General features: G+C 38.2%; 3 protein-coding genes and 1 long non-coding RNA gene across 18 annotated transcripts; 3 read left to right on the top strand and 1 right to left on the bottom strand.

The window, feature by feature from the left end:
• Window positions 1-10,485: 10,485 nt before the first annotated feature.
• On the bottom strand, window positions 10,486-13,410 carry LOC113719635 (DNA polymerase I A, chloroplastic/mitochondrial-like). 6 transcript variants are annotated; one of them, XR_011825617.1, is made up of 6 exons: window positions 12,961-13,410; window positions 12,679-12,865; window positions 12,496-12,561; window positions 11,267-12,075; window positions 10,895-11,086; window positions 10,486-10,788 (listed from the first exon to the last, which is right to left on the bottom strand). XR_011825617.1 is itself a non-coding variant. In XM_027244886.2 (6 exons), the coding sequence occupies exons 4-5, from the start codon at window positions 11,679-11,681 to the stop codon at window positions 11,063-11,065; spliced, it is 450 nt and encodes a 149-aa protein (XP_027100687.2). In that variant the 5' UTR covers window positions 11,682-12,075; window positions 12,496-12,561; window positions 12,659-12,865; window positions 12,961-13,410; the 3' UTR covers window positions 10,486-10,788; window positions 10,895-11,062. The 6 variants fall into 6 exon arrangements, 5 of the variants coding, with proteins under 5 accessions (XP_027100687.2, XP_071929103.1, XP_027100686.1 ...); XM_027244886.2 differs by having other exon boundaries at window positions 11,256-12,075; window positions 12,659-12,865; XM_072073002.1 differs by having other exon boundaries at window positions 11,256-11,737; window positions 12,659-12,865.
• A 42,560-nt stretch (window positions 13,411-55,970) lies between these two features.
• Window positions 55,971-57,596, top strand: LOC140021383 (uncharacterized). Its single transcript, XM_072072143.1, has one exon. It carries the CDS (start codon window positions 55,971-55,973, stop codon window positions 57,594-57,596), a length of 1,626 nt encoding a protein of 541 aa, XP_071928244.1.
• Window positions 57,597-61,132: 3,536 nt separating this feature from the next.
• Window positions 61,133-64,670, top strand: LOC113718513 (protein ACCELERATED CELL DEATH 6-like). Its single transcript, XM_027243413.1, has 4 exons — window positions 61,133-61,673; window positions 62,419-62,423; window positions 62,612-63,040; window positions 64,026-64,670. The coding sequence occupies exons 1-4, from the start codon at window positions 61,133-61,135 to the stop codon at window positions 64,668-64,670; spliced, it is 1,620 nt and encodes a 539-aa protein (XP_027099214.1).
• A 191-nt stretch (window positions 64,671-64,861) lies between these two features.
• On the top strand, window positions 64,862-69,135 carry LOC140021544 (uncharacterized). 10 transcript variants are annotated; one of them, XR_011825384.1, is made up of 10 exons: window positions 64,869-65,205; window positions 65,389-65,437; window positions 65,683-65,819; window positions 67,079-67,145; window positions 67,294-67,347; window positions 67,555-67,629; window positions 67,920-67,955; window positions 68,259-68,367; window positions 68,935-68,964; window positions 69,098-69,135. It is a non-coding gene; the product is annotated as an uncharacterized lncRNA (long non-coding RNA). The 10 variants fall into 10 exon arrangements; XR_011825383.1 differs by having other exon boundaries at window positions 64,869-65,233; window positions 65,389-65,419; XR_011825381.1 differs by having other exon boundaries at window positions 64,869-65,233.
• The last annotated feature ends 2,954 nt before the right edge of the window (window positions 69,136-72,089 follow it).

The raw sequence follows: 72,089 nt of genomic DNA, 5'->3' as shown, positions 1-72,089 counted from the left end.
CTAGAATCCTTAAGAAAGGAGCTCCTAGACCTAGAAGGGTCGTAGCGGTGTCGATCGACTGACATTTCCTCCCACACATCATGGTATTGGGAGAGAAATGGCTCTATGTAATCACAGGCACTCTCCGCATACTCCCTAGTTTCAGCATACTCTCTCGTGATAAATCCAAATGCCAGATTGAACTGGGTAATGGAAAAGGTGAACTCCCTACCCATTAGACGGAAATGAATGACATTTGGTGTTTCAACGGTGTATCTCGTAGGCAACTCGAACTCAAAGGTGGAGTAAAACTCCCGAATCAGCTCAACAAAAGCAGGGCAGGAGATATCAAGATACGGGCACCACCCAATGGCGGTAAACATCTGATTGACCTCCTCACGTATACGCAGGGCAGTCATAGTGATTTTGTGACAAGACTTGCAGGGTATAATACGCCTCTCACAGACCTTAGCGTATCTCTGCCGATCGGCGGGTCTGGTAAATGTTAAGTGCCCCCCAAAGTGAGCAGGGGTATCTACCTGAGCACCCCTACCCCTACCCAAACGGGTTCGAACACTAGAAGAGGAGGGTAGGTTGGTAGGTGAGTTGACAGGAATAGAGGCTTGTGGAGGGGGTTGAGACTGAGAGGCCCTAGACCTAGAGGAGGATTTTGGTCTCACCATGTCTCTCAACAGTTAGCTCAAAGCTACAGAAGCTCCAACAGGTATAGAAACCAGCAAATGGAACTAGCAAAGGAAACTCAGCAGAACAAAGCAAGAATGCCCAGTAGTAACCCAATCAAGAACAAAAAGAGGAGTTTGAGCAAGAAGCAATGCCCAATGCCCGATACAGTAAGGCTCCTCCAAATCGGCAATTCAACAAGTAATTAAACCAAATACTACCAATCTCAACAAGTAGAGCATGCGGCCAGTGTCTCTAAAGCAACAAGAAATTTCAGAAATAACTCACTAAAAACCCAAAAGGAACCCCAGCGACTTATCAAAATAATGCCCAGCAGTTCACAACTAGTCAACCAATGTCCACAAGCAATGTGAGGTTCAAAATGTCCTCCAAAGTGAACAAATAATCGCAACAATTCAGCCCACCCAAAGTCCCAACAAATGGCTCCAGTTGGCCAATCAATTGCACAATTTAAACACAACCCAAGAGAAAGAGCAGTTCCAAGCAAAAATAGACCAACCAGTACCACTGGCGGAAAATCACTAATTGAGAAGGTAAACTCTACTCGTCAACAATATCAACTATGGAATGACCCAGGCAGTACCAATAAGTATTAAGAAATTGGGTGGCAACGGCGAATTACCTCCACCGTAGATGGTAGCTAGACGAAATGAGACAGTGGTGGGTGCCAGGTGTGCCGGAATCGCGTGAGGAGTTTCGGCGGTGGCCGTGAGTGAGCAACGGTTGCTCGTTGGTGGCGGGTGAAGTGGGTGAAGCGGATGTGAGGCAGAGGTAGATCAGCAGCGGCGAGCGAAAACAGAGGCGCTGCTGGCGGGGCGAGGCAGGACGCCGACGGTGCGCGCGACAGTGGGGGCTTCAGCAGCTGCTGCGGCGCGCAAGATGGCGGTGGAGCGCGCAAGATGGGCTGCGGCTGGCGACGATGGCGGCGCTCTAGTGGAGCGCTGGGGTCGCGGTGCGCGAAGGAGAGCCGCGCTCTGGCGTGCGGCGATGGGGTCGCGCGCGGCTGAGCAGATCTGGTGGAGCGTGCGGCGGGCGGCGGGTGAAGTGATTCGGACGACAGAGAGGGAGCAGGGAAGAAGGAAGAAAGAAAAGAGAAAGAAGAAAGAAAGAAGAAGAAAGAAAGAAAAGAAAGAAAAGAAAAGAAGGAATTTTTTTTTTTTTAAATAAAAGAAATTGCTACGGTTAAGAAAGTTTTTTTTTTTTTTTGCAAATAATAATAATAATAATAAAAATAACAATAACAATAATAAAAAAAAAAATCTCTTTCAAATCCTTACCTTTCCCGCGAATGTGACGCGGGCGCGTCATGAGGGCAAGAGAGCTCCCAGAAGTTTCAGAATTTCCTGATCGTGAGCTTCCTGCACGTCATCACGCGGGCACGTCATGAGGGTAAGAGAGCTCCCAGAAGTTTCAGAATTTCCTGATCGTGAGCTTCCTGCACGTCACCACGCGGGCACGTCATGACTGAAGGGCACCTATAAATCAGCAAAAACGAAAACTGAAACCCAAAATCAGTCGAATTCCAGGAGAACACTTCTAAACTACTACACGAAATTGAACAACCAACTAAAATGAACAATTGGGTTGCCTCCTAATGAGCGCCTTTCTTTAATGTCTTTGGCTAGACATGGTAAACTGTCACTGATTAGGACACGGTGGTGCGTCTAGCCTTATTGTCTCCACCTCTCTTCCTGAAAATCCTTCGTAATAATATTTGAGACGGTGTCCATTCACCACAAATTTGTTGTCTGTCTTAGCACTTCGGATTTCAACTGCACCCATATGGGAAAACGTGAGTAACAATAAAAGGTCCAATCCAACGGGAACGTAGCTTACCTGGGAATAGCTTGAGCCTTGATTGGTATAGGAGGACCTTCTGACCAACTTCAAATGTTCTTCTTGAAATTTGTTGGTCATGAAATGCCCGGCTTTTCTCCTTATAAATCAAGGCATTTTCGTATGCTTCGTTCCGGATCTCCTCCAATTCTTGCAAATCCAACTTCCGTTGAACACCGGCCTCTTCTAGATTCATATTACATTGCTTTATTGCCCAAAAAGCCTTGTGCTCGAACTCCACTGGAAGGTGACACGGCTTCCCAAATACCAACCTGTACGGTGACATCCCTATAGGAGTCTTGTACGCCGTCCGATAGGCCCAGAGTGCGTCCTCCAACCTTTGGCTCCAGTCTTTCCTATCAGGGCGCACCATTTTCTCTAAAATGGACTTAATCTCCCGATTCGACACCTCCGCTTGACCATTGGTCTGAGGGTGGTATGACGTTGAGACCCTGTGGAGTACACCATACTTGCGAAACAACGCAGCTATGGTTTTGTTGCAAAAGTGCGTTCCCCTATCACTGACAATAGCTCTAGGCATTCCAAATCGCACAAAAATATTAGACCTGATAAAATCTGCAACTACTTTCGAGTCATTAGTTCGAGTGGCCTTAGCCTCCACCCATTTAGACACATAATCAACTGCCAGCAAAATATATAAAAAACCAAATGAAATAGGAAAAGGCCCCATAAAATCTATACCCCAGACATCAAAAATTTCAACAAAAATCAACGGGACTTGGGGCATTTGATCTCTACGGGCTATATTACCTACCCTCTGACAGCGATCACATGACTTACAAAACACATAGGCATCTTTAAACAATGAAGGCCAATAGAATCCACTTTCTAAAACCTTATGAGCAGTTCTCTTAGTTCCAAAATGACCTCCACAGGCAAAAGTATGACAAAAAGCTAAAATTGATTGAAACTCCACGTCACTTACACATCTCCTCATTATTTGGTCGGCACATCTCTTCCATAGGTACGGGTCGTCCCAGATGAAATACTTGGCGTCACTCTTCAATTTATCCTTCTTCGATTTTGGCCAACCTGCAGGAAAATCACCCGTTACTAGATAATTGACCAAATCAGCATACCAAGGCAATTGAGAATTTAAGGAAAATAAATGCTCTTCAGGGAATGCATCCCTCAACGGCTCATTATCCTCCCCAATTGGTATGCGACTTAAATGGTCCGCTACTAGATTTTCTGAGCCTTTTTTGTCCCTTATCTCCAAGTCAAATTCCTGTAGTAGCAATATCCACCTGATGAGCCTCGGCTTTGCATCTTTCTTGGTCATTAGGTACCTTAATGCTGCGTGGTCAGAAAATACAATTACTTTAGCACCTAGCAAATATGACCTGAATTTTTCTAAAGCAAAAATAACTGCAAGAAGCTCCTTCTCAGTGGTGGAGTAATTCAACTAGGCTCCATTCAATGCTCGGGATGCATAATAGATGACGTGAGCTGCCTTCCCTACTCTTTGCCCCAGTACAGCCCCAACAGCATGATCACTGGCATCGCACATGATCTCAAATGGCAGATTCCAATCGGGGGGTTGGATGATTGGGGGTGAAGTCAGCAATTCCTTCAGCTTGTTAAAGGCTCTCTCACACTTATCATCAAACTCGAAGGCTACATCTTTTTGTAGGAGTTGGAACAACGGGGCTCCAATTTTTGAAAAATCCTTGATGAACCTTCGATAAAAACCTGCATGTCCAAGAAAAGAGCGCACCTCCCGCACACTTGCGGGGTAAGGTAATGCAGAAATAATGTCTATTTTAGCCTTGTCAACTTCTACGCCCTTAGACGATACAATATGACCCAGGACTATCCCGTGCTCAACCATAAAATGACATTTTTCCCAATTAAGCACAAGATTAGTCTCTATACACCTTATCAGGATTAATTTCAGGTTATCTAGACACGTATCAAAACTATCACCATACACACTGAAATCATCCATGAAAACTTCTATTATTTTCTCAACATACTCAGAAAAGATGCTTACCATACATCTTTGGAAAGTCGCAGGTGCATTGCACAACCCAAATGGCATTCGTCTGTAGGCAAAGGTCCCGAACGGGCACGTGAAGGTTGTCTTCTCTTGATCCTCGGGGGCAATTGCTATCTGAAAGTATCCTGAAAATCCATCCAAAAAGTAATAATAAGCTCTACCAGCTAAACGTTCAACCATCTGATCAATGAAAGGGAGAGGGAAATGGTCTTTTTTGGTGACGGCGTTCAGCCTACGGTAGTCTATACATTGCCTCCATCCAGTGGGTTTGCGCACTGGCACGAGCTCACCCGTTTGGTTGGCCTCTACCGTCACTCCTGCTTTCTTTGGGACTACCTGGACCGGACTCACCCAAGGGCTATCAGATATTGCAAAGATGATCCCCACCTCTAGCAATTTTAGAATCTCTTTCTTTACAACTTCCATCATGAGGGGATTGAGCCTTCTTTGAGCCTGCCTAACAGGTCTGGCATCGTCTTCTAGCCTAATCCGGTGCATACAGATGGCCGGGCTGATCCCCTTAATGTCTGCGATTGTCCAGCCTATCGCCTCTTTATGCTCCCGAAGGACCCGGATCAGTTTCTCTTCCTGGATTTTTGACAGTGCCGATGAGATAATCACCGGAAGTGTCTCATTATCACCTAGATATGCATATTTCAGGTGTTCTGGTAGAGGTTTCAACTCCAGTACAGGTGCCTGCACCACAGATGGCAATACCCTCTGGTGAGGCTCGAGAGTAAAAATAGGTAAGACTTCATACCTTTTCGTGGTGGTTTGCAATGAGTGTAGTGCACCTATTGTGCATTTTAGATCCTCACTCCACTCCACCTGAGGAGTTGTCTCCAACTCGAGGTGCTTGGTTAAAGCCACCTCCAACTCATCCCTGCCATTAGTTTCAAACACTTCCTGCACTACAGGGTCAATAGCACTCACAGAGAAAACTGAGCTAAAGTTGGAGTTCGAGGGGTACTTCATAGTATCAAAAATATTAAAATGCACAGTTTCCCCATCAAACTCCATGGATAAGGTACCCTTATTAACATCAATTTTCGTCTGTGCTGTGCTCATAAAAGGTCTACCCAATAACAAAGGTGAGGGATCAGGGGAGTGATCATCATCCATATCAAGTACATAAAAATCAGCTGGAAACACCAAATCATTAACCTTTACCAACACATCTTCAATCAACCCATCAGGATATGCATTAGTTCGGTCAGCTAATTGAATAATTATTCCAGTTTCTTTTAATGGACCTAGTTTCAAAGAAACATAGATAGATTTAGGCATGACATTTATTGATGCTCCCAGATCCAACATGGCCTTTCTGATCACAGTATTACCTATCTTACAGGGAATAGTAAACATACCTGGGTCCCCGCACTTTGGTGGGAGTTTTCTCTGCAGGACCGCGGACACATTTTCCCCAACTATGACCCGTTCATCTCCCCTCAATCGCCTTCGGTTGACACACAAGTCCCTTAGGAACTTGGCATATTTTGGTACTTGTTTGATGGCGTCTAAGAGGGGGATATTTATCTCAACCTTGCGAAAAACCTCCAAAATCTCCTTCTCCTTATCCTGTTTCTTTGATTTTTCCAACCTGCTAGGAAAAGGAGGCGGGTTAGTTTTAACTGTAATTATTGGGTCAGGAAGTACCTTTGGATCTGCACCATTGCTGTCCTCCCTTTCGAGCTCATTTTCGATTTTCTCCTCATCCTTGTACTTGGGGATCACAGGCTCAGGCCCTTGAACTTCCTTGCCACTCCTCAAGGTCATGGCGCTCACATTCTTCGGGTTCAACTCAGGTTGAGATGGTAATTTACCTTGATTTTGTGCGTCCAAGCGGTTGATTGTTGTGGCCATTTGACTTATCTGATTCCTTATGTCCTGCATTTCGGAGTCCGTCCTTTGCTGATGTTGCATAATGGTTGCCTCCGTCCTTTGCTGATTTTGCATAATAGTTGCCTCCGTCCTTTGCTGATTTTGCGCCATGGTTGTCATCATTTGTTTCATCATCTCCTCCATAGATGAACCAGATTGAGGGGGCGGAGGTGGTCGGGGTTGGTATTGCTGCTGGTACCCTGGTGGCTTATTCGGCACAAAGTTAGACTGCCTGTTCGGCGTGAAGTTGGATTGCCTATTCCCTCCATAACTGAGGTTGGGATGATCTCTCCACGCAGGGTTGTAGGTGCTTGAGTAAGGGTCGTACTGCTTCCTTGGCGCGGGCGCATGGTCAGCCATGTTCACCTGTTCCGCAGTTTCTTCCTGAATCATTGGGCACATGTCTGCAGAGTGACCTATGCCAGTGCAAATCCCGCATACCCTGGCTTGTGATGCATTTCTCACAGCCTGTTGCCTAACAAACGCAGTCAACTCATTTAGCTGCTGCTGCACAGAGGGTGTCTCTATCTCATTCACCCTACATATTGGGACATCCTCTCTTGTACTGAATTGCTGTGAATTCTCTGCCATCCCCTCTATTAGCTCCCATGCTTCCTGAGGGGTTTTGTTCACCAGTGCCCCTCCACTTGCAGCATCAATGATGCTCCTGTCTCTAAAAATGAGCCCCTCATAGAAATATTGTATGATCAACTGCTCACTTATTTGGTGATGGGGGCACCTGCGCAACAAGCTCTTATACCGTTCCCAATACTCGTAAAGTGACTCCCCGGGATGCTGCTTGATCCCACAAATTTCTTTCCTTAGACTCGCAGCCCTGGACGCAGGGAAATATTTATCCAGAAATTTTTTCTTCAATTGGCCCCACGTGGTGATGCTACCTGGTGACAGGTAGTACAGCCAGTCCTTCGCAGAATCTTTCAAGGAGAAAGGGAATGCCCTCATTTTTATCTGCTCTTCTGTAATTCCCGGGGGTTTCATACTATTGCACACGACATCAAACTCCTGCAGATGCTTATACGGCTCTTCACCTGGTAAACCATGAAAAGAGGGTAAAAGCTGAATCAGACCAGATTTTAGCTCAAATGGAATGTTGTCATTTAAAGCGGGGAAAGTAATGCATAAAGGCTGCTGAGTTAAATCAGGAGCAGCCAACTCCCTTAATGTTTGTGCATTAGCCATGGTGCCCTCCTCCTGGTCAGAGTCACTCCAAGTGTTACCAAACGAATCTGCTGGTTCAACTTCTGACTCGGATCTTTGAGATGTAGCACCGGAGTGCTCTTCTCTGAGCTGTCTGGTTTCCTTCCTCGTTCTACGTGCGGTCTTCTCTACCTCAGGGTCAAAAATCAAATCACCTGTGCGAGAAGATCGAGGCATACACTAGAAGAAAACCAGAAAATTAGGACAGAAATTGAATTTAAAAAGAAACTAATAAGAACGCCAGTCCCCGGCAACGGCGCCAAAAATTGACAGGGGCCGAACCTGTGCAATAATAAAGTTAAACCTATTTGCCAGTTAAAATGACCAAAATCCAATTCCAAGTACTGGAGCAGGGACTCTAGGTGTGCAATGGGTTACTTGATTCACCCTGTTCCCGAAGAGTTTGCTTGATCCGATATACCCGAATGGAATAGCTATTCCTTTTCACAAATGATTAGGAATTTGTAGACAGGGCAAGTAGGGTCGTATCCACAGAGACTGGGTATATTTGTTTCTTAAGAAATCCAAAGTAACACAGGGGGTGATTTTGTAGGAACGACGATGATTAAATAAATTCAAATGAGAAAATAAAAATAAACAACTAACTAGAAACTAAACCACAATTTACTGAACTCAGGATAACAATAATTAAAGGGCTAAATCAATTAAAACAAGGAAACATTCAAAAATAAAATAAAGTAGGCAAGTAAAAGTCAAATGGCACTTCACTAAAACCAAGATAATGTTAATTAAAGATCTAGCCAAGAAGTAACTTCAGCAATGGTTCACCTAATTGATCACTGATGCAAAGGCAATCCCAATTATTTACCAATAAATAGGTTATAACTACCAAACAAGCGATGGCAGTCAACCCCTCCTTACTGTGTCGGTGATCAAGGTACGCCCGTTAATCACTGCTCTAATTGAGAAATAATCCTAGGTACGCCCGTAGAATTTAATTCCCCAACTGCCTTACGTATTAGAGGAGCCCTATTCTAACCAAATAACGCACTACCAGGGTTATTTTAGATTAGCCCGCGTACCCCCCTGACACGAATCTAATCGTGCCAGTTGTCACTATTTTGAGGTAATTAGACAATTACAGATTTAATACCCCAATTGACAATAGACTACCCAATCAATTAATTATCCGGATCCAAGACAACCAATTAATTAAATAATCATAAGCATAGAAATCAGGGAAGATGCGAATACCAATAGATAAAAGGAAAAGATTAAATTAAATCGATCTCACAAATTTTTTAGGCGAACCAGAGCCTTCGTTGCTCCTTGGCTAGAAAGGAGGAATTTAGCTCATATTTGATGCGTAAACCTCAGACAAAATTGCAAAGAAAATCGCGGTCATCGTCCGTCTAAATTTTGACAATCCAATTCGTCCGAATACTGAATAAATAGAAAAGCTACAGAAGGCCATTCATGGCTTCCATTCCGTTCCACGCACGAAGGAAAAGAAGAGAACTACTAAGAGTAACTAAAGAAGAAGAAAAAGTCAAAGCCAAGGATGGCTAAGCTACAAGACATTCGTAAGTTTCTTCCCCAAAGAAAATCAATCCAAAAGAGAAGTCAACAAAAACGGCTAAGCTACAGATCAAGACCCCAGCAAAAGCCAGCTCCCTTTGTGATCCCTTTTTCTCCCTTCTTATTGCGGCGGCTCACCAGGAGGGAGAAGCCCTCCGTCCGTCGTTTCTTGCGGAAATTACCAAAATGGGCATCATCTCCTCTTTGCCAAAAATATCCCTGGAATAAGCTCTGTGGCTTGGACATCTTTTCTGTCAAACTTGGCACTTGTTATCGTATTTTCGTTCTACTCCCTGAAATAAATGCAAAATACTAAAAATGAGTAGAATCCTGCAATTAATCCACATCAAGTCAGGTAATAGGAGGAATTAATAATAAAATAAATGAATAAATTGCAGCCTATCATTTCCTCGTCATGTGATAACTAATTAATGATGCAAGAAATCACATTTAGATGCAATTTATAATGTCGTTTTTTTGGTTACCCAACAAATCACACTTAGTTACCATTTTTTTTGTTTGACGAAAAAAATTACCTTAGGCAATGCAATTAGTAAAAGTACTTTCCTCCTCTTTTGCGCCAAAGAAACGATAAGGCGTGTGGGCGTGGCTCGAGGTAACCACTCTCACTACAACAAAAATACCCTTTAGCGGCATTTAAAGGTGTCAGTATAGATAATCTAACCTGACATGTTACCTTTCCTCACACCTGGGACGAGTGTTGTCCCTTCCAATATGGGGATAGCCTCGTAGCATTAAAATATGTCAGGAAAACTATGTTGTTATAGCATCTCATCTACCAACAAAAATATTTTTCTTGATAATTGAAAGTGTCAAGATAGTTATTCTACCACATTAGAATATTGCTTTAGAAGCTACGCTATGCTAACACTTTTAATTGCTAGGAATACATAGGTAAAGAGAAATTAATCACACCATATAATAACACCGAGATCCAATGTAGAACAACAAATAATCCTTCAGTTCATTCATGCCACAATTATGTCAAATATACAAGTCTTTGAACTTTCCATTGAAACTCTAAGTTCTTTCAGAAGAAAAGAAACTATACTAATCTAATAACTTCGCTATAGATGCCATTCCGTACCTATAAAAAAATCAAACAACTAAAAGGAAGACCACCATTGCCTGAATTCAATGACATAACAATTCAAAAAAAAAGGAAAACAAAGTTGATATTTAACTCCATGGGTCATCCCATCCCTTGGGGCTCTCTCTTTTGACAAAGTTTAACATTGCCTGGACAGCTTCCTGAACTCTGTTGGATAGGGCATGGTTTCCCCATTCAATTTCAACCTTTCTACACCACCCATTGCTCTGCACAGATTCAGGAGCTTCAAGTGAACAGATATTTTTTTCTTCCCAAAGATGGTTTTGCATTGACACCTTACCAATCAACTCTTCACCAAGGCATAACCTAGCATCGGACATGACAGAATAATCACGGTAAGGACTTCCAGAGAATACCCACCTTCTAATCTTCTTGATGAATTCCACAATCGGGCCATGTGCATTGTATCAGCATGGAAGCCAGCAAGTTTAAGTCCATAATTCGCTATAACATGGTTATCAAAGCTATAGTTGTGCCACACCTACAGAAAAACAAGCCAGTGCAGTTCCCCACATGGCATATAATCATTCGAAGAACTGATGAGCAACAAAGAGCCCCACACAGAATTACATACAAAAAATCTTTACCTTTTTAATTGACGGGTCTTCAAAAAAAGGAGCAAATTCAGCCAAAAGATTCCTCCCGTCCTCATCAAGAAGATCTACCCAGATACAAGACTTGCCATTTCCAAAATTCGCTTCCGATCCACAATAAATACTGCAGCATACAATTTCTCCATGATCAACTGGTGTTTCCTACTTAACATCAATCTTTGATACCTAGACATTAGCAGAAACCAGTAAAATGAGCTCCCAAAAAAAAATTGAATGCTACTGGAGAGAACATGAATATTAAGCGAATAAGATAATTAAAGTACAGAATTCAACTGGTTGTATGCAAAATTGCAAATGTAAAATAGTCTAAAAGCAAGTCAAATGAAAAACATACTTCCGTGTCACATGCATGGACCATATGCCTGTATTGATTTGTGAGCATACCAACTACTTCCTTTGCAGCAGAGACAGTATCAACCACAAGAACCTTGTCATAAATGCAACCAAGCCTCTCACGAAGATTTGACTGGATAATAGCTTCTGGTTCCACAGATCCTTTTCCTGTGGGGGTTCCATTTATTTTGTCAACACCAACAGACTTTTCAGCAGCAGCCTCCCTTTTTGTTACATTATGAGCACTGCCTTTATCAATTGAGGGATACTTTTCTTTCTGTTCTTCGAATAATTTTGGCAGGGAAATTTTAGGTTGGGAAGACTTTGGAGGTAACTGCATTGTCCTCGGAGAGATTTTCCAGTGTATATCTGCTTGTTGGCTATTTGATGTATAAGACTGTCTGCTACTTGAAAAGTTGTCCTTCATCTCACGATCTGGTGCAATTGTATTCACACTTACGATATTCGGTAGGCTAAGGTTTCCTGAAGAACAAGCTGAATCATGAACATTTCTGAACGAGAGAGGTGAATTACTAGTAGATGGACAAGATAAGTCATTATCAGTGCTTTGTTGTCTAAATTTGTGATCACTTCCATCTGTCAAACTAGGCAAACTAGAAGTCCGTTCAGCACGATAAGCTTCCTTTCTTCTCTTATAGTATTGAGTCACGTCACCCCAGGATTTGTAAGTAGGCCTCTGATAGTCATGCACAAACACATGACTCCTACTTCATATCTTCACAACGGAATGATCAGAAGCAGGGCCATTTGAGACATTTGAGAAGGATACGTAGCCAGAATGGGTTTTGCAATATTCTGGCCTGAGAGTCACGGTGTCATGAAAGCCCAAAGCCAACAAAATACTCAAATAAAATAAATGAAAATACATTATTTTGTCACACAAATTGAACTCATGACAAGTACAAACATTTGCATTATCAAGTATTTATCCTATGTTTAATGAATTTGTACAAATCTCAATAGCATTACAGCTCTCTCTGACATATGGTGCTATGGAACAGATATTCTTACAGCAGAACAGAAAAGTAGTTTTCAAGTGAACAAAAGTGCAGAACAGAAAAGTGAACAGATATCCTTACATGTTCATTTCTGACTATGTAAACCCAAATCACCAAATGACAAAAAATATTACCCAAAAAGAACTCAAAATCAGACAAAAGTAAACAAAAGAAAATTAGAGAAAAATTAGAGAAAAATAGAAAAATAATAGAGAATAATACCTTAAGATACTTAAGCTTCAAATTTCCATAGACGACTCCAAACGTGAAGGCTGAAGCACGAGCCACCTGCCACCAGTTATACGAAAACGAAAAAAAAATCCAAATTAGATCAGACATCAATGAAATTGTGAGAAATTAAAGCTGGCGGAGGTGGATGGTTAACCAAGGCGAGAGTGCTGGTACCGGAGTAGGGTCCAGGAGGAGGCGACATTTGCTGCTGATCGCTGAAATCGAAGAAAGAATAACTGCAGATGCTGCGAATACTGCCCCAAATCTAAGGTCTCTCTCAGACTCAGAGCCCTAATTTTCGTCAGACACCAGTTTGGAAATTAGAAATGTTGGGGAGATGGGCGAGGGCTTCCCTTAGCTCCTGCATTATTCAGTAAGGAAAAAGGCCCAAAAAGGTAACTCTTTTTGCAGGAAACCACCAACCAAATTTACATATAGAAAATTGCAGAGTATAACCTGTTCATCGACGACATCGATATCTGCGAGCATGCGGCTGGATTTCTTACCGGAATTGCCTAATTCGTTTGCTAAGAAATAATTTTTGGAGAATCCGAACTCGTACTTTTCGATGTCATGTTGTTCCATTTTCTGGTTTTGACGAACCTAAACCTGATGATGAGAGGGAAGGAGTAGGGGCAATGGGATGGCGGAGGTAGGGAGCAGAGGAGAGGAGAGTGGCCGAGAGAGGCGGAGGGCAAAAATTTAGGCAACCGAGAGAAATCAATTTAGGGCAAAAATTTATCATGCAATTACATCCCTTCAATGGGAAAGCAAGGGTAGTTTGATTGCGGAGAGATTCAACAAAAAAAACTCTACGGGAAAGCAAAATTTTGGCCAAGAGTTTTGAGAGATAGTTTGCCGAAAGAGAGAGTTTCTGCGAGAGATAGAGAAGAAGCAAAATTTCACTGGGAGGCAAAATGAAATTTTGAGATTTCACTAAGTGTTTTGGCAAAGGGATCTTCCACCAAAATCAAACGACGTCGTTTTGTGTTTCAATTTTTTTTGGGTGTATCTCACATTTCCGCAAGTGTCATAATAGGGAGTCTAAAGGTACATTATTATTTTTATGTCAAATAAAATTAAAAAAAATTAGAGTATATATTATTGAGTTGATAACTAGTGTCATGATAGAAGTGTTATAATGGCACAAACCAGCAAGTGTCCTTATAGACATGTCAGAAAAGACCATTTTTGTTGTAGTGTCTCCGCTGCAAATCACCTATCCATGACTCGTTTTTCTCGATCATCTCTCCTCACTTCTCTTTTGTCCATCCAAAATCATCTTTCTTCTCCATACCAAAACCTCTGAAGACTCATTTTATGAAGAAGTCTTCCTTAAATTCAACTCTCCTTTTATCTCCTCCTCTTCTATCTAATTTTTTCCCCACTATTGGAAGCTGAAAATCTGATACCAGGTTCTTTTATATAGTTAATTTGCTATTTTTATGCCTAATTTCTTACTTCTTTTGGACCACAATTTTTTGTGTGATCTTGTAGATCGCTCACTATTTTTTCATCTGGCTACTCACAGGTTTTATTTTCTCACCTTCATTTTCCCTTTTCTATGTATAATTTCTCCCTTTTTTGCTTGCCATAACTTTTCTGTATAATTCTTTTTTTCTTTTGGGAACCACAAAAAATCTCCCTCGGCCTCTGAGAAGAGGAAATAAAAGGGTGTTCCAAAAAAAAAAAACAGGCAAGTCTACTTAACTCGCTAAACAAAATCATGATCTGTTAATATTTTGTTTTGTTTTCTTATCACCTAGATTGACATGATTTGCATATCTTGAAGACTAATGGAGCACGAGAAGAAGGAAAGAATAGTTCAGTTTTTGGCAAAATGTTCACTTCAGGTTTGCCTTTGACTTTTTTTTCTGACAATTTTTTGTTGATCTTTCCTTGGCTAAAAGCAACAAATCACCTTTCCCCCTTCCTTTGTGTCCTTTATATGTTATGCTTTTGGATTTTATTACAAAGGAATATATTCAAATTGAAAAAGTATTGCGTCGGTATGAACTGGTTATGAAATTTTGGAAATGCATTTTAGACGTTTAGTGCTTAATGTCTGGTTATTAATTGGGAAACACAATTTCTTCACTTCATGCTAACCCTTATGCTTTATTGTCATTTTCTTGTTCCTTATTGTGGTCTCACATATCCTATGATAGATGTGATGGTCTAACATATTAATTATCTATACTTTCTCAAAAGTTTCAAATGTTTGTTGTAGCTTGAGATGTTAAGATCTGCGAATTCTTTTGTCAAGGTGAGCATTGTATGGGCTCTCTGTTTTTTTCCTATAGAGAAAAGTTAATATAATTTCATTTTTCCTAATAAATTGGATTTATCTGATATTTATTTATTGTAAATTTTTGTTAGATAAAGGAACAAAGCAAAAAGGAGACTAATTTTTTTCATTTAGCCTTAAAGGTATGTTTTGATGTTTTAGTGTTCTCTTCATTTTTTTCTTAGCATTTTACTATAATTTTCTGGTCACTTTACCCTATTTACTATTCTTGAAAAAAGTAGAGGATGAAATTTTGTGAAGGTACTGCATTTCCTTTAGATTTAGAGTCAGTTCCTTTAGTTTTTACCTATTTTAGTAAATTCATCAATAAGAGGTTGCAAGTCTTCTTTGGCTGCTCCATTCCAGTAAGATCTTTAGTCAAGGTTTAATAGCAATTGTTTTCACCCTATTTCATTGAAAGTTATGATTACTGATGAAATCATTATAAATTTTTTTCTCTGCTTTGATGGTGTCATTTTTGAATTACTCTTTATACGTAGTAATTTCTAAGAAAATGATGTACATTGACTGATTGTAGCTTTTGTTACTCATTGTCCTGTACCTTCTAATGCTTTCGTGTTTGAGTAGTTGAAATGATGTAACTGAAATGGCTAAAAGAACCTCTAAGATAAGATCTTTGTATATAGAAAAAGAATGTTCATGTGCTCCAGCCCAGTTGTCAGTTTAAATATTGCTGCCCTAAATTTCTAGCCAAATTGTGTATACTGGGGAATGATCAATAGGTGGTGATTACTCCTTAGCTTCTCTACCTTTTCTCAATTAGGCAACTAGAATTTTCTAACACCTTTATGTAAAAAAGAAAATTAAAATCTAAGAATTACATAGAGAATAAATTGCATTTCAGGATTTAAAAAATAAACTCTAACAAAAACCAAACTAATATATTGAAATTTCTCTGTAGCTTTTGCTTGATTTTTTGGAGCTTTTTGTTCTGTCATTGAGCTTTTTAAGAAAGAAGAGAAAATTTTCTTTTAGTTTAAATTGATGTCCTATGTTCATTCATGTTGTCTTGGCAAAAATGTGGCATGAATGAAATATAACTACATGATTTATAAGCCAAAATGCATGTTGTTTTTTTATTTTCTGTTCTTTATTTATTTACCTAGCATTCATGTTTGAGAAAAATTGGCTGGCAGGAGGTATTTATCAAAATAAGATGGTGGCTCAAAATGCATCTGCTATTTGTCGGCTTTCTATTCTTTATTTATATATCCAACATTAATGTTTGAGAAAAAGTTGAATGGCAAGAGATATTATTCAAATATAATGGTGGCGCTCAAACTTAGGAGTACGGAATGTGTTCTTGAAGACTTTGTTTTATATTTCATGCTTTAGTATTTCCTTAAAATTTTGCAATGAAGTGTGGCAAAAATTATGGGTGCGTTACCTGTGATTTAACAAGATTGTCATTCTACTATTTACACAAAATGTTATTAAATTCTAATATAATTCCTTCTTGATATTTAGATAGCTGGAACTTGGAAGCTCATGGTTTTTTGTCATGAATGCTTGATACTTTGTTTTCTCCTTTCCAATATCTTTAGCAAAAGTCATTATTTACGTCAACAACCACTTGCTATAGTATAGATATCAAACTTTGTGAAGATTTTTTTTGAAATTTTCACTACTAATACATAGTTCCACTAGAATTGGCTGATTGAACGCGGCACTAGAGACTAGATAAGAAAAGACGAGAGGCATTTCTAGATATAGCTGTCAATACTTCTAGATGAATGTATCTTATATCTTAAATTGTAACTTTTCACAAGTAATGAGATGCATTGTACAGTTGGGGAGCTTACCTCAATTATGTGTTATTATGCTCTTCAACTTTATTAGTATTATTTCTTTTCTTAATTGAAATGTTGACAAAATACTTCATTATCTACAACATACAGAAAATGATAAAAAAATAATTTTTAGTTGGAAAAATACATCCACTGAGGGCTCTGGTTATATTAGCCTTTTAACTTTCCACTGGGCATATTAAACTTGTAACATCACACCGCACATGGTGCGGTGTTCCTCTCCTAGTATATACAAGTACTAGTTCAGGTGAAATTTACTACCACTACGAATCCTTTTTTTTTTTAAAAAAAAAAAACCACAACAAATCTACATGGGTCAAATCCTGAATCCAGAATTTGAATGGACCTATATACCAAAAACGGCCAGCTTCCCGTATTTCAAAATGTAGTTATGCAGGTGCTGTTCCTTGGCCTACTCAAGAGAAAGTACATTAATGAGGCTACGACATATTAAATGAAAAATAAATAAATAAATAAAGGGCAAAGGCCATTAATGAGACTACGGATTTTTCTAATTGGACATTGGACATTAATGAGATGAGACTACGGATGCTTCTAGTTGGCCACGCTACTATGCACTCTCTGAACTTTTTCAACTTTTCAAAAACAAGAAGCACCGTGTTTTTTGTGTAATGCACTAGGCGGGATTTGAACTCCCGTGCGTGAGAAAGTTTTAAAGGGGCTCTTTTCAGTTATTGGATAAAAGTTTTATGGTTCACTCCAAACTCATTTACAAGCTTATTTAAACTCTCCTGTAAAGTAGTAGGAGTGGGAATAGGTTAGATAGATATCATTGCAAACAAAAAAAAAAAAATCGGCCAGGTAATTTCCAATTAGGCAAAGGAACCAAAGTGCATAATATCCAACAGGATGTAATATATCCTAAATCAATTCAAATTTCGTTGGATCGGTGGTTTCTTCTCTTCTTGTTCTGGTAGTATAATAATTTTTGAGTATAATTTCCAACAATAAAGCAACAAGTCTAGATTCTTTTTCAACGTGGGAGCTTCGGAGGAGTTGAGGTACCTTGTCGAATTAGCCATGGTCGGACTTGATAAATTGGTGGCGTATTAACCTACTAGAGTGTTTCGTAGTATATGGACACTGACATACTGCATCAATTTAAAAAAAGCTGGTTTAATTTGACGGAAGCAGATAAAGAAAAGAAATCGAGTTTCTCTGTGAATCTGGCTTCTTTCTTTTGGCTGAAATGATTAAAAAAAAAAAGTTTTGACTAGCAATATGGTCCTCCCTAGCTGAATTTCCAATTCGACAAGCTTGACGAATTCAACAAACCACAAATGGAAAGAATAAGAGGCTATTTTGGCGACTTAATGATGCTATTAAGATCGTTCTCAAGCATGCTAACATTGACACTGAAAAAAAAAAATTTTGGCTTCGGTAATGAATCTAATGATGCAATTAATTATGTATGACGACAATTACAGTTAATAGGACATGAACGCACAGGACATTCACATAATTACTTACCTTGGGGTTACGTACACGATGATATTACAATTAACAGGATCTTATAACTATTTATATCCTATGTTTTCTATCTTATAGTAGTAATTATTTTATAGGTGCGGTCAATAGCCCAGGAAAATGACCATTTTTGTTATGTGTAAAGTGGTTAGAATTAACTCTTTTTTTAAAAAACATTTTACAATTACGTAGAATTAGAACACAAGTTCTCAAAACTTGCCTCAATTGACAGATAGACACATTAATTAGGTGATTCTTAAATCCTTTCATTTCTATCTTATAGTAGTAATTATTTTATAGGTGCGGTCAATAGCCCAGGAAAATGACCATTTTTATGACGTGTATTTTATGACGTATCAGTCTAATTCCATCCTAATGGTAGAATAGAAACCACTCTACCTTTATGAAGACGCTTGAACAAAACAAAGAAAAAGATTAGGTGTGACTATGAAGACACTTCCACCAATCAATTGTACACCTTCCCCCCCCAATCATCCATGCAAATAAATGACTTGATTGCTATTAATTGTAAAAGATAATACATTAATATGTTGACATACAATTCATATGTATTGTCTTAGTTGTCTATGCTTAAACAAAATTAGTAATTAATGAATATAAATTCACATACTTTATATGTACTTTTAGCATATGCTTGCAAGTTAAAGTTATATATTCAAATATTTAATAATTTAAATATGAATGATGAACCAATATCTAATTATTAATCATGTTTAATACTTAGTATTATACTTATATTTATTATCTAATTCCAACCTGCCAATTTCTCTATATTTTTCCTTTCAGCATTTATTGATGCATATTTATTTGCTGGGTCACTTTTTCTAATCATCCACCCATGGCTGGTGTAATTAATTGTACATTTCAATTGTCCTCATTGATTGATTCAACCACAATAACACGTTCAGCTTCACATTTGCACGTTCATTTCTCTCTCTCAATCATCTTTACGTCCTTTCACTCTAGTCTCCCGGTTGAATTTACATCTGTCTAAACTACATAAAGCGTTGAAGCTTCATCTACAGTTGATTGTGCCGGTTTCGCTGTAATTTTGCGGCTAATTTCTTCCTTTTTGGTCTTTTGGAAGGCTACATGCAGCGGCTTTGGTTCCTGGTGCGCTTTTCCTCATTTCTGCTGTTGTTCCCTTCTTCCGATTGTGCCCTGTCCTGGTTTCTTTGTAATTTTGCAGTCAATTTTGTCCTTTTGTTTCTTGTATCTTTGACTGCTGCTGTTGCTATCTTCAGTCACTTTGTCTGCGTTTTTATGTTTATAATTTTCCATACCCTTTTATATTTATTAGCTCTCTACGAAATGTGTATATTGACCAAAATATTGATTCTCTAAAATTTTCTAAAAAATATACAAATAAGTGAAAATTCTATGTGTATCTAATATATACAAATCAATGAAAGTTCTATGTGTATCTAATCAATATAAATCAATTGTACTACTTTGTATTAACATGCAAATCATTGAAAATCCTATGTATATGTAATATATACAAATGAACAAAATTCTATGCGTATCTAATAAATATAAATCGATTGTACCGCTTCATATTAACGTCTAATAAGTGTTATTCATATCAAATAATCATAATTTAAATTTTCCTTATAGATCAATCAATGTGATATATACAAATCAATGAAAATCCTATGTGCATGTAATATATATATAAATGAACAAAAATTCTATGCATATCTAATAAATCTAAATCAACTATACCGCTTTGTATTAACATATAATAAGTGTTATCTTTTCTTTCTTAAACCACATAAAGCTGCAAAGCTCCATCTACAGTTAATTGTCCTGGTTTCAATGCAATTGTGTGGCTGATTTTGGACTTTTGTGTCTTTTGAGCCAGCTGTGGAGTTGATTGTCTGCTGTTGCTGCTATCCTCATTTTGGATTTTGTCACCTTATATTCTGATTATGCCCTTTTGTCCTGGTTTCTTTGTAATTAATATCTCAAATTTGCACTTTGTGGTCTTTAGCTTGTCATATCTCTTTATTATTGTTTCTTTGCTTTTGTTTGTTAGGCCCATAGCTGCTACCTTCAATTCCCTGATGAACGCGCAAATTTTTTTGGCTATTCAAATCTAGATATATTAGTTGTGTCCATTTTTATAGATATTAATTTTTTGCAAAATTTATATATCAATAAAAATATTGATTTTCTCGGCAAGATAAATATATGGACGAAAATTTTGTGTCTATAAAAATATTCATTTTCTCAACAAAATAAATATATGGACGAAAATTTCCTGTGTGTCTAATAAATATAAATCAATTATGTCACTTTGTATTTGCTTACATTGATATAAAAATGCTACTTCAACAATATTTGTTAATTATTTAATTATTAGCTTAAATCTTTTACATTTTAAGATTGAGTGATGTAACATAGATGTAGTGAATACAAAGTGATAGTTAATTAGATACTTGTCTATAAACGAATAAAAATGGATGCTTCTCTATAAAATTGATGATTAATTACATGCCTATTTTGAAAAATGTAGGCTAATTTTCCTCTATTTCAAAAATGTTAATTTGACAGTATTTCTTTAGGACATCACTTTTATTCTCTATAAAAATGACGATTAATTAGATGCTTGCTTTAAAAAATATAGGATAGTTTCCCTCTATTTTAAAGATGTTGCTTCGATGATATTCTCTCTTAATTATTGTTTCTTTACTTTTGTTTGTTGCAACTGTGCAGCCGCTACCTTACATTCCTTAATGTAGACGCGAATTTTTTGCGCTATACAAATCTGTATATATTCTTGCATCCTATTTGTGTGCCTTTATATATATATATATATATATATATATATATATATATATATATATATATATATATATATATATATTTATTCATTTTCTCCAAAATATATATGTCGACAAAAATAATGATTTTCTAGAAAATATATATATCGACAGAAATTTTGTGTGTATCTAATAAATATAAATCAATTGTGCCACTTTATATTAGCTTCCATTAATACGATCAATGGTTTTTAAAAATATAGGATAACTTCCCTCTATTTAAAAAATGTAACTTCCATAATATTTGTTAACTACTGAATTATTAATTTAAAGGTTTTGCATTTTAAGATTGAGCAACATAACATAAATGCGGTCATTACAAAGTGGTAATTAATTGTGTGCCCTTTTATATATATATATATATATATATATATATATATATATATATATATATATATATATATATATATTCATTTTTTGCAAAATATATATATCTACAGAAATATTGATTATAAGTATAAATCAATTGTGCGCTTCATATTAGCTTGCATTAATACAACTAATTGTTTTTTAAAAAATAGGATATTTTTGGTAAATTTAAAAAATGTTACTTCGATAATATTTCAAAAATTAAAAAATTAGAAAATATACCACTTAAAAGCAAAATAAAAAAGACAAAATTTTCTCTAAAACTATAATAAAGATAACCAAACTACTAGAAATTTACATACAAATACTTAAAACCACAACCCTATATATATATATATAGACAAAAATATACATGATGCAACTCAAAAAAAAATCATATTGCACATGAATCACAAGACAAACAGGAATGCCACAAACATAACAAACAAACAAAACTAGAAAAGATAGACACGCTAAAACAATATTAAACAATCATACAAGCTCAAATAAAATATTGAATATACATATATATATACACACACATATAAATAAATAAATAATAAAAATATAACAAACAAACAAAACCACAAAAAATATAAACACTAAAAAAATTAAAGCACTATATCATGTAAAATAAATTACTAAACACACACACACATGCATATATATATATACACATACATATTACAAAATATATTGTATACCTATATCTATATATTAATACAAAATTCACTACAACTTCGAGTAACCTAAAATAAGTCACATAAACATCAAACAATAAATATTTAAAAATTCTACTGCAAATTACAGTGATTAAACTCTATAATTTTCATGTGCAATCATTTCTATTTCTTATAAAAAAAAATTTATACGCATCACCTTACTTTCAATAATATCCATTTATCAATAAACTATTAATATAAAATCTCCTAGCTCTCAAAATTAATATTATTCTTTACTTATTCAGATTATATTAATTAAAAAAAATACAACTTCCATCTATTTCAATCACATTCATTCATAACTACTAAATCAATATCATCTTTACTTATCTAAAAAAAACCTACTTAATTATTAAACACATATTTTACCAAGCTATAATATCAAATTATTCCAAATTATTAATTTATCTCATCACACAACACCAAAACTATATCAAAATTTGCCAAAAAATAATATCTATTATCCATTTAATTTTTAACAAACTTCCCATTCTTTTACATCCTTTCCATAGATTTTTCCACTGCAACAATGCACACTCTCATCCTAGCTATCCAAATTATGAAAATATCATCATCCTAAAATACATAAACTACCAATGCCCAAAGTGCAATAAATTATAACACTCTTAATGTAATTCTCCACCTAATTTTTCATCCTATCAACTTTTAAAAAATAATAAATATTCCATTAATTTAAATAATATTTACTTATCACTAAATTAAAATAAAAAAACAAAATTTTTTGAAACCAATATTACCCATCAAATTTTCAGATCATATTAATTTTAAAAAACACAATACAAATCACATCAATTTTACTATATCTATTTATAAATAAATCAATCCAATATATCACTCTTCTATCTACTATTCCAACTCTATTATCATACAAAACACTCTAAGTCTATGTTAGTAAATAAATCTTATATTATCCTCAGATAGTCAATAATGGACACCTCGCGGAACCGCGGGGCACCAAGCCTAGTTTACTCTTAAGTGTCTTCGTGTCATCCGTTTGCTTCATCCATACTGCTTACCGATCGATTGGTAGAAACAACTGTACCATTTTGTAGAAGGGAAATTTGTCAAATTGATCCCTAACATTTTCAAAAAAAAAAAAAAACTTTTTAGTTCCTAACATTTAATATCAGCCAGAATAGTCCATAACATAAAAATTATGAGTCAGTTTGTTTCTAATACTCGTATTTACTCATTTTTTCGGCTAAAAATAGTACACCTCTCTCACGTGGGCATAGTTTCAAGGGCAAAATCAAAAAATACACTTTTGTTTCCAATTGAGTTTTCCATCATTCCTTCATATTTTCCCAATTAAACCTTAATTGCCTCACATCAAAACCAAATTGAGGAGGGAAAATGCAGCTACAACTGGATGGCTGTGCAATTGAGGAAGAATAGCAAGAAAATGCAAAGAAGAAGCCAACCTATTGAAGAGTACGATGGATCCAAACAAAGAGCGATGTCTTTGTGGAAAGGAACCCCTCATTATGACTTCTTCGAAACCTGTAAATCTAGGGAGAAGATTCTATGCCTGTCCAAATTATGGAGTAAGCTTTCTAAACATTCTCATGTTCATCTGAGGGAGCGAAGTATGATTTCCGATTTTGCACTTTAAATTATGCCCACGTGAGAGAGGCGTGCTATTTTTGGCCAAAGAAATAAGAAAATACGAGCATGAGGACCAAATTGGCTTATAATTTATATGTTAAGGACTATTCTGGCTGATTTTAAATGTTAGGGACTAAAAAAGTTTTTTGTAAAAATGTTAGGGATGAATTTGGAATATTTCCCTTTCTAGAATTTTCAAAAGATCCTACATCCTGTTTCAAAAATAGGAGACAACTTGGGTCTAGCCCCCAACTATTTGAAAATTTGTGGAGCTACCAATTCTGACATTCAACTGTCAGGAAGGACAATGGGCCATTAATGTCCCCTGCACTCTATGTTTTCTGCCTTCAACTATTTGTTTCACTGAAGCAAAAGGGATTTGGTTCCTCTATGGTTGGAGGAATTGGATCCTTCAGTGGACGGTTTGGAATCAAGCTAACAAAGTTCTACTCAATTTTGACTGTCCATTTCAAGTTTAATAGATTTTGATTTGAAATGGATGGCTAAGATCGAGTAGAGTCTCATTGGATCTCGAATTGATAGGTTGCAATTTTATCATTTATTTTATTATTAATTTCCCCTATTACCTGACCCGATTTGGATTAATTGTTAGATTCTACTCACTTTCGTAATTTGCATTTATTTCAGGGAGTAGAACGAAAATATCATAACAAGTGCCAATTTGACAGTCATTAGGAAGGAGTTCAAGTAGCAGGCATCCAGGGGCATTTTTGGAATATCAAGACGCGACCCTTTTTGGTAATTTGCTTTAGACAGCACTGGAAAAAGGGAACAAAAGACTGAAGTCTTCCTCACTGTTGGAGGGCCGCTGCACAGTGCCAGCCTTGGATAGGAATTAGATAGGGACTACTTTGAATTACTTTTGTTGATTTTTCCTCGTTGGTTTTTGGCGGTGATTGGCCTCTCGTACGTGAGAGGCAATTGGAATGAATTGAATCATTCCCTGGAGCCTAGCTTTGGACTTTTCCTTGTTAGCTTTATGGTAGCTTTTCTCTTTGTGTGTTGAAGACAAGCGAAACCCAATTGATAACTTCCTGTATCTCGCTTACCTTCTTGATTGGAATGAGTTGAACTCTCAAGAATCAGCAACAATGGCCGCGACTCTCTCTGCAATTTTGTATGGATTTTTTGCATCAAATATGAACTAATTTCCTTATTCTAGTCAAGGAACAACGGAGGTTTTGGTTCGCCTAAAAATTGTGAGATCGATTTAATTTTATCTTTTCTTTTTATTTATTGGTATTTGCATATTCCCTGGTTACAGTGTTTGTGATTGTTCAATTAATTGATTGTTTTGAATTTGGATAATTAGTTAATTTGGTGATCTATTGTTAATTAGGACATTTAAATCTGTAATTGTTTAATTGTCTTGAAATAGTGACAACTGGCACGATTAGATTTGTGTCATGGGGATACACGGGCTAATCTGAAATAACCCTGGTAGTGCGTTATTTGGTTAGAATAGAACTCCTCTAATACATAAGACAATTGGAGAATTAAATCTTACGAGCATACCTAGAATTATTTCTCAATTACAGCAGTGATTAACGGGCGTACCTTAATCACTGACACAGTAAGGAGGGGTTGACTGTCATCGCTTGTTTGGCAGTTATAACCTATTTATTAATAAATAATTGGAATTGCATGTGCATCGATGATCAATTAGGTGAACCATTGTTGAAATTATTTCTTGGCTAGATCTTTAATTATTGTTACTCTAATTTTAGTGAATTGTCATTTAATTTCTAGTTAGCTATTTATTTTTATTTGAATTTCTTTGATTGTCATCCTTCATACAAAAACACCCCCCGTGTTATTTTTGGATTTCAAAAGAGACAAATATCCCCAATCCTTGAGAATATGACCCTACTTGCCCTGTTTACAAATTAATAATTATTAACGAAAAAATCATCTCATTCGGGTATATCAGATCAAACAAACTCTTCAGGAACAAGGTAAATCAAGTAACCCATTGCACACCTAGAGTCCCTGCTCCAGTATTTGAAATCGGGTTTTGGTTACTTTAATTGGCAATTAGGTTTATTTTTATTATTGTACAGGTTTCGACAACCTGCCAATTTTTGGCGCCGTTGCCGGAGACTGGTGCCAGATTAATTTGTTTCTTTTTGAATTCATCTTGTTTTCATTTTTTTAATTTATTTTTCTCTTTTTTTCATATAGTTTATGGCTGCTAACATTCTGTATTTTAATGATAGACTGGACTTTATTCCTAAAAGGGGTTATGAGACTCGTGTTTTTCCTAATGATCAATTAGCTGTTGCAAATTGTGGAACTTATTTTGCCTCAGGTAATTCTACCGACATATGCCCCACATTTCAAGATAACCTAAGTGCTCCAATTAATACTTTTGGAGATTTTTCATCTCGATTTCAAACGTGGTATGACACTTATTCAAATAAGTATGATCAAGGATGGTGGGATAATTCCAATTTTAATTATGCGACCGGGCCAATGAATTTTCAACAGCAAGAGTCTCAACAACCATCATCCATGTCAGGTATGTCTCTTGAAGAAATGATTGAATTACTAGCTACTAATACATATCGATTTCATCAGGAGACACAAACGAGCATTCGTAACCTGGCGGATCAAATGCATCTATTGACATCTGAGATGGCGGATCAAGTGCATCTATTGACATCCAGGATGACGCAATTAGCTTCTCACATGTGTGAAGAATTGCCCTCACAGACCAACATCAACCTTGAAGAAGTTGAGAGTGAAATTATCCGGACAAATGACATGAAACTACAAGAGTTTCAAGAAAATGAATTTAAAGATGCAGTTGAAAAGGAAGTTAAAGTGCAAGAAATGAGACCCCAGTATCAACTCGTGCAAGTGAATGAATCCAGTGAACAATCTCCAAATGCGGTGACATCTCCTCCATTCCTTAATCAATATTCTCTTGACTCTTATTCTTCAATTCCTGTTAGTGGGATTGACTTTATTATACCAAAAAATTTTGAATTTCATGACAGGAATAAATTAAGAGTGGCGATGACAAGATATTTTGAACCAATAAATGCACGTGAGGAAGGAGTGAATGGAGAATTCAAATTATCGCTGACTTATTTGGCGCCATTTACTAGTCCATGGAAGATCATAACTCGTGTGCTCAAGAATTACTCTATTTACGAGGGCTATCAGGACTATATAGAGGATGAAGTATTGAAACGAGCCACAAGATTTTATCCTCCCTGAACAAACATGACAATGTCTAGCCAAAGATGTTAGAAAAAGGCACTTATTGGGAGGCAACCCAATTTCTTTTAGTTATTTGTTTGATTTTGTTTGATAGTTTAAATATGTTTTCCTTGAGTTTGACCGACTTTTGGCTTCAATTTTCATTTTTTATGATTCGTAGGTATCTCTCAGACTTGACGCTCCCGCGCCGAGTCACATGAAGAGTTCATCGTCAGAAGGGTTCTTGTTTTCATGACATGCTAGCGCCGAGTCACATGGAGAGCTTTTCGTCAGAAGGGTTCTTACCTTCTTGACGCGCTCGCGTCATGTTCGCGGAAAAGGTAGGCATTCAAACCTCGAAAAATTTTGAGGTCATTTTAATCTCAAATTTTGAATTTCGAGTTTCAAAAAAAAAAAATTGTTTGGCCATAACTTCAAAAAATGAAAAAAAAATGGAAAAAAACCAAAAACTATTATATAAAATAAGTGAATAAATTGCAACCTATCAATTCCCCCCACACTTAAACCATGCTTGTCCTCAAGCATAAGAATAGTAAACAGATACCAAAATGTGATAATGACCATTGCTCTATCTACCAAATTGCCAAGATATCAAGAAAAATAATAATCAAGCACCAATGATCAAGTCCAAGAAATATCACTTCGGTTAGCTTCTAAACCACAAACTCCTCTAATTTCAGGTTAACTAATATAAGAAAAAGGAATGACGCACAACATTTATCAGCAAGTGGTCCAACTATTAACTAAAATCTCAACATTAAATCCATAATTCGGCAAGCTGACTAACACAACCTTCACTTTTTTCACATTTTTTATTTTTTTAATTTTTTTTTCTACTCATCTCTCCTTTTTTTTTTTTTTTTTTTTTTTGAATAGCAACAAAAGACTTAGTCGCTAGCCATTAGAGCCTTTTGACGCGAACTCCAACATTGGCCAGATGAAGGAGCCCGGTTACTCAGCTTCTATCGCCACGTGACCACGTACTCATAGGAATTACTACCTTTTGACGCGAGAATCAACACTTGTAGGTGCAGATCCCCGGTTACTCAGTAGTAACTAATAGTGGAGTACAGTCAAGTTTATTCATAGCTAAAAATCACAAAAACTCAATATAACACAAGAACCAAAAGAAAACTTGCATCAGCTAGCCTCATCTTCAAACACGGAGAACTAAAGTTAATAACCGGACCAATTCACATGAAAATGCCAATAATCATTTCCTATGCCTAGGAAAGTTAACCAAAAATTATAAGAGCCACATAATCACTGATATTCACCAAAGGAATGCTCTTGGACTCAACCACATTAACTCGACACATTTTTATTATTAAAACTTGGCAAAAGTAGAAATAGGGGCAACAATCCAACATCAAATTTGGCAGTCATAGGAGAGCTAGACAGATAAATGACAAAATGTAAACGAAGACTAGACAAATAACAGACTAAAAATAAAAGAAAAATATCTGAAAACTAAGAACTAGAAAAAGAAACTAGTAGAGAAACTAGCACAGCTGTCCCATTCCCCCCACACCTAGATCCTACATTGTCCTCAATGGAGGGAATAAAACAATAAAAGTGAAAAGGACAAAGAAACTTCCCTCTCGAGTGGCTAAGGGTATTTGGCAGCTGCGGAGGGAAACCAATGTGGTGAAGTACATGCCCCAGTTCTGAGACATCATAACTCAATTCAACCAGCAAATGCACAACTCTGTCCACCCAAAATCTCAACAAAGTCTCAAAGTGGATAGTTAATTTTCAACTCAGAAGCGGCAATTCCAGCAATAGCAGTATAGAAAGTAGACAATAACCACACAATCATAAGTTTTTCCTTTTTAATCAAGCAGCCAACCAATTGGAAATAACAAATGCTAATCAAAATACCCCAACCAGTACCACTGGTGAAAATCGCACAATTGAAGAAATAATCCCCAACAGGCAACAATACTACTATTAAGCAACCCCAGCAAGTCCAAGCAATATCAAGAAATTTGGGAGACAACTGCCAAATACCTTCACCGTAGAGGGAGGGCCGAGAGAGGCGCGCCTCGTTTTCTGAAGCGGCAGTGACGGAGCGCCTGGGTTGGTGACTGCTGGTTGGAGATTGTTGAAATTAGTGTTGCAGTCCCGCGCGCTTGAATGTTTGGCCGCCGGCTTCAGCGGCGGCGGCGAGCGGTGATGGATCCGCTGGTAGGAGCGACTGAGCCACAGGCGAAGTCGCGGGATGTGCGAAGGGGCTGAGCTCACACCTGTGGCTGCCGAGCTGGAGCTGTAGGGAGATGCGGCGCGCGCGAAGAGCTTGCTGCGGCGGCTGCGATGGAGCTTCAGCAGCGGCAGCGGCCAGTGGAGATCTGGGTTGCGGCTGATGACCGTGGGTCGAAGAGAGAGGGAGAGAGCTCGCGGCGTGAGCGGAGCTGGTGGGGAGGACGTCCGTGGGTGGTGGCGCGGCTCTCGGTCGGCGTGCGCAGAGAGCAGGGAAGTAGCGGGGAAAGAAAAGAGAAAGAAAGAAAAAGAGAGAGAGAAAGAAAAGAAAGAAAGAAGAAAAAAGGGAAAAAGAAGAAAGAAAAAGAAAGGAATGCTCTTCTTTTTTTTTTTTTTTGAAATTTGGAAACCAAAGCTGCGGTGATAAGAAAAAACTTTCTTTGGTTTTTTTTTTTTTTGTTTTTTTTGTTTTTTTAATCATTACCTTTCCCGCGAACGTGACGCGGGCACGTCATGAGGGCAGGAGAGCTCCCAGAAGTTTCAGAATTTCCTGATCGTGAGCGTCCTGCACATCACCACGTGGGCACGTCATGAGGGCGAGAGAGCTCCCAGAAATTTGAAGTTTCTGATCGTGAGCTTCCTGCTCGTCACCACGCGGGCGCGTCATGACTGAATGGCACCTATAAAGCAGCAAAAACGAAAATTAACACCCAAAATCAGTCAAATTCAAGGAAAACATATTTAAACTATCACACGAAATCAAAACAATCAATTTAAAGAAACAATTGGGTTGCCTCCCAATGAGCGCCTTTCTTTAATATCTTTGGCTAGACATTATCATGTTCTGTTCATGGAGGATAAAATCGTGTAGCTCGTCTTAATGCTTCATCTTCTATATGATCCTGGTAACCCTCATAGATGGAGTAATCTTTGAGCACACGAGCTACGGTCTTCCATGGATTAGTTGATGGTGCCAAATAATCAAGCAGTGATCTCAATTTTTCCTCCACCCCTCCATCAAGAGCACTCAACGGTTCAAGATATTTGACCATAGCTACTCTTAACTTATTTCTGCCGTGAGACTCAAAAACTTCCGGTATAACAGAATCAATCTCATTAACAGAAATCATGGAATAAGAGTTAAGAAAATGCGGGTTAGGGAATGGAGGTGGTGTCACCACATTTGACGATTCTTCACTGGATTCTTTCACTTCAATGGGTTGCGGTTGGGGTTCCATTTCTTCATTTTTGGCTTCTTTTTCAACTGCATTTGTAGATTTCTCATTTTGACATTCTTGCATCTCCTCATCCTTGTCCTTAGGGATTACAGGCTCAGGCCCTTGAACCTTTTTGCCACTCCTCAAGGTCATGGCGCTGACATTCTTCGGGTTCAACTCAGGTTGAGATGGCAATTCACCTTGGTTCTGGGAATCCAAACGATTGATTTTTGTGGCCATTTGACTTATCTGATTTCTTATATCTTGCATTTCGGAGTCCGTCCTTTGTTGATTTTGCATAAGGATTGCCTCCGTCCTTTGCTGATTTTGCGCCATGTTTGTCATCACTTGTTTTATCATCTCCTCCAAAGATGGACCAGAGCTTGGGGGCGGAGGTGGTCGGGGTTGGTATTGCTGCTGGTACCCTGACAGGGACGTTGGTTGTTGAGACTCTTGCTGTTGAAAATCCATTGACCCGGTCGCATAATCAAAACTGGAATTATCCCACCATCCTTGATCATACCCGTTTGAATAAGGGTCATACTGCATTTGATATTGGGGTGGAAAATCTCCGAAAGTGTCAATTGGAGCACTTAGATTGTCTTGAAATGCGGGGCATGTGTCAGTTGAATAACCTGAGTCAAAATAAGTTCCACAATTTGCAACAGCCTATTGATCATTAGGAAAAACATGAGTCTCATAACCCCATTCAGGAACAAAGTCCAATCTATCATCAAAATATGGAATGTTAGCAGCCATAAACTATATAAAAAAAAAAGTGAAAAATAAATTAAAAATGAAAACAAGGTGAACTCAAAAAGAAACAAATTAATCTGACACCAGTCCCCGGCAACGGCGCCAAAAATTGACAGGTGCCGAACCTGTGCAATAATAAATACCTACTCGAGAAAAATACAGATTTTGTATATAGCGGTGAGCAGGGTCGAATCCACAGGGACTGGGGATAATTCGTTTCTTCTAGAGTCCAAGGTATGGGGGGGTTTTGGATTAAATGCTAACTAAATAAATTAACTGCAGAAAATAATTGATTACGAAAAATAATAATAGACGAACTCTAGCCAAGAGACAACTTCGGAGATGGTTCACTTAATTCGATCACAGATGCAAGGATTATTCCAGTTACTATCTGATAAATTAGTTATAGTTGTCACACACGCGATAAACAACCAACTCTTCCTCAATTTGTCGATAGCCAAGGTACGACCGTTGACTATTTCTCTAATCAGGAAATAACCCTAGGTACGACCATAGAAGTTCAAATCCCTAATTGCATGAATAATTAGAAGAGCCTAATTCTAACCAATCAACACGCTACGAGGGTCTCTTTAAGTTAGCCTGTCTATCCCCCTGACACAAACCCAATCATGCCAGTTGCCACCAGTTTAGAATAATTAAACAATTACGGATTTAACTATCCTAATTGGCTTCAGGTTATTGAATTAATCTAGAATCCGGGCCCTGGATAATCGAATAATAAACAACCATATGAACATAAAGCAGAAGATAGACAAATACCAGTGAATAATGGAAATAAATAAAAACTAATTCGATCTCACAAATTTAGGCCAACCAAGACCTCCGTTGTTCCTTGACTAGAAAAGAAAAATTAGTTCATTCCTGGTGAACAAATCCCACACAAAGTTGGAGAGGAAGCCGTAGCCATTGTCCTTGACCAAGGGAGCTCAGTTCGCTCAGTTGATGGAAGAATACAGAAAGTGACCAAGACCTTCAATTGCTCCTGACATGCGCAGGAGACATCCACCCAAGACTCAAGGGAAAAGTCAAAAGGAAAACTATGCTAAAGGTCCTACGTACGAGAAAGGTAAAACAACTACTAAGAACTAAAAGGGAAGAAAAGTCAACAAAGGCAACTCCCTGGTGCTAGTGCTCATTCTCTGTCATATATCAATTGCTCCTATTCTAATGGCTACTGTGTGCGGCAGCCCCCTTGCGGAGAGGACGGAGCCTCCGAAGGAAGAAGAGGCTCCCTTTTTCCTGTGTAATTTTCCTATATAAAGGAATACTCCTTGCGGCGGCTCCTGTGCAGGAAAGTGAAGACTTCGGCCCAATTTGCCCAACAAGGGCTCACGTTTGTTGTTCCAAAAATGCCCCTAGAATAAGCTCTATCATCTGGACTCTTTTCCTGCCAAATTAGCACCTGTTATTATATTTTCGTTCTACTCCCTGAAACAAATGTAAATTACGAAAAGTGAGTAGAATCTAATAATTAATTCATATCAGGTCAAGTAATAGGGGAAATTAATAATAAAATAAGTGAATAAATTGCAACCTATCAAAAACCAAAAACTATTATGTTTTTCTTTTTCTTTCTTTCTCTTTTCTTTCTTTTTTTTTCTCCCATGTTTCTTCTTTCCTCTCTTGGCCACATCTCAAACTCACGCCGCTGCCTCCTCATCTTCCACCAACGCTGCCTGCTGACACCGTAACCACTCGTGGCCGTCGCCTTCCGCCACCGCCTCTCTTGCTCTTCTCGACGCCTCCGCCTCTCCCTTGCCATCCATCTCTCCATCTCTCTCTTAGTCAAATCCGTTGCCCCCTCCACCGCCACAAAGCGCTGCAGACGCCTCCGTTGTCGTGCGCCACCACTTCTGTCTCCTTCTCTTCATTGCCATCATTCTCTCCTGGAAATATTGTTTGGCCACTGTCTACGGTGGAGAACTTGGCCGTGTACTTCCATCACATCGGTTTCCCTGCACCGTTCCCGCCTACCCCTTGGCCACTCGAGAGGAAAGTTTCGTTGTTCTCTTCATTTTACTTGCTTTCTACTCTCCATTGGGGACAATGTTAGATTTAGATGGGGGGGTTGGATAGCTGTGATGCTAGTATTTCTAGTTTTTAGTTTTTCGACGTTTTTTCTTTATTTTTAGTTTGTTATTTGTTTATCTTTCGTTCATTCTCTTTCTTTCTTTTCAGTGCTTAACTCTCATGTGAATACCAAAGTTTGATGTTGGATTGTTGACTCTAATTCTGCTATTGCCAAGTTTTAGTAATAAAAGTGTATCAAGTTAATGTGATTAAATTCAAAAACATCTCTTTGGTGAATATCGGTAATTGTTTGACTCTTACAATTTTTGGTTAACTTTTCTAGGCATAGGAAATGATTGTTGACATTTTCATGCGAATTGGTCCAATTATTAACTTTAGTTCTCCATGTTTGAAAAAAATGAGGCTAGCTGCTACCATTTTCTTTGTGATATTTTGAGTTATTATGTTATCTGGTTGTAAATAATAATTGATTGTACTCCGCTAGTTGTTACTACTGAGTAACCGGGGATCTTTACCAAAAGTGTCGATTCTCACGTCAAAAAGTAGTAATTGCTATGAGCACGTGGTCGTGTGGCGATAGGAGCTGAGTAACTGGGCTCTTTCATCTGACAAATGTTGGAGCTCGCATCAAAAGACTCCAATGGCTAGAGACTAAGTCTTTTGTGCTATTGAAGAAAAAAAATAGAAAAAAAATAGAAAACGTGAAAAAAGTGAAGGTTGTGCTAGTGTATGATATAAGTCAGCTCGCCGATTTATTGATTTAATGTTGAGATTTTGGTTAATAGTTGGACCATTTGCTGATAAATGTTGTGCGCCATTCCTTTTTCTTAAATTAGTTAACATGAAATTGAAAGAGTTTGTGGTTTAGAAACTAACTGAGGTGACGTTTCTTGGATCTTGATCACTGATGCTTGATCCATGTCTTTCTTGGTATCTTGGCAAATGTAGATGGAGCAATAGCCATTGTCAAATATTGGTGTTTGTTTACTGTTCATATGCTTGAGAACAAACATGATTTAGGTGTGGGGGAAATTGATAGATTGCAATTTTATCATTTATTTTATTATTAATTTTTCCTATTACCTGACGCGATGTGGATTAATTGTTAGATTCTACTCACTTTTCATAATTTGCATTTATTTCGGGGAGTAGAACGAAAATATCATAACAAGTGCCAATTTGTCAGTCATTAGGAAGGAGTTCAAGTAGCAGGCGTCCAGAGGCATTTTTGGAATATCAAGATGCGACCTTTTTTGGTAATTTGCGGAAGACAGCACTGGAAAAAGGGAACAAAAGACCGAAGTCTTCTTTACCGTTGGAGGGCCGCCGCACAGTGCCAGCCTTGGATAGGAATTAGATAGGGACTACTTTGAATTACTTTTGTTGATTTTTCCTCGTTTGTTTTTGGTGGTGATTGGCCTCTCGTATGTGAGAGGCAATTGGGATGAATTGAATCATTCCCTAGAGCCTAGCTTTGGACTTTTCCTTGGTAGCTTTATGGTAGCTTTTCTCTTTGTATGTTGAAGACAAGCGAAACCCAATTGATAACTTCCTGTATCTCGCTTACCTTCTTGATTGGAACGAGTTGAACTCTCAAGAATCAGCAACAATGGCTACGACTCTCTCTGCAATTTTGTATGGATTTTTCGCATCAAATATGAACTAATTTCCTCACTCTAGTCAAGGAACAACGGAGGCTTTGGTTCGCCTAAAAATTGTGAGATCGATTTAATTTTATATTTTCTTTTTATTTATTGGTATTCGCATATTCTCTGGTTACAATGTTTATGATTGTTCAATTAATTGATTGTCTTGGATCCGGATAATTAGTTAATTTGATGATCTATTGTCAATTAAGGCATTTAAATCCGTAATTATTTAATTGCCTTGAAATAGTGACAACTGGCACGATTAGGTTTGTGTCAGGGGGATACGCGGACTAATCTGAAATAACCCTGGTAGTGCGTTATTTGGTTAGAATAGAGCTCCTCTAATACGTAAGGCAATTGGGGAATTAAATCTTACGGGCGTACCTAAAATTATTTCTCAATTAGAGCAGTGATTAACGGGCGTACCTGTGACGCCTCCACTTCTCCCTAAGGCGAACCAAAGGGTATCCGCGGGACATCTGTCCAACTCTCGCCAGGACTCGAGACAAATCCAATTCAAACCTAGTCTAATACTAACAATGAAAATCGAAATAAATGTGTGAAGTCATTTCCATACGTAAATATCCAGTCTTACATCACAATTCAAAATTTACAATCACTTTGCCCAAATATATAACATCCAAAAGTATCTAGTCGATTACAATTAAAACACTAATACAAAAGTGCATCAAGTCGGCATTTGCTTAACTCCTTCCAATCAGGTTCCTATTAAGGAAAACAAACTAATGGGATGAGCCAATATTCAGTGAGGCCAAGAAACACACATGCAAACACGTAATCCAAGTAGCCACAATTTATATAATAAATAAAGCTATCAACTTCGAATAATTCACATTTCAAATAGGAAAATTGAACAGAAACAATTCAAGGATACTGTAGCTCTCAGGAGCTAAATTCCACGTAGTCGAATCAAAATCTTGATCACATCTCATGTTGACACTCCGTCAACCACATAAGTATCAAATCCGTAGATACACCACTTTTTTTCGAATCCCGTCACCGTTACACCCCCTTACTGGGCCCGTTCATCAAAATTTTGATAATACTCGAGTATATCATGACAATACTGCGCTAGTAATGCCGAGCAAGATCTCTCCAATAGATCAAACTCTACGAATATTTCATGGTTTGCTAAACTTATTGACCACGCCCATGCTGGCTCGATTCGCAAAGTTGGCCAACGAGTTTGGGCGTCCCTCGAATACGAATACGAATATAAGTTGATGAGCAACGCTCAAATCGACGATTCCGACTAGGAATCACAAATACAAATCATATCCACATTACTACATACAAGTCGAATATGAATTCACATAGCAAAATTCGAATATAATTTCATTTGAAAGAGAACGAGTGCGGTAAAGTACACACTGGTCTCTAAATTTCTAAATTCAAATAACGGATAAGAAGCAGTAAACACTTAGCAACAAATTCATGCACTTGACACTCACCGAGTGATTCAAGTAGCAAGTTCAAATGATAGTTTAGGCGTCTCCCGTGAGATCCTCTGGAAGGTCCTCTTGAGCGCCTGAGCATTTAATAATAAACTATCACTTATAAACCCCAATTAGTAAGGAAGATTGCACTCTTGTACAATCTAAGAAAATTTCACGAGAATGAGCCTTAATTATTCATAAATTAAGGCTCAAAAGTGGAGTTTTAAAACACAAGCAAAATCTGATTTACATCCTTAAAATCGAGTGTAAAACAATCAAGGGATATTAAAAGGGAAAAGAGAGTTTGAAAAACTCCATTTCCTTTAAGTTAGAAATTTTCAGATTTGTTATACTTACTTTGAAAAATCGTATCTCATTCTTTACACATCCGAAATTGGAAAATTTGATACCGTTGGAAACTACTTACAAAGTACTAAAAGTTCCTAGAATACACTTTTCCATGATTCCAAATGGAAGGTATCCAAAATTTGGCTCAAAGTTGCTGTTCTGGGGCATTGAAGACAGGTTTAGGTTGGTTTTTGGCCAACTTTGAAAATTTGGAAAAATTCACTTGATCCAAACTAACCTCTAAAATTTGGAAATCTATTACAGTTGCAATCCAAGTTTAAAACAAAACAAACGGAACAAGATTCGGAGTTTTGAGCACAAAGATATGGTAGTTCAAACTTACTAAAATTTCCTTGTTAATCAAGGGTTTTCCAACTGAAATCATGAACTTTGGAAGTTTAGTTGAGCAACGAAATGGACTTGGAATGGCACCAAATTTAGCATTAATATACTACCATATAAGGGCCACTCTCTTGCCAAATTTCATAGAAAAATATGTACGGGAAATCAGTTAACGAGACCGTTGAAATCACAAGAAGTTCTAAGCCTAAGCTGCCTTTGAACTTTCGTTTTGCCGTTTTCAAACATTCAGCCAAGAAACATCTCAAATATGGTCCATTCCAGTAGATAATGTCTAAAATATGCCCAAGGTACATTTGATAGGTGATTTACACCAAGAACTTTCGGATAACAAGTCCCAAAGCATCGTTAGTTTCAAATCTGTCCAAATGCATGGTTTTCCTTCACAAAACCAGTTTCAAATTTTGATCATAAATCACTCAATTCAACTCGGAATTGAGATTGGTTGGTGGGGTTGGAAAATAGATTCATAAGGCTACATTTACTCAGAAGAAACCATTTTCAAAATCCATTCATAACCAGCTCATACGTGAGCATCAAACCGCAGTTCATAATCTGCCTCCCAGTGACAAACGAAACAGGACATCAATTTTCAAACGAATGGTTTGGCTCACTCGAATGGAACCAGAACATGCATTTTATACCAAATGAAAGCTGGGAATGTCTAGTTTCCAGTGCCATAAACGGCACTTGATTCTGACATCGGAGCGATGAATTATTGCCGAAACAAGATGGCTGTCTGGTAGTGACGGGAATCATTTCCCAGTTTTGACAGATTTTCTAAATCTCAGCATGCACCCACCCAAATCACGTAAAATTTTGAGAAAACTTTAAACACAACCTATATTTCACATTTGCATCAGAAACAAGTCAATTGGACTTCAAGAAAGTACACTAAAATGCACGAAAATAGCAGGACAGAATCGGCACCTTCACATGCAACTCCTCATTTGACTTCCTTTTCATTTTTGCCACTTAACTCTACTAAATTAGCACTTAATCAACACAATTAGCATTCAATCCTATCAAATCAGATCATCAAAGTCATTGTAGGATTTCATAGAACCCACTCACCAATTTTTCAACAATTTAAAACTGCCCATGAGAATCCAAGAGCTCATGAGTGTATTCTATCTTCCATAAAACAAGAATTAAGTGGTTGATCATTACTTACTTTCTTAGAGAGCCAAGACAGAAATTTTCGGTCACTTTGAGCTGGAGAAAAACCGTGAGAGGCAGCTCCTTTCCTAGCTTATCTTGATCACCAAGTGATTTGAGGGTTGCATGTAAAATTTGGAAGTGATTGAGCAAGGAATTGAGGAGAGAGAGTGGAGGAATTTTCTGGTCTTGCTCTTCCTTTGTTGCTCGGCTATTTGTGAGTATGAGAGGAAGGAAATGTTGATGGTATGAGCTTCTAAGGTAAGCTTAAAACGTGTGGCTCAATTGTACTCAAAGCTGTCCACTAAAATAATGCACGTACGCGTGCGTTTCGTGCTCGATTCCTCGCGAGTTTATTGCACTAGTGCACTAAACCTCTAATGCACTTACATTCATATTATTATTATTCACTCTTAATAGTCCCAAAATAATGGCCTAAGGTTCCTCAATTACTCGCGTGCGTAAAAACACGTATTTCCAATTTAAGCGCGAGATAGTGAAATTTCTAAGAAGTTCTTATAACGATAATATTACTAACTAATAATTGAGCACTTAAATATAAAAATACCTATTTTGAGACTAATGTACAAGTTTCTAATTTTCCAAACTTATTGTATTCTCGAATCAATTATTTACTCTATTCGCGTATTCACTATTTTTACTTAACGAGCCTTCAAAAATTAAACTTTGAAACGAGTCACTTTAAAAATATAACTAAGCTATAGATCCATATAATTAGGTCTAAAAAGGTTAGAAAATAATATTCGAAGCAATTGGCCAAATAAATACTTAAATGAACTCGAAATAAGAATTTAATATATAAAAAAAATTTACGAGTCCTCATAGTACCTTAATCACCGACACAGTAAGGAGGAGTTGACTGTCATCGCTTGTTTGGCAGTTATAACCTATTTATTAATAAATAATTGGAATTGCATGTGCATCGATGATTAATTAGGTGAACCATTGCTGAAGTTAATTCTTGGCTAGACTTTTAATTATTGTTACTCTAATTTTAGTGAATTGTCATTTAATTTCTAGTTAGCTATTTATTTTTATTTGAATTTCTTTGATTGTCATCCTTTATACAAAAACACCCCCCGTGTTATTTTTGGATTTCGAAAGAGACAAATATCCCTAATCCCTGAGAATACGACCCTACTTGCCCTGTTTACAAATTAATAATTATTAGTGAAAAAGTCATCCCATTCGGGTATATCGGATCAAGCAAACTCTTCGAGAATAGGGTGAATCAAGTAACCCATTGCACATCTAGAGTCCTTGCTCCAGTACTTGGAATCGGGTTTTGGTTACTTTAATTGGCAATTAGGTTTATTTTTATTATTGCACAGGTTTCGACAACCTGTCACGAATCGTCCATATAGACGGTGCATGTCTCTTGTGGAGATCCGCAATCAAGCAAAAGTATTTCAAAAATGCATATGCACTATGTTTGTTGTTAGATGGCTAATCATGCACTTAATTTGTGAATATTTTTCCCTTTAATTGACTAAAATATGGTGTTACTTGCTAGATTCTACTGATATTTGATTTTTTATGTTGCTTTTAGAAATTGTTTGGTGGTTTTAGTATCTATGGCGAGTGATATAATTTGATTGTGGTAGAAACTTTTGAATTTATGTCATGGGAATATATAATCTAGATTAAATGAATCGAGCTTGTGTGTTTGTTGGTTAGAATTGATAGCTTTTCTAATTATTAATGCTGTCAGTACGTTAAATCCTAAGAACTTGTTTAGGGTTGTTTAATTGACAAGGAAAATAATCACAGAGTTTATTGTGGTTATTGAAACAGTAAAAAGAGGTAGGTTGTCAGAATTCGTTGACAACCATAATCAATTTATTTATAAATAATTGATTTTATCCTTGCATCAATGATCAGTTAAATAAACCAAAGTGGAGATTAAACTTTTGACTAGAGAGTTGTCTATTGTTGATTTAGTTTTATTTGATTTCTTTGAATTGTTATTTTTCTTTAAGTAAATTACTTAGGTTATTTTCCTACAATCCCCATTTTTGTTTATTGTTTCCCTAAGAAGATAAATTACCCAATTGTTGTGGATACGACTTTACTCATCACTACACTTGAATTCATATTTTTAGAGTAGGAATTTTATTTTTGTTGATTTGACACCCAACACATTTTGGTGTCGTTGTCGGGGACTGGTGCCTTATTAATTTTTTTTTGGATTTTTATTTTTACTTTTTCATATTAATTTTTTTTTTATTTTGATTTTTACTTTTTCCTAATTCTGTTGCTAGTTTATGGCTAATTATACTCGACAATTTGGTGATAAACAGGATTTTATTCACAGGAGGGTTAATAAGGTAGGTGTTTCTTCTATTGATCGATGTTTACATTCTCTAATGACTCTTGTGGAAAAATTGGTTGTAGGGCAAGTGCAACAAATTAAAACCTGTACAATATGTTATGTGTTGGGTCATCCAACTAACATGTGTCCTACACTGCAAAATGACTTGGATTTCAAAGTTTATGTTGTTGGAGAATTCCCAATCCCTCCACAAAGAAGGTATGATCCTTATACAAACATGTACACTTTAGTATGGATGGACAACTCCAACTGCAGTTATGCATCAGGGCCACCAATTCCACTATTTGTTTTGAATTTCAATTAATTAATGTTCTAGACACACACTTGCTAGTCATTTAACATGATATTTCTGCATCGCATGTCTTGTTTTTCTCTTCAATTCATCCTAAAAAATTATTAAATTTAGTTCAGTGCAAATTGTCCCTACTATTTCCTCAAAATTCATTTAATTACAATATGCGCCAAAATGTTTCTTACCTTTTCTAGCTAAGCTCTGATATTCTCGTGATTCCCTTAAAATTCATGCTCAGTAAAATTGAAGATTTGCAATCTGAGATGTAAAGAGTACAGAGAGAAAAGAATTGTATCACCAAACTGGGAATTTAAAGACTAGCCAAGGAGTTTAAGAGCAAAAAGAGAAAGAATACTCCCTTCGAATTGCCTTCTTAAAAAAAAACAGAAGAGGTTATTTTTTTCCTCGGTTTTTTTTTTTTTGGTTGCAGAACTCACAATAGGTCCCCCTATCAATAGTCATCTCAAACATAATAAATCAACAAATTTGAGAGTTCCTTGTTACGATTCTGTGTCAAACTAAAGCAATTGTGTAGATTTTAATCAAGAGAGAGTTGGAGCAAGCGGGTGCTACTCCAGGATATCAGAATGTTGCCACCGTAAAGAAGACAAAAAACTGAAGAAACATAAAAAATGGAATTAAAGACTGGCAGGGGCTTATTTGATTGTGGCTACACTGATTGCATCAATGGAAAGGCATGGCAGTTCTAGGGAAGAAAGTAGCGTTTATTAGGTTTGTTATTTCGGATTCACTAGCAGTCATGCTCTCCATTGATGCAGTGCTTCAAACAAATTAAGCTGTTGCAGAGCAATAACTACATGTACAAGTTGGCTATGCTCCACGCGAGTAGTTCAACAATTTTCACGGCGATGATAGTAATGATGATAGCGTTTCTGACGGGCTTGTATCTTGAAAATTTCATAATAAATTTTGTGTCCATTAATTTAATTAGTTTGCTAATGGAGGGTATGATTTCATATGTGTTTGGTTATTTAAAGGATTGAACTGTGATTTGAACAAATCTCAAGGGGTTTGACTTTAATTTGATCAAACCTCTAGGAAGGTAAATGTAATTCAACCTTAAAGGTATTGTTAGCTGAATTTTTGAATTCAGAAATATAAACTTATAGCATATGCATTATTGGATGGAGCTAGATATTTTCTACAGCCAGCAAAAGATTAATATATTGTCACTATATATAAAGCCCGAGGGACGTATTTGGAATTAACATTGATGTAACATTTTTCGTCATTTTATAAACTTCCTTTTTTATCCTTATAAAAACTATTTTTAATTTAACTACCTATAACTATTCAAAGCTATTTTTACTTTTAATTATTCAAGTATATGTTTTCAACATAACTTTCCCTAAACATTATAACTACCAATATAAAATTATTTTATGAAAAATATTTAAAAGATTAAAGTTTGCTTCAGTAATAAAAATTTTATTTAAAATATATGACCATAAATATTATGTATTTTTTTAATTGCACACACATTGAGTATGCATTGAACACTAGTTGTAATAGTACATGTGCTTTATAAACAAGGGTAAAATATACTTCACCCCTTGTGGTTTAGTGATTTTTTATATAACCCTCCGGTAGTTTCAAAAACTAGACAAACTACCTCATAATTTGGACTAAAGTGTCAAAATAATGAAAAATGATCCTCTATAACGTAACATAAGGAAATGTCGAGAGTATCTTTGTTTAAAAGCGCAAATAGTTGAAATGACCAAAATACATAAACATAATATGCATGACAATTTAGCTCTTATGATTTTATATTTTACTATGTAACCCTTTTATAGTTTAGTACTTTACTACATAATCCCCTTATGGTTATCAAAATATATATGCATAACTCCTTGTAGTTAATTAATAATTTCTAACTTTACAAATGAGTATTTTTGACATTTTAGTTGACTCCATTATAAATGCAAATTCTATCATTTTGTTACTTTAATCCAAACTATAAGGAGATTATATATAACTTTTTAAATCATAAGGGAGTTATGTAACAAAGTGCTAAACTATAGGGGATAAAGTATATTTTATCCAATAAACAAAGGCATATATATATGTGTGTGTGTGTGTGTGCACGATAGCGCTTGGTGCATCAATAGCAATAGCTACGTAGCCACTTTCTTTGGAGAATTAGATTCAAAGACTAATAGGAAGAATTTATTCTTAATTTTTTTAGGTAAGTTAACTAATAAAATTCTTATAATATGCAAAAGATGGTAACAAGTAGTAGACCGAGATAGTGCATAAGTTGTATTTGTCCTCTATAGAAAAGAATTAGCCCTTTTCAAAACCGTATCATGTCCAAAAACGATGCTAAACTTGAGCCCGGAGTAAACGGACAAGTACATGACAATCAGTTAAAGAAAAATTGACTGGCAGCTCCACCGCACACGGAGCTACCGCAACCTCCCTCGCAGCCACCGCCCCAGCCACCACCCCCACAGCCACTGCAGATGACTGAAGATCTGCAGCCGCCCCCCCTGACCTCCTCCCCTCAACCACCCGCTGCAACCTCACCCCCACTCCTCCTTAGCAACACACTAAAAACCTCCTTCCAAACCTCCCTTGTTACCTCCTACAAAGATAGCCTTGACAAATCCCTCTCTGACCACATCTCCTCTTTTCATGAATCCTTCATTTCCTCTTGTCATGATGACTGCTCGGATTCAGAAGATGAATCATCAGAAGACTTGGCAATCCCCATTGACAGGTGCCGAACCTGTGCAATAATAACAATAAATATAGAACCTAGCTACCACTAAAAGCAGTCAATAATTAATCCTAGGTACTGGAGCAGGGACTCTAGGTATGCAATGGGTTACTTGATTCACCCTGTTCCCGAAGAGTTTGCTTAACCCGATATACCAGAATTAATTAGTTGACAAAAATTACTAAATAGTAGACAGTGGCAAGTAGGGTCGTCTCCTCAGGGACTGGAAATATCTGTCTCTTTTAAAGTCCAATTGATAAGGGGGGATTTCACCGGAATGAAAAATAATTAAACAATTTAACTAAAAATGAATAAACAACTAGCACAAATATAGCAGGAATTTAATCAGGAATAAATAAATTCTAGCCAAGGATGCAACTACTCAGGCACAGTCCATTTATCCGATCATCGACGCAAGAGAGGTTCACTCAATTTATTAATAGGCTAGTTATAGCCATCGATGAACTCTAATGACCAATTTTTCCTTAATTTATAGGTGACCAAGGTACGACCATTAATCACCCCTAACTAGAAAAGTACTCCCAGGTACGATCGTAGGAATTAATTTTCCAATTGCATTAATAACCAGAAAAATCTAACCCTAATCAATAACACGCTACGAGGGTTATTTAAATTAGATTGCACGTTCCCCTAATGTGTAAACACACCAGTTGCCACTAATATTAATCAATCAAACAATTACGGATTTAATTGACTAAATTGGCACGAGATTACTAAATCACATTGAACATCGGGCCCTTGACATCCAATTAATAAAATAATCTCATGAAAATTCAAGCAGACAACGTGCGAATATTAATAAATAAAAGAACACATGAAAACTAATTAGATCTCACAGATTCTCGGGACTGCGCCGTCGAGTTGACCCTTGACTAGATGGAAGGCTTAGCCACGCCGCATAATTAAATCACCACACGAATTAGTAAATTGCAAAGGCATTGCGTTTTCTATTAGGAAGTAAGGAATAAAAGGTGTTTTTCCCGTTGGGGAATATTGTCGAACACCTGGCGTGTGTCAGAGGCCAGTCAGGAGAGAAAAGAGAAGAACTAAAGACTAGGCTAAAAACTAAACTAAAAGGTCGTCTCTTCCTTCCCTACGTTATCCCTATTTAAGAAACAAAAGAAAGATAGACTAAAGCTATCTAGGTGGTCCCCACACATGTGGACAAAGCCTCCAAAGTACTTCTTCTTCCAAGTCTCTTTACGTTGCTTTCTTTGAAGAGCCCAAATGACTAAATGCCTTCCACTAACTTGTGGTCCCCCACCAATTCAAGGGCCCAAGAACTGAAGCTCTTGGAAGTCTCCAATTTTTCATAAAATCCCTCCTTTTTGATAGTTTTCTGCTTCATTTCTGGAATTAAGTCCAGATACCAAATATGAGTAAATATCAGCAGTTAACACAATATTTATCAGGGATAAAAGGAGAAATTAATAATAAAATTACTAACAAATTATACCCTATCAATTCCCCCCACACCTGAATCATGCTTGCCCTCAAGCATAATTATCTCAAAAGTACAATCAAGATACGAAGTAATTCACAGCAGTTCATACCAAAACGGCACTCCAAATTCCCCAATAACTTCATCGAAATCAAAATATATCAAATCAACAATGCTCACAGTTCAAAGTGCACTCATTCACTCCAAAGTGTATATGAAACGTATATAAGGTGGCTCTCAAGTCAATACAATAGAATGACACTACCATAAGTTTGCTCATATATCATATCTCCACCACTTACTCATGAATTTAAATGCAGCAATCAAGGGATTTTGCAAGGTTGTAATGGGGCTCGGGTGAGAGGGTAGGATAAAAAGGAGTCAAAAGGGTGTAAAAGTATAAAGAAAGTGCTCAGAAATTCATTACACAGATTCTTGCACATTGGGAACTTCAAGGCATCTCAACCATTACACAAGTAAAGTAAATTAGCACTTGCCGCAACCTTCGACTTTTCTTTTCTCCTCCTTTCATTCATCTACTTCCCTTTTTTCTTCTTTTTTTTTGTTTTTATTTTTTTTTCTTTCCTTTTCAATAACTCCCAACCAGCACCATAAAAATCAATTTTACTTGTCGATTCCCTGCACTTTGTCTTCTTTTCACATTTCCCTTTCTGCTCTTTTTTTTCATAGATAGGTGTAATGCCCTCCCTCAAATAATACTCCAAAATTCTGTATAATGAAATCAAAACACTTCTTCACACGAGGTTCAAAAAGAAAGTCTAAAGAGAGATTTTTCGGCTAAAAACTAGGGTCTCAAGCGAAGAATAGGATGTAAAGCTCAACTTGGCTCCCTAATGGTAAATAATCCAAGGGTTGGTTTTAAAAAAGTCAAAAAAAAATGGCTCATTCCTAAGTGCCCTATCATTTCAATGCATTAAACTCATTTAAATGCAGTTTTGACATGCATAACCGAGCAAGTTCTAGAATGACAAATCATGTGCACTAATCACTCAACAAAACGAAAAATTAGGCCCAAAAATCGCACAAGTGATCAAATTGATGTCAAGTGCAGCATATTAATCAATCAATTCAGTATCAAGGAAAGTAGAACACCCCATGGCATGAACTTACTATGTACGCTCATATCTCAATTTGCATTCATCATCGTTTAACTAAAAACACAACCAGAGCATAGTCCAAAGCATAGTCAACCCTCCCCCACACCTAAACCTTACATTGCCCTCAATGTAAGCAAAGAAAGATCAAAACAAAGGTACCGGGGCAACAATACTTCCCTTAAAAATGGAGGAGGGCAGGACTGAATCACGGTAGTGGAGGAACAGGCGGGCGGAAGCCCACGTGATGGAGATACTGCGCTAAATTCTGGGCCATCCCGCCCATTTGACGCTCCATCCGATCCATACGAGTGTCCATGTGCTGCATCTGGAACCGGAGGGCTGCAAGCTGGCTATCGACGGAGGAAGATGGTGGAGGTGCTGAAAAGGATGGTCCGGGGGCATCCGTGGAAGGACCACCAGCCTCCGGGGCAGTGGATTTGGAAGCGCTGCGCTTTGGAGGAACGGAGATTGGCCCCGGGGGAGCAAACTGAAAAACGCCCGCCACTTGTCTCACAAGACCCATTTTTTCCAAACAAACCAAATCGAGGGGTTTCATAGTACAAGCACGATGCAAGTTATGATTATTTAAGTCCAAAATCCCAAGATTTACAGCCAACTGAGTGATAAATGAGCCTAAGATTAATGGCTTATTTTTCTTATTTAGCACAGTTCGGAGGTGGAGGGCGAACCAACTACCCAAATTGACCCTAGTCCGAGTGACCATGCACCAAACGAAAAAGAACTCGGGCTTGGTCAGAGTACCCGAGCTATCCTTCCTACCTGAGAAACTATAGGCCATGAATCTATGTAAATACCGGTAGGCGGTGCTCTTAAGATAAGAAGCCTTAGACTGACTGGGGTCATAGCAGCGTCGGTCAACTGACAAATCTCCCCAATAATCAAGGTAATGAGAGAAAAATGGCTCCGTGTACTCGCACGCACTGTGCATATATTCCTCACTCTGGGAGTAGGGAATATCAATGAACCCAAGAGCCAAATTAAATTCAGTTATAGATTGGGTGAACTCCCTACCCATTAATCGAAACCTCACTACCCCAGGAGTGGTAACGGAGAATTCATCAGGAATATTAAATTCAAAAGTAGCATAGAATTCCCATGTGAGTTCAGTAAAAGTAGGTAGATTGATAGAAACATAGCGGGTCCAACCTACGTTAGTCAAGTGCTGTGTGACCTCATCCCTCAGGTTTAGCATATCAAGTGTAGGGCCATGGATGTATTTACAAGGAATTATCTTCCTTGTGCAAGCCGAGGCATACCGCTCCTTGTCGGCAGCCCGGGTGAAGGTCAAATTGCCACCAAAATGGGCCGAAGAGGAGATATGAACCTCCCTATTCCGCCCAAGACGGGTCCGGGGTCCTCCCGGCCCAGTCGAGGGGGCAGGTCCCCCTAAGGGGACCGTAGGCTGAGGGACGAAGGTGGATGGCTTGTTCTTGCTTTTAGTTTTGGGTTTGGTCATTTGGTCTATTGGATAGGACAGAGGCAAGGCGAATGTGCACAAAAGAGGTCAACAGGCAGCTGATTCAGTAAAGGGTCCCAATCACAGCTTCCAATCACAGACAAGTGCACAACCAAACAATAAAAGTACCCCAAAAGCTAATTAGCACTGTGAGCAGCAGAATTGTCCCCAAATACTACCAAATTGACCCAAAAGTAATTAATCAAATAAACAGAGCACAAACCCCCTTAAAAACTAAATAAACAGGCAATTTGAACAAAATTTTTCTCCCAATATCACTGATTTAGCACAAAAATTTACCAAGCAATTTACAGTCCATCACAGATATATCACAGCACCCAAAATCAAGCACAGAATATCTGTCTTCAGCTAGCAACTAAAAAGAATATGGTCTCAGCTACGCAATAAAATTCTGTCCTCAGCTACTTTTAAAAACTAGTAATCTGGTCTCAACTAATTAGCGACAGAGAAATAAAGAAAGAAATCACCGGTGGGGTTGTGACGACGACAGCGAGTAAGGTGGAAGAGGCAGAGGCAGCAGAGAGGTGGCGGAATGCACACCGCGCGTGCGACGCACGCGTTAAGGCAGGCGCGAGAAGGGGGGGTCGCTGTTCTGGTAGCGCGCGGAGGTTGGCGAGCAAGGAGGTTGCTGCTCTCCGCCTGGGCTGGACTGGCGCTGGGCTGCTGAGAAGGAAAACGTGCTGTTGCGCGCCTGGTTGGTGAAGCGCTGGGCGTGCGGCACTGCTGTCGCTCGTGCTGAAGAGGGACGCACGAAGGCTCGCGCGCGATGGCCTGCGAGATGCGCGCGGCTGGGCAGGAGGTCGCGTTGAGCTCGCCTGGGCTGAGAGCTCGCGCGATGGTGCTCTGGCCGCTTGCTGCGTGTGGCGGGCTGCTGTAGCTGGAGCTGGACGCGGAGGATCTGGAGGCAGAGCTCGCGCGCGGAGTGGCGTGGAGCGCGGCCGGCGCGTGACTGGTGGTCCGCACGGTGGGTGGACGGTAAGGTGCGGCGACCGTGCGGCGTGCGGAGAAAGTGAGGCGCGGCGGCGGACAAAGAGAAAAGAAGGAAGAAGAAGGAGAAAAAGAAAGAAAAGGAAGAAGAAAGAATAAAGAAAGAAAAAGGAAGAAAAGAAGAAGTAGGGCTACGGTTTTTTTTTTTTTTTTTTTTTTAACAAAGAACTCCTGTCTTAGGCGTGGGCACGTCTAACTGCTATAGAGTCCTCAGAACTTGCATGGAAATTTCTTCCCCTCAGGCGTGACCACCTGGCGTGGGCACGTCTAACTGCCATGGAGTCCGCAGATCCTGAAAGAAAATTTCTTTCCCTCAGGCGTGACCACCTGGCGTGGGCACGTCTAACTACTAATTTCCTGCCACCAAACATCAAACTATTAATTGACACTAACACTTAACTAAAACTTAAAAAATGCATGAAAATTGAAACAAATAGTCTTGGGTTGCCTCCCAAAAGCGCCTTTCTTTAATGTTTTTGGCTAGACATTGAACACCACTCTTCAATTTGGGTGTAACTCAATTTTTCTGAAAATCGGTGGCCCTCCTCCAGGATCTAAATAGCCTTTGAGTGCAGCATTCTTTCTTAATTTTCTACTCCTTTTCACCTCATACAGTGCTTTCATCCCCTTATACTTGTTCTCAGTAAGTTTGAATTTATCCCTACAAGCAAACTCAGAAAATTCTTGCACAGAGGGATTAATAGCATGAATAGCAAACACAGGGTGAGAGTTAACAGGATGTTCCATTGTATCGAAAATATTAAAGTGGACTAGTTCTCCATCAAATTCCATGTACAATGTACCCTTATTAACGTCAATTTTTGTCTGTGCTGTGCTCAAAAAAGGTCTACCTAGTAGCGAAGGTGAGGGGTCAGGGGAATGATCATCATCCATGTCAAGTACATAAAAGTCAGCCGAAAATATCAATTCATTAACTTTAACCAGCACATCCTCGACCAACCCATCAGGGTATGCATTTGTTCGGTCAGCTAATTGAATTATTATCTCGGTTTCTTTTAATGGACCGAGATTCAGAGAAGCATACATAGATTTTGGCATTACGTTGATCGATGCTCCTAAATCCAGTAAGGTATTTCTAATCAGAGTATTACCTATCTTGCATGGGACAGTAAACCTACCTGGATCCCCACACTTTGGTGGTAGCTTTCTTTGGAGAACTGCTGACACATTCTCCCCAACAATAACTCTTTCATCTCCCCTCAGCCTCTTTCGATTGACACATAGGTCCCTCAGAAATTTTGCATATTTCGGCACTTGCTTGATGGCGTCTAGTAGGGGGATATTGATCTCTACCTTGCGAAACACCTCCAGGATCTCTTTTTCCTTGTCCTGCTTCTTCGATTTTTCCAATCTGCAAGGAAATGGAGGGGGATTAGTTTTAACTGTAATTACTGGGTCTGGAAGTACCTTTAGATCTGCATCATTGCTGTCCTCCCTCTCAAGTTCATTTTCGATCTTTTCCTCATCCTTATCCTTAGGGATCATAGGTTCAGGCCCCTGAATTTCCTTCCTGCTCCTTAAAGTCATTGCGCTTACGTTCTTCAGGTTCAGTTCAGGTTGGGATGGCAATCTTCCATTTACTTGGGACTCCAAACGGTTGATTGTTGTGGCCATTTGACTTATCTGATTCCTTATATCCTGCATTTCGGAGTCCGTCCGTTGCTGATTTTGCATAATGGTTGCCTCCGTCCTTTGCCGATTTTGCGCCATGATCGTCATCATTTGTTTCATCATCTCCTCCAAAGATGGACCAGAGTTTTGGGGCGTAGGTGGTCGGGGTTGGTATTGCTGCTGGTACCCTGGTGGCTTATTTGGCACGAAATTAGACTGTCTGTTCGGTACAAAGTTGGGCTGTCCATTTCCCCCATAACTGAGATTCGGGTGGTCCTTCCAACCGGGATTGTACGTATTCGAGTACGGGTCATAGGGCCTTCTTGGCGCGGGCGCGTGACCAGCCATGTTCACCTGTTCTGCAGTTTCTTCCTGAAGCATTGGGCACATGTCTGCAGAGTGACCCATACCAGTGCAAATCCCGCACACCCTGGCCTGAGATGCATTCCCTACAGCCAGTTGCCTAACAAACGCGGTCAACTCAGTTAGCTGCTGCTGCATAGAGGGTGTCTCTACCTCATTCACCCTGCGTATTGGAACATCCTCTCTCGTACCGAATTGTTGTGAATTCTCTGCCATCCTCTCTATCAACTCCCGTGCTTCCTGAGGGGTTTTGTTCACCAGTGCCCCTCCACTTGCAGCATCAATTATGCTTCTGTCCCCGAAAAGGAGCCCCTCATAAAAATACTGTATGATCAACTGCTCACTTATTTGGTGTTGGGGCACCTGTGCAACAAGTTCTTGAACCGTTCCCAATACTCATAGAGTGACTCCCCTGGATGCTGCTTGATCCCACAAATTTTTTTCCTCAGACTTGCAGCCCTGGACGCAGGAAAATATTTATCTAAGAACTTTTTCTTCAATTGGTCCCACGTGGTGATGCTACCTGGTGGTAGGTAGTATAACCAGTCCTTTGCAGAGTCCTTCAAGAAAAAGGGAAATGCCCTCATTTTTATCTGCTCATCTGTAATGCCCGGGGGTTTCATACTGTTGCACATGATATCAAACTCCTGCAGATGCTTATACGGTTCCTCACCTGGTAAACCATGAAAAGAGGGTAAAAGAGAAATCAGACCAGATTTTAACTCGAATGAGGTGTTTTCACTCAAACTCGGGAAAGTAATGCACAAAGGCTGCTGATTTAAATTGGGGGCAGCCAACTCCCTTCATGTTCGTGCATTAGCCATAGGGATTTCTTCTTGCTCCGAGTCACTCGAAGTGTCACCAAATGAATCTGTTGGTTCAACTCTTGACTCAGGTCTCTGAGATGTAGCACTGGAGTGCTCCTCTCTGAACTGTCTGGTTTCCTTTCACGTTCTACTCGCGGTCTTCTCTACTTCAGGGTCAAAAATCAAATCACCTGTACGAGAAAACCGAGGCATACACTAAAAAAATACCAGAAAATTAGAACAAAAATGAATTTAAAAAGAAACAAATAATAACGCCAGTCCCCGGCAACGGCGCCAAAAATTGACAGGTGCCGAACCTGTGCAATAATAACAATAAATATAGAACCTAGCTACCACTAAAAGCAGTCAATAATTAATCCTAGGTACTGGAGTAGGGACTTTAGGTGTGCAATGGGTTACTTGATTCAACCTGTTCCCGAAGAGTTTGCTTAACCCGATATACCAGAATTAATTAGTTGACAAAAATTACTAAATAGTAGACAGTGGCAAGTTGGGTCGTCTCCTCAGGGACTGGAAATATCTGTCTCTTTTAAAGTCCAATTGATAAGGGGAGATTTCACCGGAATGAAACTAAAAATAATTAAACAATTTAACTAAAAATGAATAAACAACTAGCACAAATATAGCAGGAATTTAATCAGGAATAAATAAATTCTAGCCAAGGATGCAACTACTCAGGCACAGTCCATTTATCCGATCATCGACGCAAGAGAGGTTCACTCAATTTATTAATAGGCTAGTTATAGCCATCGATGAACTCTAATGACCAATTTTTCCTTAATTTATAGGTGACCAAGGTACGACCATTAATCACCCCTAACTAGAAAAGTACTCCCAGGTACGATCGTAGGAATTAATTTTCCAATTGCATTAATAACCAGAAAAACCTAACCCTAATCAATAACACGCTACGAGAGTTATTTAAATTAGATTGCACGTTCCCCTAATGTGTAAACACACCAGTTGCCACTAATATTAATCAATCAAATAATTACGGATTTAATTGATTAAATTGGCACGAGATTACTAAATCACATTGAACATCGGGCCCTTGACATCCAATTAATAAAATAATCCCATGAAAATTCAAGCAGACAACGTGCGAATATTAATAAATAAAAGAACACATGAAAACTAATTAGATCTCACAGATTCTCGGGACTGCGCCGTCGAGTTGACCCTTGACTAGATGGAAGGCTTAGCCACGCCGCATAATTAAATCACCACACGAATTAGTAAATTGCAAAGGCATTGCGTTTTCTATTAGGAAGCAAGGAATAAAAGGTGTTTTTCCCGTTGGAGAATATTGTCGAACACTTGACGTGTGTCAGAGGCCAGTCAGGAGAGAAAAGAGAAGAACTAAAGACTAGGCTAAAAACTAAACTAAAAGGTCGTCTCTTCCTTCCCTACGTTATCCCTATTTAAGAAACAAAAGAAAGATAGACTAAAGCTATCTAGGTGGCCCCCACACATGTGGACAAAACCTCCAAAGTACTTCTTCTTCCAAGTCTCTTTACGTTGCTTTCTTTGAAGAGTCGAAATGACTAAATGCCTTCCACTAACTTGTGGTCCCCCACCAATTCAAAGGCCCAAGAACTGAAGCCCTTGGAAGTCTCCAATTTTTCATAAAGTCCCTCCTTTTTGATAGTTTTCTGCTTCATTCCTGGAATTAAGTCCAGATACCAAATATGAGTAAATATCAGCAGTTAACACAATATTTATCAGGGATAAAAGGGAAAATTAATAATAAAATTACTAACAAATTATACCCTATCACCCATCCACAAATCGGATAAGCGTAGAATGAGGAAACCATGGAAACATGCTTTGATTGTCAAAGTATTCAAGAAGCACTTAGAGTTCAAATTCTTCGATCAAAAGATCAGAGAGCTATGGTGACAGGTGCCGAACCTGTGCAATAATAAATACCTACTCGAGAAAAATACAGATTTTGTATATAGCGGTGAGTAGGGTCGAATCCACAGGGATTGAGGATAATTCGTTTCTTCTAGAGTCCAAAGTATGGGGGGTTTTTGGATTAAATACTAACTAAATAAATTAACTGCAGGAAATAATTGATTAAGAGAAATAATTAAGAGAAAACTCTAGCCAAGCGTACACTTCAGAAATGGTTCATGCACTGATCATTGATGCAGAAATAATTCCAACATTTAGTAATATATTAGTTATAGTTGTCATGCACGCGATAAACAACCAACCCTTCCTTAATTTCTCGATAGCTAAGGTACGACCGTTAGCTATTTCTCTAACCCAAAAATAACCCTAAGTACGACCGTAGGATTTAATTTCTAGATTGCATTAATAATTAGAAAGACCCAATCCTAACCAACAAACACGCTACGAGGGTTTGTTTAAGTTAGATCATATGCTCCCCTGACATAAACCTAATTACGCCAGTTGCTACTAAGATAGAGATAACGAACAATTACGGATTCAATTACCTCTATTTAGCAAAATAGCCTATGTGAATAATTAATTATTGCGCACTAATCAATCATACATAAGGACTATAACAATTAAAGACAGGAAACACATAATACCAATAAATGAGGAAGCGATTAAAATAATTTCGATCTCACAGTAATTGTTGAACCAAGTCTTCAGTTGTCCCCTTGACTAGAATTAAGAGGTTAGTCCTCCATTAATGGAGAACAACCATGCGAAAGAGCTAAGAAAAGAAAAACTAAAACTACGCTAAAAGCCTAAACTAAAAACTATTGATTGATCCGAGTTCTCTGTACGTTTGTCTCCTTTTTAAAGCCAACAATGACTAAAACTTCTTATCCCTGTGGTCCCCTGCTGAAATTGAGAATCAAACCAAAAGTGGGGCTCTACCGAATTCCTTGCTTTTAGTTTCCTATTGCTCGTAGGACTCCAATCTCCTAATCAGCAAAGGAAATGCAATCTCTTTGTAGCACCATGTGGGCCCGGTTGTTTGAAATCCCAATTATCTCCAAAAAGTCCCTCATTTTTGTAGTTTTCTGTTTCACTTCCTGAAATCGAGTCCAATACCAAATATAAGTAAATATTAATAATTAAAACAATATTTGGCAAGGATAAAGGGGAAAATTAATAATAAAATTACTAACAATTAACACCCTATCATATGGAAACCGTGTGGAAATATGTCTCTTATAGACATTGGAAAAGGATTCTACATAGCAAAATTTGATTCTCCCGAAGATTTCCTCAAAGTTGTAAAGGGAGGGCCTTGGTACATTCTTAAGTATTTCGTATCTATTCAACAATGGGTACCAAATTTCAACTCCAAGAATGGTCAACCCACTACTACGGCAGCGTGGGTTCGTCTCCCGGGACTCCCTTTAGAATACTATAATCGGGAAATCCTTGCCAGAGCAGGAAATAAAATCGGGAAATTAATCTCCATGGATGTACGCACAGCAAAATCGGAAAGGGGACGCTACGCCAGATTTTGTATAGAAATTGACCTCTCCAAACCTCTCCCCACTTTTCTCAAATTTGGTAGGTATGTCCAAGAATTACAATTTGAGGGCTTATCCTTTTGTTTTGACTGTGGGTACGTAGGGCATGACTCCGGGAAATGTCAAGAATTTGCTCGTCGATCCGCCTCTTCTCATCAGTACGAACAGGGGAAAGCTGATCGAAATTGCTCCGCGCCGCCGCAGAACCCAGACGATGCCCATATTCATGACAGCTCCTCCGGGCCTTGGATGACCGTTCCTCAAAACCACCACCCAAAAACCAAAGGCAGGCCCTTTGACCGGATTCGGCCCAAACCCCCTTCAACAAAAAATTCAAATTCAAACCTTTCAAGCCTGTTTGCCACATCTCATCCACCAAAAAAAGACCAACACCCAAAAATTTCCTCTTCTTTGTTACTCTCGAACAAATCGTTGACCCTAGACAATGCATTTAAACCCCTTGCAGACCTAGACCATGAGCCACCCCACTCTAGAAACTTCTCCCGAGGTCAACCTATTCCCCCTTTGCATACAATCCAGGAACGACCTTCCAAAGACAGTTCTCTGGTTTCTCTTCCTTTCACCAAATTGGAAAATCCTAAAAAGATGAACCCAGAAAATACAACTGCATCAACCCGTGATCATCACTCAGCTTCTTTGGATCCTCAGATGATAAAGCCTCTTTCCCCCTCTAATTCTCTAGTCGTGCAACCTAGTCCTCACACTAGAAATCCTCCTTCCCTCCGCAAGCAACAAAGGCTGTCCTCCCATGTCTCCACCAAGCCCCGAAACTCTTCCTCAACCCCGCAAATGCATCGATCCAGATCGACATCCCGCATCTCCAGAACTACCCGCAGGCTGCACCAGACCGACATGAGTGACCCACTTTCGACTCCACAGCCACTTCATTGGCTTGGAAGAAGGTGAGCTCTCACAAAATTTACAACCCTATTCTCAAGTATCAGAACCATCTTCCTACAGAGGATTTCAACCGTCTGAGGGACTGCAACATCTTGGGCAACCTCCTAGTCTGGAGCCACCCATCAGGGATGGCAACGACTATGGAGTTCGACCCAACAGCATTCCTGGGCCTAAGGTATCCCATCTGCCGGGATCATTGGATCCCCCCAATACCAATGATGGGGAGACCGACAGCCTCTCCAGCTCCCCCAGCACCCCCCAAAAACCCTTTGGAGGGCAACATGGATAGAGACATGGAGCTGGCCTATCTCCTACAGCCACCAATAGAAGTAGTCCTGGAGCGTCTGTCCCCATACCCGCTGCCTCTAAGACTCTTCGCCGTAAAAGAGTCCGTGGTGGTCTTACCACCACCCAGAGACCTTACAGGATTCAGACTTTTCATCAACTCCTTTCCGAGTCCAAAACCAGGAAGTCTAGACTTCGAAGTGGAAATACAACCCAGGTACTACAGAAACGGAAAACGCGTCCTTGCGAGCTGCACTCCGAACCTGGCAGAAAGGAGACTCCCTCAGAGCCCTCTGTTGCCCCTTCACCCTAGTCTGGAAGAAATGAAGCTCTTAATGTGGAATGTGAGAGGTGCAGGTAGCTCTGCATTTCGTGACCATCTCCTTCAACACATTAACACTCACAAACCTGGCATTGTCTTGGTAGTGGAAACTAGATTAAGTGGAAGCAGGGTTGTAGAAGTTTGTGAAAGCCTCTCGTTCACCAACTTCCGAATCCAAGATGCAAATACATTCAAGGGTGGACTGTGGCTCCTGTGGAACGGGGCTGAGGTCAACGTCGAGCCTATCTCCAGCAATTTCCAAGTCATCCATGCAAACATTAAGGTATCTCCTAACACCTCCCCTTGGTTGCTTAGTTGCATTTATGCTAGTCCTAAACTCGAGGAACGCTTGCTTCTATGGGAGCACCTTAAAAATCTGTCTTCCTTAAATAATTTGCCTTGGATGTGTATTGGTGACTTTAATGAACTGCTTCCTCAACAAGATAAATTAGGAGGTAACCCTATTAACAGATCTAGAGCCTCAGCTTTCTGCTCTGTAATTGAAGCGTGTAATCTCTTAGATATGGGCTTTGTGGGCCCAAGATTCACTTGGGTTTGTAAGAAAAATAATTCTTTCATCTATGAAAGATTAGATAGAGCCTTCTGCGACCCTTTGTGGAGAAACCTTTTTCCTAAAGCGTCGATCCAGCACCTAGCCCGCACTAGATCTGACCACTGCCCACTCATAGTCAACCTCTATCCTCAACCTCCAAACCTTTCTATTAAGCCTTTTCGTTTGGAAAAATTTTGGCTTTCTCACCCTTCTTTTCCAGATATCATCAGAAATAACTGGTCTTCCCCTCCAACCCCTGTTACTGAGTCTATTAAATGTTTCACTGAAGCCACCAGGGTTTGGAGTAGAGTCTCTTTTGAAAACATCTTCCACAAAAAAAAGAAAATCCTCAATAGACTAGTAGGGATCCAAAAATCTCTTCAATATCACCCTTCCGTCTTTCTATCCACTCTGGAAAGCTCCCTCACAGCCCAGCTGGAAGACACTTTAAGGATGGAAAAAGACCTTTGGCTTCTTAAGTCAAGAACTGATCATCTCATCTGGGATGACCTGAATGTTAAATTTCTGCAGACCACAACCATTGTGCAGAGGAAAACAAACCGAATTCTTGCTATTAGAGACCTTGTTGGTAACTGGATCACTGAAGATCTTGCTATCAAACGTCACATCCAATCTTTTTTCACCAACCTTTTCACCTCTGACTTTGTAGAAGTCAGCCTCTAACCTGAACCATTTCCTGCACCCCCTCTTACGCTCTCGCCTAGTGAAACCCAGCTTTTTAGCCATATCCCTTCCAGCCAAGAAATCAGGAAAGCCTGCTTAGATTTCAAGCCCTTTAAGGCTCCGGGACCAGATGGACTCCACGCCTACTTCTACCAAAAATTCTGGACCCTACTGGAAAACTCTATTGTTCAGTTTATCCAAGATGCCTTCAACCATTTACCTTTTCCTCAAGGTATTAATGATACTTTCATTTGCTTAATCCCCAAAACTGATTGCCCTGAACTCATTCAAAATTTTAGGCCTATTAGTCTGTGCAACTCACTTTACAAGATCCTCTCTAAAGTGATTGTAAACAGACTCAGACCTTACCTGGCTAAGGTTATCTCCCCTTTTCAAACTAGTTTCCTACCTGGAAGGAGCTGCTCAGATAATGTCAAATTAGTTCAGGAAGCCATTTTCAAGATTAAATCAAAAAAGGCACAAAGAGTCTTTGTGCTATTAAAATTGATCTTGAAAAGGCTTTTGACAAACTTGAGTGGCACTTCATTAGGGAAACCCTGGTCTTCTTTGGCATTCCTGAAGCTCTCACTCAAGTTATCCTCCAATGCATTTCCTCTCCTAGGCTTGCTGTCCTTCATAATGGTAAGCTTATTGATTGGATCTCTCCTTCAAGGGGTATTAGGCAAGGAGATTCCATCTCCCCTTATTTATTTATTATGTGCATGGAATATCTCTCATTATCCATAAACAAAGCTATCTCTGAAAAGAGATGGAAGCCTCTATCTTTTGGTCCCAACACCCCCCTGTTATCTCACTGCATTTTTGCGGATGAAATCACCTTGTTTGCTGAAACTAACCCAGTATCCATACTTTCCATCCACAACATCCTGGAAGATTTTTCCCTTCGATCTGGCTTATCAATCAATCGTCAGAAATCAAAAATTCTCTTTTCTCCTAATACCCCCCGGATCTTAGACTGTCTACAGTCAATCAATTAGGCTTTTCTGAATCTCATGAGTTTGGAAAATACCTTGGTTTCCCCATCTCCGGGGATAGGGTTAGCAGGAACCAGCTAAATTTCATTTTAGACAAGATAAAAAAAACTCGCAGGATGGAAGGCAAGCCTCCTCTCTTTTGCTAGAAGGAAAGCCACAATCCAGCAAACTACTATTGCCATTCCTGTTTTCTACTCCCAATGCACCCCTCTACCTGCCTCTCTCTATAATGACATTGACAAGGAGCAAAGAAACTTTCTTTGGGGCTCTACTTCCCAAAAAAGGAAGCTTCACCTGGTCTCCTGGGAAAAAATTACCAAACCTAAAGACCTGGGAGGATTGGGAGTCAAGCAATCTGCCTTAATTAATAAGGCTTCAATGGCAAAATTCTGTTGGCAGCTTCAAACAGAAACCAAGAAGCCTTGGGCACAAATCATTTCCCGCAAATACCTACCCAAATTCCATCCCACCCCATTCCTTGATTGGAATCCTGTTAGACACAGAGGCTCGGTAAATTTCAAATGCATTCAACAAGGCCTCCCCTTGTTCAAAGGTGGCAGCTCTAAAGTTATCAAAAGTGGAGCAAATACACTTGTTTGGCATGATAAATGGCTCCCCCAAGGTACCCTCAGATCCCTGATCCATGGGCCTTTGACCTTGGAAGACCACTCTATGCTTGTGAAGGACCTATTCAATTCCCTTGATGACTGGAATCTGGAAGCCTTGTCTATGGTGCTTCCCTAGGATCTAAGCCAAAGGATTTCTGCCATCCCACGGCAGAATTACAACCCCACTCCCGATACCATTAGATGGGGGCATTCCCTTAATGGTAGCTTCTCCTTCAAATCTGCCTACTTCCTAGCTTTTCTCCAAAAATACCCAGACCCAACCGCGCCTAATCTCTCGTGGATCTGGTCTCTGCACGTCCCCACAAAAATTAAACACTTCCTTTGGTTGTTAGCTCAACAAAGGATTCCCACCAAGCAACACCTCTTCGATCGACATATCATCCCTGACACCTCTTGTTCTTTCTGTAACCATTTCTCAGAAGATGCTGAACATGTGGTGAGAGGATGTCCCCGAGATAAAATCCAGGCCCCCTTCCTTCACCGCCCTTGGCAACCTTTCAACATTTGGCTCCTTCAGAACTGCAAAAACTCCTCCCCCTCCTTTTACGGTTCCATTTCTTGGAACGTTTTTTGTGTTTTCTCTTGTTGGGTTCTCTGGAACAATAGAAACAAACTTTTGTTCGAACCCATTAGAGCATGGAAATTTCCTCACGTTCAGGCTCTAAATCTTGCTGCTGAATTTGTCGCAATTGGTCCAAGCCGCTCTCCCCTTCCCCTACCTAAAAGCCAGGTCCTCATTGGATGGACTCCACCACCTAGAGGATGGCTTAAATTGAATTCTGATGGATCCTGCTCACCCAACCCTGGCCTCGGGGGATGCGGGACCCTGATACGAGACCATCTTGGTACTTGGATTAAAGGGTCGATTCGAAAGCTCGGCCACACCAACAACCTAATTGCAGAATGTTGGGCCATCAGAGATGGACTCGAAATCGCAAGATCATTGAATACCCAATGTCTGATTGTTGAATGCGACTGTGAAGTTGTCCTTAACATGCTAAACAAGTCAATTCCAGAAGGTCATGACCTTGCTCCTATCTTAAATGATTGCAGGCACCTTCTCTCTAATTTCCAGCAAGTGCAAGTAAAGCACATCTACAGAGAGGCGAATAGAGGAGCAGATGCACTAGCAAAGTTGGGTGAAAAGCTTTTGTGTCCCTTTTCACTACTAGATTCATGTCCGCTCAGTTTAGGATCTATTTTGTCTGATGATTTGAGGGGAGTCTGTTTCCCCAGATACATTGCTAAGTTGTAACCTTTCCTTATTATTTTATGCAAGTCTTTCCTACCAAAAAAAAAAAAAGTTAAAGAAAACACACCAACTGAAAGGAAAGAGGATTAGAACAGTTGTTGGCACAAGGAAATAACAAGGAATGGGGCAGAAAATAGGAGGCATTACAAGATTCTTCAATTTGGTGTCGACTTTCCAATTTGGATACCTTTCTCTACATATTACTTCAGCATCAATCTGCAAATATTTGATACTTTTCTTTGCATCTTAGTTTAGCATCATCAAGTTCAGTCCTGAATACTGCTTCCTTGTGATTTCAACCACAATGAGCTAGTCATGTGATACACAATTAGAGGAATACACATTTTCAAAGCATTATTCCAACTGTGATACGTTTCTCTACAGATTATTTCGGCATCAATCTGCATAAATTTGATGCTTTTCTCTACATCTAAGCTCAGCATCATCTCAGTTCAGTCCTGATTAGTGTTTTGATTATGGCTTCATCCTCAGTTAGCTAGTCAGTAGGATATAAATTGCAGAATATCCATTTTCATAGCATTAATCATCAAGTTGGCATTTTTCATTGCTCCTGAACAGTTAAAGACTTTAGCACGTAGCGGCTGCAAGAAAATGTACCCCGAATTGTATGAAGCTGCACGGTCATGTAATTGGGTTGTAATGAAAGGATTTTCAGACGACTTCTACTCTCAACATACTCCAGCAAAAGACACAGTCCTTCACGTATTAGCCCAGTCATGTGACTCTGCAAATGTAGTCCAACTTATCCTTGCTGGACATGGCCATTTGCTTATGAAATTGAACAAAAGGGGCGAGACTGCACTTCATTTGGCAGCAAGAGAGGGGCATTTGGGCATCATTCGAGCACTTATTGACTATGCAAAATCGGAAGCAGGATATTGTTTCCCCCCATGTTTTAGCAGATGCAAGTGGATGCTGAGGATGGCTAGTAAGGCTGGAAACACCGCTTTGCACGAGGCAGTTAGGAACAACTTCTATGACATCGCCAAATTGTTAGTTCAAGAAGATCCTGAGTTTTGTTATCCCCACAATTATGCTGTGGAGACACCTCTGTATCTGGCAGTTGAGAAGGGACGCCATAATATTATGGTTCTAATTTTGGAGTCTTGCAAGACGCCATCTTATCTTGGCCCCCGACACAAAACTGCCTTGCATGCTGCCGCAATTTGGAATTTGCCAGGTGACTTCATGGATAAGCATCAGTTATATTAACATCATATGCACAACAAACCTGAGCTGCTGTTCCTTCTTTTTTTTTTCATATTTTGATACAGGGGAATTAAATTTTTACCTTGTACAAAATTTCGACTTTAATGGCACAAGCGGTTAATGCATTAAAAGAAATTTATGGAAAATTAATCTGATAAAATACCATTTAATAATGGGTAAATTACTTATTACCCCTCTATAATTTTATACAATGCAGATGATCCCCTAAGGTTTTAAAATAGCCACATAACCTCCCGTAGTTTTATGTAAAGTGAAAAATGGATGAAATGCATAATCAGTTACGATATTTATACCAAACACAAACACACTTTAAAAGCGTGTCTAATAAAAGTTTAATATCCATGTAACTCCCTTATGGTTTATATAAATATCTACTTTACCTCTTATAATTTTTGCATTTATCTACGTAATCTCTCTATACTTTATTCAAAATGGTTAAACTGTCGATTGATTTAGAATTTAAGTAAGGGTACTATTGGTATTTCAATTAACGATATTATGTAGGCTATTTTCCATCAAGTTTTCATTTTACATAAAATCATAGGGGGTGAAGTGGATATTTTAAAACGTTAGGAGGTCATGTGACAATAGATGAAATCACAAGAAGATTATATATAATTTGCCCTTCAATAATGTATTCTGTATTGTGTGTACATATTTATCCATTAATCATAACACTTGTTTAATTTACACAGTATATGTAAGTTGTTGTAGTGTAATTGATCTTAATGGGCTAGTGAATAACAGTATTTTCATTTGTTGCCCTAAAATATTAGCTACTTACAGAATCCATGAAGCTGATTTTGGAAAAGCTGCCTAATCTTATAAAAAAATGTCGATAAATTTGGGTGGACTGCACTTCATTATGCTGCCAAATTTAATCATCAGGATATTGCAAGACTATTACTGTCCGCTAAGTGCTCTGCTGCCTATGTTGCTGCCAAGAATGATGACTCCAAGACTGCTCTACATATTGCGGTAATTCATGGACATGTAGTTTTGGTGCAAGAGATTTTATCCCATTGCCCAGATTGTTGGGTTCAGCTTACGGGTAAAAGTCAGAATATCCTTCACCTAGCTGTAAAGCATGAAAAAGGAGAAGTCTTGGAGTTTGTTTTACAAAATTCTTGGGCTTCTGATCTCATTAACCAAAAGGATAATGAAGGAAACAGTCCTCTCCACCTGTATGTTGCTACCAAAAACTTAGATGGGAATTGCCTTGTGAATCATCCTTTTGTGGATGTCAATTCTTTCGACAATTCCAACTCCACGCCTCTAGACAGAATAGTACGGCGTGATCAACTTTCAAAAAGACAGGTATAAGATGTTTTTTCTTCCCCTCCCCTTTGCATGATCATAGTGCTTATGAAAAGTTTTTTCAATTTTGCATATATGAACTTGAAAATTTTAAACTATTACAAGATTTTATTTTTAGAAAATAGGAAAGTTAGATTTTGTAAGTTGTAGAAAATCCTTAACTACTAATCCTCCCAAGTCTATCGTTACCATATTTGTGTATCCATAAATTTTAGGTATCTTCACCCTTATTTTTTAAGACACTCATGGAATTTTAATATCTCAGGCCATCGTGTCTGTGATGCTACTAGAGTTATTTCCATTTATGCAGAAAATATTGTGTGTTTTTTTTTACAATATTGTACAATTGTTGTACTTGTTATGTAATTTGGTGTACACTTAACCACATTATTGTAAGTCTTAATTTTAGTTTATTCTTAAATAGTTTTAATTTTGTTCATAAATACACTAGATATTTTAAGAAGTAGACCACTTTATGTAAGTGTACACCAAATTTTGTAAGAAATACAATAACTGAACACAACCTCAACAAAATGTAAATGCAATCGCCATGCGGCTCTTTATAAACCGAGAAGAACACAATATGGTTTACGAAAAAGCAAAAAGAAGAAGAAAAAAATGGTGCTGTTTTCATTTTATAGTTTTCAAAACTATTTTTCTTAAACTCATGTTTCTGGTTTCTTCTTTAACTGTTTTTTTCTTTCCTCACATTATATCTCCTTTAAATGTAAACTTTCTACTTTAATTTATAACCAATATTATCTAACCAACCTTGTTCAAGGTGAACATTAATTAGTCTGTCTAAAAATAAAAAAGAAAACATGACACTTCTAAGTGGAAGGATCTATAATAGTTTTGCATATTATCTAAGATCCTTATCTATCACATCTGCGAGTAGAGTTGGAAGAGTACACCAAGACTCGCTTCATATTTTAGCGGTCCATTGCAATCAGCGACCTCGCTGTGACAATTTTGTTTCTGACAGATTTTAATCAATGATGAGTTGGAGAAAGCAGGTGGCACTCGAGGGTATCGAAATGTTGCTACCGTAAAGAAGAACTTACGAGTATCTAATCCTGATGAAGTAAAAAGAGTGGAAAAATTGGCAGCGAATTATTCGATTGTGGCTACACTGATCGCAACTGTCACTTTTGCAGCTGGTTTTACAATTCCAGGTGGATACTACAGTGACGGTCCACACACAGGCATGGCAGTTCTAAGCAAGAAAGCAGCTTTTATTACATTTGTTATTTCAGATTCCTTGGCAATGTTCGCCTCCATAGCTGCAGTGCTTGGACTTACCGTGCTCTTTCAGACAAAAAATCACCGGCTTAAGCTGGCCATTGTCCGGATAAATCGGAAGCGAATTTTTGGGGCTGTGATGTTAATGATGATAGCATTTCTCACTGGCTTGTGCGCAGTGCTACCAAATTTGGCTGTCATGATCGTGCCGTATGTCCTCGCTGCTTGGCTTGGCGGTCTCATATGCTTCGCCTTTTCCGGAAAATTCGAGGGCAGGGAATGTACCTATACAACTAGATTTAAGCATAGCGAGGCTGACTATAGTTTATTTTACCCTCTACGTCTATATAAACGATGGTATCAGGATTTGACTGAAGCCGAGGACTAGTTGTGTTATAATTCAATGGTAACTTAATAAAAAAAATTTGATTCTTTTTTGGCTATCAGAACTTGCAGCTTCCTCCCACTTTCGTCCAACAACTTGGGTTTTTATTATGCTTTGGATTGGACTTGAAAATGTACGGTGTGATGTTTTCTTTTTGTATATATAAATAGACTCCATTTTCAACATAAGTAGATAACATGGCAACTCCATTCAGCCAGAATTTTCGTCGTCCTCTCACGTGCCCGGCATGTGGATTGGAATCATCATGTTGTTCGCGCATCGCGCGTTAGTTTTCCCATCTGGCCTCGCCTGCCAGTGTCCCATGTGCCCGTGCTTCCGTCTTTCTGATCTTCTGCTGCATTTGCTCTCTTCCCGCTGCATTCTCTCTCCCATTACATTCTCTTTCTTTCTTTTTTTGGTTTTTTTTGGGATAATGTTGCTCTATCACTTATCCGCATCCTCTGGAACCTGGTACAAAATTTTGTTGACCTCCTCCTTTGTTTTGTTGTAATAGGCTTTCTTCTTCATCTCCGGTGAGGTCAGATCTTCTCTTCGGGTTACCTCTGGTCTGCCCCTCTTTTTGTTTTTTTTGTTTTTTTTTTTTTGGCTAAAGTTCGTATTTCTTTTGTCCCTTGTCCACTGACGTGCAGTTTTCTCTTTTTTTTCTCATCCACGGGCTTGTTACCGCCCAAGGACGTGCCATCTTCACTGTTGGTTGCAGATCTTGTGCTTTCTTCTTTCTCTCCAGTGAGGTCGGGTCTTCTCTTCAGGTTGCTCTGTATTCATGTTTTTCTCCTCCTCTGTAAAAACTTGTTTGATGCTAATGGTTCTTGTGTTTTGTTGTGCAAGCATTTTTTTCATTGCTTTTAGGAGACTGGTTTGTGATTTCTTTGGTAGCTGGGATTTGGACTCTGGAAGCCGTTTGTTTGGCTGCCCCTCTTTACTTGTCTTTCCCTCTCCTCCCCATCATCAAATTCCAGCCACATCTTCTAATGTAGCTCTCTACTACTTACAGACGGAATCCGCAGTAGAAGTTTCTGAACTGAAAAAGGAAAGCTAATCTCAGGGAGATAGATAGAAGAGAAGGTACGATGGCGTCCAAGATGCAGAGTATCGCGGTTCTTCAGACCGAGAATAACCTTGCAACCGGAGGTATATTTTCTTCAACTTTCTTCCTTCTCTCAATATCTCAATCTCTCTCTTTCGCGCTCTTTTTTCTTTTGTTTCAATTAATCTGAATTTCTATCTACATTTCAACGGAGTAGTAGTATATCGTCCTTAATTGGTGCACAACATTAGGAAATCTTGTTCTCTTTCGTTGTTTCCCCTCTTTAATAATCGAACCACTTCAAGAAAAAAACCGACCTTGGGAATTATTTTGCCCTAATACCCATTGTGGGTTTCGTAAATTTTGGTAATTTATTATATTTAGCTAAGAGAATTGGAGGTTTTGGTATAATTTGTGTAAAATTCCACGATTTTTCGGCTAGCAGTTTGGGCTTTAGAATTGCTGGCTTTGTCTGAATTTTTATCTCTTCTATATTTAATGGATATCTGAGGATCATTTAGTATCTGAAACTAATAAATCTACCAACGCTTACAGTCATGAGTGTAGAGTTAACTAAATATGTTAACCTCTTTATGAATAACTTTTTAAGGACTTTTATGCTAATTCTTCGCATTCAAAAAGGAGATAAATGGAAGAAACATTATTTTCTGATATTAGAGACACCTGCGGGAAAGAAGATGATAGCAAGTTACTGACCCCAGGTAGTATGAGATGAGATTGTATTGTAATTGAGCAGGGTTCACTTATCATAATAGATTGAATTTTGTAGTTTTGAACTGATACATTGTTCTTTTGATTGACTGAATGGCAATTTGGGAGCCATGCAGTTTGTTTTTCTTGTTTTTATTTTCTTATAATCCAAACCTGAAAAGGATTTGTTTTTTTCTCTTCCGAGTGATTGTTTGGTTTTCCAAAGATTTAAATTTTCCAGAGATTGATTGTTTGGTTTTCCGAAGGTCAATCTCTTTAACCCAAGAAAATAATAATATTAAACTGAAAAACAACAAAAATGTTGTCTTGGGAAACTATTGTTTATTTACATGGCTTGAAAGTTGAAATTGCCAGAAACAAGAAGCTCACTTTCTCTGATGGTCATATTTCTTCATCAGGTTGACCATTGCCAAAAAGAAGAGCTTAGCTACAAGACATCTCATAGCAATATCACGTCTTATTGTTGAAAAATTTGATTTTATGGTAGTGTTTGTAGGTTGAGTTATGACCCATGATTTATGCTCAGGCCCTTAAAATGGAGATATATAGTTAAGAAAAGTATAAAGGATTGGGGTGGCTTCAACATTTACCTTCAACTAATTTTCCTTGTGTTTTTCCTTTTTGAATTCAGCTTTGTGGAAATTGTGGCTCCTGTTTTCTCGCGGGATGCTTGGCGATGTGTTTGGCATATGATTCAGGTTCCCTTCTCTAACTTTGTCATTTGTATACGTATGTTTTAAGCCTTGTTGTACCTCCAACTATTTTTGCTTTTAGCTGCTCTCATTAGCCTTGGTTCTTTCCAGCTTAGAGCTCACGCTGATTTTTTACTTTCAATAACATTTCTAGAATGATTTGGTGCATGGTTGGGGATTGGATTTTGCACTAAGGAGATGTGTGGAGGTCAGTGGTTTTATTTGTTTCTTATCACTGTATTATTTGAAAGATTTAGAAAAGAAGGCTTGTCTACCTGCTTTTCATATTCCTGTTGGAAGGAGAGATCTGCGGGACAGTGGCATGTAAAACAGATAAAATTGGAAAACATGTATGTATTTCAAATGGATGTCTGCGTATTATCAGTTTCATTGTAAGTGTATTTTGCCTGTGTAGCCTGCACATGAGAAAATTGATGTGGTTGACTCTCAGTGGATAGTTCATCAAGTTATTCCTTCTCTGGGAAGTCAGGTCAGTTAACTACTTTATTACAACCATCGGGACTTGCTTTTCCTTTTCCTAGAGGTGATTAAAATAATGAAGTTTAGTTGTTTGCAAATGTTGTTCTGTTCAACTTTAATTTCCATTTTTGAGCAAATGGTTCTTCATTTATAAAATAAGCAACTTTTTAGCAGCAACCCCCTTATTTACATTTTTTTCTTCCACGTCAATTATCCTACTTGTCCCTTGATCTGGTTTCCCCTCATTTAGATTTGTTTTGTTGATAATGATGCTAACAGCTTCAGCTTCGTTGATTCCAGGGTCAATCTGAAAATGGAAAAGCTCCTTGGCAAGGGGTATGTAAGCTGTTACTTGTTCGGTTTCCATTTCAACCTTTCTGTATATTTTTTTATTGAGGCCTTTTCTTTGTCCTTCGTTTTTTTTGCAAAAGTCAACTCTGAAAGCTTCTTCATCCAATTTTATGGTAATCTGAGTTATTCTATATCACCTACATTCTAACAATCATGTTTAAATTAGGATTCATAGGTCTTATATCTGCACTCTGTTTGAATTGCATGATTTTGCATTGAACTGAATTTCATTAGATTTGTCCAAACGTCAAGTAACTAGCTTGAATTCTTTTCTATCTAATTTGGTAGGTAAGAGAGAGGTGCAGAAGTGAGTGGGTGCAGTTTCAAGATCGCCTAGCCAATGCAGATAAGAAATATATTGAACAGTTTGGGAGGACTTTGAATTAGCTAATTTCTGGTTATTACCCGTAACTTTCTTCATTTTCTTTTGTCCTTTTTCCATCTTTGTATCATTGTACGGAAGGGTGTTTTGGAGCCCAATTCTCTCACTCGATGTCTTTAAAATTTTTTTTTTTTTGCTTCTAGCGGGCGGTAGCTGAACTTCCTGTAGTAGTGAAAACTAACGATCTGAAACTGGAAGAGAGTGATCCTTTTTTGTGTATAAATAGATTAGACTTTGCTTCATTTGACTCCCATATTGCCAATATTCATTTCCTTTTCTTTCTTTTTTCTTTTCCTTCTATTTTTTTTCGCCCTTTTTTGCCCTTTTCTATTTTCTTGAGACGGGGAGGTGTGGGTGGGAATCCGTTGGTTGCCTCATACTGAACTCACCCGCTTACAGTTGTTATTTGGAGAACCATCCCCTGTTACCACTTTATTGAGCTTATTACCATCAGTAGTGGGATTATATGAGTTGGAGTACTTACCTACTTTATGTTTAATATTTCACTATTAAGTTGCGAATTTGGAGACGGAATTTCTGTTATATGCCAAATTTCTAATATTCTGGGTATCTCTTTTGCAGGAACGAGGTATTTGAACAACAGAAAGTTTTGTATCCTTCTAAGTTTTCTTGCATTTGGGTATTGATACTACTCACCTTTATTGCTCTGACTCCTATTTCTTTGCACAAGTTCCCTTTGACCTGCAATGCTTCTTTACTTTTTTTTTCTCTTAACTTCTTGTAGCTCTGATTGGAAAAGAAATATAGAGACATTGGAGAAAATAGTGTAACCAGTCTGAGGACATTGATCAATCTTAGGCAAATAATTAAATAAAACTATTATTACTTCAGAATCAAAATTCGTTAGCGATATGAAGGAGTTTAATAAGTATTTGGTTTGAAACAAGAGGTTTGACATTTCAACATTGTGACCTGTTGTTTCCATATATTATATTCTCAATCGTTTTCAAATATACGTTAGATGATACAAAAATATTACAACTTACTTAACACAAAGTTTTCACATTCCTATATTGTGGCCGACTATTTTGATATAATTCTTACTCAATCTAGTGCAAAACATACATTACGATGGCACAACAGTTTTACAATTCACCTGACGTCACAATTTTCCCAACACATTTTGTCAAGTACAAGCTTGAGTAAATTCTCAAAAAGTGGGATTTTCTAAAATTACCTTTCAAATGGTGGTGTTTTTTGAACTTCTTCCCAAAGAGTGAAAAAACGTACTTAGTAAATGTGTTGTTTCCTCAAAAGACACATTTATAGAATTCATTCTTTTATTTGTATAGGCATTTTTCCTTAAAAACGTATTGACTAAATGCGTTGTTTAAAAAGATACATTCACGCATTCGGTGAATGCCTTGTTTTAGAACTTTCATTATTTGAAAACTCTCTTTGAAAAGTATCATTATTTGGAAAATTACACGTACATGCTGTAGACAACGAAAATTTATTTAGTCAAGATTAAATAAATTAAATTGATCTTGATTACATTAAATTAAATTATAGCAGTCTATTATGTTTTGATTGACAAAATAGACCAATGATATATGGGCTATTAAATCAAATCAAATCAATGTGTTACCCATTTAAATTAAAGTGGATTAATTGATGTATTAATTCACAATGGATTATTTGAATAGGCCCACTATTTAAACCTAAGTTAAATGAGTTTCTTGAGGTACAAGTTACCCAAACGCAAGAAGGTTCTGGAGAATTTTCTTGAAGACATAATCTACATATTTTGCCTATAAATAAAGGTATTCTCTTAGTACAAAAACACATTGAAATTTCTAAATTTTGAAGAAATTCTGTCAAATTCTCTCGAGAGCATTTTCCCTTAAATTCAAATCCAAATCAAGTTAAAATAAATCCTCCTTCTATCGACATTGAAGATTTAAAGATACAAGTGTTGGGTTTGGATTTTATCCCACCAATCATTCATTTTATTGGATTTGAGTATTATCCCACCAACCGTTCATTTTATTGGGATTGGGTTTTATCCCACAGTTGGTGGTATAAAACTCAAATCCAACAAAATGAACGATTGGTGGAATAAAATCCAAACCCAACATCAACTATTTAACGTCATCATCAAATCAGCGGTTTTCTATGTCAAAATCGTAGGAAACACCCTCTTGATCGGTAAACAAGTCTTTTCAACCCTTCAATTGAAGTTTTTGAAGAGAAGAATTAGAAGATTAATATCTTTAATTCAAGAATTTTCAAAAATTATAACCCATTTATTATTTGATTTAATAAATTTGATATTTATGCAAATTTTCTTGTCTTTATTTTAGGCAACAAAATTTATGCTCACAAATTTTATGACACGTCTGGTGGGACCATCTCTGTTTTTCATCTCTTTTCTTTGAATAGCTTACTTGTTTCAAGAATCAATGGAGTCCAAGAAGATGAGTTTTGCTCTTGAAGGCTCAGTTGCTGGCATCCCAACAACTCAGGAGATGCAGTATACTACACCTATGACAAGGAGCAAGGCTAAGAAATTAGTAGATAGGGTTAAGGCGAATGCTGTGGTTGAAAGAAAAAATTTTGAGATTTTTCCCAACAAGAAGGGAGTCCATGATGAATCTGCTGATAGCTCAAGCAATTTAGCTACTTCTGTGGTAATGCCCATCATGATGACTAACACCACAACCGTAGAGATCAAATTTCAAATCTTGCCAAATTGTCGAAGGGCTAGCAGGGCACGTGCAAAGTCAAGATGCCAAAATAGCCAAACTAATGGCCATGGTAAAAAATATGAAGGTAACTCATCATCAAGGAAGAAAGAGAAAGAGGATACCAAGTCACGAATAATGAAGGAGTTTTCAATCTCTCCTGATAGTACCATTCATGTTGATAATTTAAAGGAGTTTATCAAAGGTACGATCAAGGACAAGATTGGTGGAAATACCAAGTCATATAGCAATTATATCAAACCTTACACCACAAGAGTAAATGTTTGAAGATGCTTGTAGGATTTCAATTTTCAAAGTTTCAATAATTTGATGACAAAGGTAACCCTAAACAACATATTGCGCACTTTGTCGAAAATTGTAACAATGCTGGCACTAATGGTGACTTGCTAGTTAAGCAATTTGTTCACTCATTGAAGGGTAACACGTTTGATTGGTACACAGATTTAGAATCTAGCAGCATTGACAGTTGGGAGCAATTAGAGTAGGAATTCCTTAATTGCTTCTATAGCACGAAAAGGACTGTCAGCATAATTGAACTCTAAAATATGTGCTAGTGAAAGAATGAACATGTTATTAACTTTATCAATCGCTCGAAAAAATCTAAGCCTAAACTGTAAGGATCGAATTTTCGAGTCTTCCGCTATTGAGATGTGTATTCAAGACTTGCATTGGGGATTCAGATATATCTTGTAAGGGGTATAACCAGAAATATTTGATGAATTATCCCCAAAAACTCATAAGATAGAAATTAACCTTGATGGACAAGAGCCGCCAATTCCTGATTCTCGCAAGGCTAAGGAGAAACAAGAAGTGAGGAAAGGAGGCAAGCCCCCAATCAAAGTGAGAAAGAGGCCATAGCTGCAAGTATAACACCTTTCAAGATTATTCTCAGAACTGCTAAAAGAGAAGACAAGAAAACCAGTATGCATCAAGACGAAGGAAAGAAAAAACCAACACTCAAGGAGATGCAAAACAAGAAGTACAATTTCCTTGATTCTGATGTTCCTAGTA

The sequence above is a fragment of the Coffea arabica genome, chromosome 11e (genome assembly GCF_036785885.1).
Source record: "Coffea arabica cultivar ET-39 chromosome 11e, Coffea Arabica ET-39 HiFi, whole genome shotgun sequence".
In the NCBI taxonomy this organism is placed as follows: domain Eukaryota; kingdom Viridiplantae; phylum Streptophyta; class Magnoliopsida; order Gentianales; family Rubiaceae; genus Coffea; species Coffea arabica.
This window is presented reverse-complemented; position numbering and strand designations above follow the sequence as displayed.

What these genes read in the sequence shown, in the direction of transcription:
- LOC113719635 (XM_027244886.2), bottom strand. Translation starts at nt 11,681, where the DNA reads ATGAAGGACAACTTTTCAAGTAGCAGACAGTCTTATACATCAAATAGC. An exon ending in TCCATGCATGTGACACGGAA is followed by an intron (nt 11,087 to 11,255) that starts GTATGTTTTTCA and finishes GCTAATGTCTAG; the next exon opens with GTATCAAAGATTGATGTTAA.
- LOC140021383 (XM_072072143.1), top strand. Translation starts at nt 55,971, where the DNA reads ATGGGGAGACCGACAGCCTCTCCAGCTCCCCCAGCACCCCCCAAAAAC.
- LOC113718513 (XM_027243413.1), top strand. Translation starts at nt 61,133, where the DNA reads ATGAAAGGATTTTCAGACGACTTCTACTCTCAACATACTCCAGCAAAA. An exon ending in ATCAACTTTCAAAAAGACAG is followed by an intron (nt 63,041 to 64,025) that starts GTATAAGATGTT and finishes TGTTTCTGACAG; the next exon opens with ATTTTAATCAATGATGAGTT.